This window comes from Oncorhynchus clarkii, chromosome 30 (assembly GCF_045791955.1).
Source record: "Oncorhynchus clarkii lewisi isolate Uvic-CL-2024 chromosome 30, UVic_Ocla_1.0, whole genome shotgun sequence".
Classification (NCBI taxonomy): Eukaryota; Metazoa; Chordata; class Actinopteri; order Salmoniformes; family Salmonidae; genus Oncorhynchus; species Oncorhynchus clarkii.
In genome coordinates, this window is record NC_092176.1 from 21552183 (window position 1) to 21623769 (window position 71587).

Genomic DNA, 71587 nt, shown 5'->3' on the forward strand with positions numbered 1-71587 from the left:
TTGGGATCATTGTCATGCTGAAAGACCCAGCCTCTTCAATGCCCTTGCTGATGGAAGGAGGTTTTCACTCAAAATCTCACGATACATGGCCCCGTTCATTCTTTCCTTTACACGGATCAGTCGTCCTAGTCCCTTCGTCTATTTTGGTTTCATCTGATCATATGATATTCTCCCAATCTTCTTCTGGATCATCCAAATGCTCTCTAGCAAACTTCAGACGGGCCTGGACATGTACTGGCTTAAGCAGGGGGACACGTCTGGCACTGCAGGATTTGAGTCCCTGGCGGCGTAGTGTGTTACTGATGGTAGGCTTTGTTACTTTGGTCCCAGCTCTCTGCAGGTCATTCACTAGGTCCCCCCCGTGTGCGTGGAGCCCAAGATTGAGGGAGATTATCAGTGGTCTTGTATGTCTTCCATTTCCTAATAATTGCTCCCACAGTTGATTTCTTCAAACCAAGCTGCTTACTTATTGCAGATTCAGTCTTCCCAGCCTGGTGCAGGTCTACAATTTGGTTTCTGGTGTCCTTTGACAGCTCTTTGGTCTTGGCCATAGTGGAGTTTGGAGTGTGACTGTTTGAGGTTGTGGACAGGTGTCTTTTATACTGATAACAAGTTCAAACAGGTGCCATTAATACAGGTAACGAGTGGAGGACAGAGGAGCCTCTTAAAGATGAAGTTACAGGTCTGTGAGAGCCAGAAATCTTGCTTGTTTGTAGGTGACCAAATACTTATTTTCCACCATAATTTGCAAATAAATTCATTAAGAATTCTACAATGTGATTTTCTGGAATTTTTTTTCTCATTTTGTCTGTCATAGTTGAAGTGTACCTATGATGAAAAGTACAGGCCTCTCTCATCTTTTTAAGTGGGAGAACTTGCACAATTGGTGGCTGACTAAATACTTTTTTGCCCCACTGTAATCACAGTGGGATCCTGTTATCCCAGTAGTCCCACCCTGCTGGGGGTTTTGTGCTGTTCAGATTATTACATTTTCCCTGTGCCTCCACACAACTGAGGTTCCAAATTGTTTTGATTTGCAGACATATCAGATGTTTTGAGGGCAGAACAATGTGGCATGTGAGATGTTATCCTATACATAACTGTGGTGGCTGTCATTTCCCCCTGCTCTAATTTTGTGTATCTTCCATCCATTGGTTGTGCTTCTAATGAGACAGTTTTTTGTGGGGGCAGGGTGAAAACAGCTCCTGAATTAAAGGCAAGATGCTTCTTCACAGCAGATGCCTCTCACAGGAGAGTTTTCTACACCTCCCAGTCTCAGCACATTCTCCACAAACCACTCAAAAGCAACATGGAAATGTGCCATTCAAGAAAGCAGAATGAGAAAAAGAAACCCACCCTAAAATTCTTGCTTGAGGAATGTTTTTTTGCTAAAAGCTGTTTTTGCCCATTTTAATTCAGTTATTTTCATATCCTATTCTTCTGAACATCATACATGTAATCCGCTACTTAGTCAGCAATGTCCTCTGACTTCCAGCACAGTGAGATTCAATTCCCAGTGGTCCAGATTAATACCCACACACTCAAATTACACATGCTCCTCAGGCATTTCTGTGTTTCTGGTTTGACATGAATACTCTGCCATCCCATGCATAAGCACAACTGTATGTGCATTATCATTATGCTGCAAATAGTGAGCAAAGGGACTGGAAACTTCCCGCAAAACTTTCCTTGTCATATTTCAAGTCATGCAAGCCCGTGGAGCAGTTGGGCTGAGGCCAATTTCCTTTGAAGCATACAGAACTGTTAGAGTGAATATGCTGCTGAAGCTTTGACACCCTGGTTCTGGGGGATTGAGCACGTCAACTATTCATAGGCCTTGCAGATGTGGTGCTTGAGGGATTGGGAGTGCCTCTGGCTTTTTGTTTTGATAGTACTCACTAGCGATGTTACAAGGAGCACGTTGCCAGATGGGAGCTCCATGCTTAACCGCCATATGGGACTGTGATGATTAATCGAATCACAATGCCATTGGTGCCCCCAGCCCCCTCTAACCCCCCCACCTGCTGCCATCTTATTCAGATAATTTTATATCCACTGATCTTTGTGTTTGAGGAAAACATTACATCTGAGGCATGGTATAACACAACTTAGTTCCCTTCCCTGACCATACATAGACAGAACATGAAATAGAAACTGGACAGGAAAAAATACTGGTATGCCATTATGACCACATTGCTTAGTATCAAATATAATGTTACAGGGAGGATTTTTGAGATTAGTGTCCCTTCCTTAGTTTTTTTAGGTGAACAAGCCCCTCTGAATCCACCTAGTATAGCTGATATACAAGGGAATTGCATTTCATATTTTCACCCATACTGTTCTTTTTCATCTATGGTTTCCAGTAAATTTCAGGCAAGTATGATAACAACCAATCAAGTCAACCCACCAGACAACCACCTCACGTTCTCTCTGTGTATGATAAGATTATGTTTTCCTGCCACCCACAGAAGCAGAGTGATCTCTGTGTACTGAGACATGTCCCTGTTAGCATTTGACTCCTGGCCTGCATCTCAAATGGCACCCTATTCCCTATATAGTGCACTACCTTTGATCAGAGCCCTACGGTTGTAAAGTAGTGCACTAACAAGGTAATAAGGTGCCATTTGGGATGCATTTATGGTTCATTTGCCTGTATTGGAGAAAGCAGATGTCGGATGGTGATTTTTGTTGGTAAGTGAAACAGGAGTCCCTTGGAGGTCTCTGGTAGTTGTTGCTCTACAGCAGAGGAATGAGGCTTCTGTTCTTGGCTATTTCTATCTCCTGTCACTGCACGCTTCTGTAGCCCATACACCACTTCATCAGCTGGTGGCACTGCTGGAGTCCATTAGTATCCAATTATCTCAGAGGAACTGCTAGCTACCACACCACAGGAGACTGGCACTGTGGCTAGCCTACAGTACATTAGGTTATCTGACAGAAAACATCAATGTTATTGATCGTTATATAAAGATTGCTATGTAGAAAAAAAAGTATAGTGATTGTTATGCAGAGGTTCTTTGTCCCACATTTACATGTGTTCCTTAGACTCTAGATCTGATCAATGAATATATAATTGATGAACAGGGGAGTGGAGTAGTCACAAGAAAACATTTAATAAATTGTGAAGGTCCTAATTTACTTCAATGTTCTACACAGATTCGGTCTCAGAAAGTGCCTGCTGTGCCAGACTGGTCTCATAGACTAGACCTAACATAGTAAATATACATTGGGGATACTCAAATTAGTATGATATGTTACGTTTGGTATGGTTAGATAAGATAGAAGTTAATCCGACCCTCTCTCCCTAGTCATCGCCATTTTACCTGCTGTTGTTGTGTTAGCTGACTAGCTGTTGTTGTCTCACCTGTTGTTTTAGCTAGCTCTCCCAATCAAGACCTGCGATTACTTTATGCCTTGCTGTATGTCTCTCTCAAATATCAATATGCCTTGTATACTGTTGTTCAGGTTAGTTATCATTGTTTTAGTTTACAATGGAGCCCCTAGTTCCACTCCTCACACCTCTGATACCTCCTTTGTCCCACCTCCCACACATGTGGTGACCTCACCCATTATAACCAGCATGTCCAGAGATACAACCTCTCTTATCATCACCCATTCTTTAAAAGTATGCTCTGTTCAAAAAATGCAGAACTAAGAACAGATCTAGCCCTTGGTTCACTCCAGACCTGACCGCCCTCGACCAGCACAAAAACATCCTGTGGTGGACTGCAATAGCATTGAATAGTCCCCGCTATATGCAACTGTTCAGGGAAGTCAGGAACCAATACACGCAGTCAGTCAGGAAAGCAAAGGCCAGCTTTTTCAAGCAGAAATTTGCATCCTGTAGCTCTAACTCCAAAAAGTTCTGGGACACTGTAAAGTCCATGGAGAACAAGAGCACCTCCTCCCAGCTGCCCCCTGCACTGAGGCTAGGTAACACGGTCACCACCGATAAATCCGTGATAATCGAAAACTTCAACAAGAATTTCTCAACGGCTGGCCATGCCTTCCTCCTGGCTACTCCAACCTCGGCCAACAGCTCCGCCCCCCCTGCAGCTACTCGCCCACTCCTCCCCAGCTTCTCCTTTACCCAAATCCAGATAGCAGATGTTCTGAAAGAGCTGCAAAACCTGGACCCATACAAATCATCTGGGCTTGACAATCTGGACCCTCTATTTCTGAAACTGTCCGCCGCCAATGTCGCAACCCCTATAACCAGCCTGTTCAACCTCTCCTTCATATCATCTGAGATCCCCAAGGATTGGAAAGCTGACGCAGTCATCCCCCTCTTCAAAGGGGGAGACACCCTGGACCCAAACTGTTACAGACCTATATCCATCCTGCCCTGCCTATCTAAGGTCTTCGAAAGCCAAGTCAACAAACAGATCACTGACCATCTCGAATCCCACCGTACCTTCTCCGCTGTGCAATCCGGTTTCCAAGCCGGTCACGGGTGCAGCTCAGCCACGCTCAAGGTACTAAACGATATCATAACCGCCATCGATAAAAGACAGTACTGTGCAGCCGTCTTCATCGACCTGGCCAAGGCTTTCGACTCTGTCAATCACCATATTGTTATCGGCAGACTCAGTAGCCTCGGTTTTTCTAATGACTGCCTTGCCTGGTTCACCAACTACTTTGCAGACAGAGTTCAGTGTGTCAAATCGGAGGGCATGTTGTTCGGTCCTCTGGCAGTCTCTATGGGGGTACTACAGGGTTAAATTCTCAGGCCGACTCTTTTCTCTGTATATATCAATGATGTTGCTCTTGCTGCGGGCGATTCCCTGATCCACCTCTACGCAGACGACACCATTCTGTATACTTCTGGCCCTTCCTTGGACACTGTGCTATCTAACCTCCAAACTAGCTTCAATGCCATACAACACTCCTTCCGTGGCCTCCAACTGCTCTTAAACGCTAGTAAAACCAAATGCATGCTTTTCAACCGTTCGCTGCCTGCACCCGCACGCCCAACTAGCATCACCACCCTGGATGGTTCCGATTTAGAATATGTGGACATCTATAAGTACCTAGGTGTCTGGCTAGACTGCAAACTCTCCGTCCAGACTCATATCAAACATCTCCAATCCAAAATCAAATCTACAGTCGGCTTTCTATTTCGCAACAAAGCCTCCTTCACTCACGCTGCAAAACATACCCTAGTAAAACTGACTATCCTACCGATCCTCGACTTTGGCGATGTCATCTACAAAATAGCTTCCAATACTCTACTCAGCAAACTGGATGCAGTTTATCACAGTGCCATTTGTTTTGTTACTAAAGCACCTTATACCACCCACCACTGCGACCTGTATGCTCTAGTCGGCTGGCCCTACAAGTCTATGCTAGGTAAAGCTCCGCCTTATCTCAGTTCACTGGTCACGATGGCAACACCCACCCGTAGCACGCGCTCCAGCAGGTGTATCTCACTGATCATCCCTAAAGCCAAAACCTCATTTGGCCGCCTTTCCTTCCAGTTCTCTGCTGCCTATGACTGGAACGAATTGCAAAAATCTCTGAAGTTGGAGACTTTTATCTCCCTCACCAACTTCAAACATTTGCTGTCTGAGCAGCTAACCGATCGCTGCAGCTGTACATAGTCCATCGGTATATAGCACACCCAATTTACCTACCTCATCCCCATACTGTTTTTATTTTATTTACTTTTCTGCTCTTTTGCACACCAGTATCTCTACCTGCACATGTTCATCTGATCATTTATCACTCCAGTGTTAATCTGCTAAATTGTAATTATTCACTCCTATGGCCTATTTATTGCCTACCTCCTCATGCCTTTTGCACATAATGTATATATATCCTTTTTTTCTACTATGTTATTGACTTATTTATTGTTTATTGTTTACTCCATGTGTAACTCTGTGTTGTTGTCTGTTCACACTGCTATGCTTTATCTTGGCCAGGTCGCAGTTGAAAATGAGAAATTATTCTCAACTAGCCTACCTGGTTAAATAAAGGTGAAATAAAAAATAAAAATAAATCAAACTTAACACAAAAGTAAAACTAGGGTGGTTGATCGGGGTGGCTGGGTGGGTGTATAACGCAAACGTTTAGCAACTCAAAGCATGCGTGTTCGAATCTCATCCCTAACCTTAACTTTTCAACCTAACTCCTAACCTTAACGCAAAATAAATCGTAACATATAATACAGAATGGATGATGGACATTCAGAAATGAATACATACCATACTAATTGGAGTGTCCTGGATTAACATTTACTATGTTACATCTACTCCTGAGTCCATGTTGGCTGTCCCTGGCCCACACACACAGCTACTGTATGCCCACAGAAAGAGAGAGGGAGAGTATCCTCTGTGTTCAGTCATTCATAAAGGATGCCTCAATGTGAATAGCTCCCCTCAGGGGGCTGTCAATGAGGTAAAGAGGAAGGATGGATAAGAGCATCAAGTGAATTAATCATGACCATAGACAGAAAGTCATGTGGAAAAAAGTCCCTCTCCCTCAGGCCTAATTGTTTCATTTTGGAAGGGCGTAGCATTAACAGTGATTCTCTTCCCTATCCATCCACCCAGCCTCTCTGCAGAGAGGCTATCCACAAAGCTGATGCAATAGTTCTCACTTAACCACGCTGAACACGAACGAGGCAGGGTCAGTTGGTACACAATTGTGGGATTTGGAGTAGGGTTAGAGTTCAGAAATTATTTGATAAGGACACAATCATAAACTGTTTGTAAAAGCATTTTGTATCAAGACAATGAGTTGTATGCTCCTCTGGGATTATACAGTACAATGCAATATATTACATGTTAATTTATGTTCACTATAGCAGGCAGCTACTTCTCATTTTGAGCGAGAGGCAAAGTTGGACACTGAAATAGCTGAGAAATGAAAAACGTTGTATTTTCAAATAATACATCAGGGAGGCCTTCTCTCCCTCCAGTACCTCTCCTCTCCACACTGTCATCCATCTTTCACCCCATTCCCTGTCCTCTGAGACATCCATACTCAGAGTGAAAAGAGTGGCCATCCCTCCATCTCACTCCCCTCTCTCTCCCTGTGACAGTCCCTCTATCTATGACACCCAGCTCTGTCACCCAGAACAAAGCCTCTCCACAGACAGGAGCACGGCTCTTAAAAGCTGGGCCAAGGAGAGAGAGTCTGGGGATAGGGTGACAAAGAGAGGGACTGAGAGAAAGAGAGAGTGTGTGTGTCTGTGCTAGAAAGATTTGTTCACTGGCCCTGATAGCTCTCCCTTTTTGCTCTCCCGGTGGTTGGATGGATTCCCTGAAAGTGACCCTGAGACCAGTGTGTTTTTTAATTGTCTGTAATGGAGCACTCTATCTGTCTCAGTCTGGAGGGGAATCTCCTGTTGCTTCTGTGTTCACAGGCCTGTGTTGTGAGCACACACATGATACCTGACATGAGGAATTGTCTATCTTATACCAGCATAGTGCAGGTATCACATCATTGATTCATCCCTATGCAGATCATACAAACACTTGTGCCTATACGTAAGAGACATCATTAAAACAATTTACCTGGTCAGAGAGGTATGTACAGCATGCCTGTCTCTCTAATCGCTGGCCCATTGTTCACGTACCATAACGTGGCACGACTAATCTGGAAGATAACAGAATATGACTCTGTCCCAGATGACAGGCGCCTAACCTGTTTTTATAAGACTTTCATTTAAAAAATAATGCCAAAGTGACATAAGCTTTTAATTGCATCTGCACTAAGCGCTCTGAATTAGCACTTATCAGAGATTTCATTACTTCACCCACAAAGTTGTATCCTATTCTTGCAGCCAGGAGGTTTCTGCTCAGCATATGCCAGATGGACGCAGAATTAGCCCACATTATGACCCGAGGGTCATCCATCTCATAACTTCATGTTTCCCTTCCTCAAAGTGAATTCCCTTTCAATCATGCTCTATTTTCAACTGGAGTGTTGTTGTGAATTCTCACCCAGAGGGTTAGCTATATGATGCCACTGTTCTGCAGATCAGAGGTCTTTTGACTGTGTTCTCAGTCAAAGTGACTGGGAGAATAGCTGCAGATAACATTAGACAACAAGGGCTTTGGTTATTTTACTAAAGGTGCATAGCCGAACATACACTGAACAAAAATATAAATGCGATGTGTAAAGTGTTTACATCCCTGTTAGTGAGCATTTCTCGTTTGCCAAGATAATCCATCCACCTGACAGGTGTGGCATATGAAGAAGCTGATTAAACAGCATGATAATTACACAGGTGCACCTTGTGCTGGGGACAATAATCTTGTCACAACACAATACCACAGATGTCTCATGTTTTCAGGGAGTGTACAATTGGCATGAAGACTGCAGGAATGTCCACCAAAGCTGTTGCCAGAGAATTTAATATAATTGATCTACCATGAGCTGTCTCCAATGTCCTTTTAGAGAATTTGGCAGTACATCCAACCGGCTTCACAACCACAGACCATGTGTAACCACGCCAGCCCAGAACCTCCACATCCAGCTTCTACACCTGTGGGATCATCTGAGACCAGCCATCCAGACAGCTGATGAAACTGTGGGTTTGCACAACCAAAGAATTTCTGCACAAACTGTCAGAAACCGTCTCAGGGAAGCTCATCTGCATGCTTGTCGTCCTCACCAGGGTCTTGAACTGTCTGCAGTTCGGCGTCGTAACCGACTTTGTTGGGCAAATGCTCACCTTTGATGGCCACCGGCATGCTGGAGAAGTGTGCTCTTCACGGTTGAATCCCGGTTTCAACTGTACAGGGCAGATGGCAGACAGCGTGTATGGCGACGTGTGGGTGAGAGGTTTGCTGATGTCAACAGAGTGTTGCATGGGGGCGGTGGGGTTATGGTATGGGCAGGCATGAGCTAGGGACAATGAACACAGTTGCATTTTATCAATGGCAATTTGAATGCACAGAGATACCGTGATGAGATCCTGAGGCCCATAGTCATGCTATTCATCCGCTGCCATAACCTCATGTTTCAGCATGATAATGCACGGCCCCATGTCGCAAGGATCTGTATACAATTCCTGGAAGCTGAAAATGTCCCAGTTCTTCCATGGTCTGCATGCTCACCAGACATGTCACCCATTGAGCATGTTTGTGATGCTCTGGACCGACGTGTACGACAGTGTGCTCCAGTTCCCGCCAATATCCAGCAACTTCGCACAGCCATTTAAAAGGAGTGTGACAACATTCCAGAGGCCACAATCAACAGCTTGATCAACTCTATGTGACGGAGATGTGTTGTGCTGCATGAGGTAAATGGTGGTCACACTAGATACTGACTGGTTTTCTGATCCTAGCCCCTACCTATTTTGAAGGTATCTGTGACCAACCGATGCATACTATATCTGTATTCCCAGTCATGTGAAATCCATAGATTAGGGCTTAATGAAACTATTTCAATTGACTGATTTCTTTATATGAACTGTAACTCAGTAAAATCTTTGAAATTGTGTTGCGTTTATATTTTTGTTCAGTGTAATTGAAAATATATGGCAAGATCTGAAAATGGTTGTCTAGCAATGATCAACAACCAAATTGATAGAGCTTGAAGAATAATGAAAATAATAATGGGCTAATATTGCACAATCCAGGAGTGGAAAACTATTAGACTTAACCAGAAAGACTCACAGGTGTAATCACTGCCGAAGGGGATTCTACAAATTATTGACTCAGGGGTGTGAAAACTTAAGTAAAAAAGAAAATTGTAATTCATTGTCAATACATTTGCAAAAAAATATAAAAACATGTTTTCACTTTGTTATTATTAGGTATTTTTAATCAATTTTGAATTCAGGCTGTAATAGAAAATGTGCAATAAGTCAAGGAGTATGAATATTTTCTGAAGGCACTGTATAGTCGGACGGTTGCAGATGGTGTAGCAATTGCGGGCGGGTGCAGGTGAACAAACAGCTGACCCGTACACCAGTTCACATGTTCAAAATTCATGATGCAACTTTGAAACCAGGACTTCAAGGTGCTGTCATTAAACACTGGTGGTTAGGTGGGGTTATTCCAAATAAGGGTGCCTGGCGATGTTGGTTCTTTCCACCTTGTGAATTTTTGTAAATTTTCTCTAATACAAATGGAATTGAGAATCATTGGATTGTCTGTTTTTTTATTCAACAACTTGGACACAAAGAAGTTCATATATTTTAAGGTTTTACTTTTGTGGCTTTGACACTCCTCCATGCTCAAGGATGATCTGCTGTCCATTGTTTAAGTGAACACAGTTGTGCAACCCAGAAGACATTTACACCTGAGGTGCTGACTTGCTGCACCCTCGACAACTACTGTGATTATTATTATTTGACCATGCTGGTCATTTATGAACATTTGAACATCTTGGCCATGTTCTGTTATAATCTCCACCCGGCACAGCCAAAAGAGGACTGACCACCCCTCATAGCCTGGTTCCTCTCTAGGTTTCTCCTAGGTTTTGGCCTTTCTAGGGAGTTTTTCCTAGCCACCGTGCTTCTACACCTGCATTGCTTGCTGTTTGGGGTTTTAGGCTGGGTTTCTGTACAACACTTTGAGATATCAGCTGATGTAAGAAGGGCTATATAAATACATTTGATTTGGTTTGATATTCATATGAGGTAGTCCAAAACCTCCATATTTATAGGGTGAGTGTTAAGAAGTCAATTTGTCTCTAGCTCTTTCCATTCCAAATAAAGTTTGAGAGCAGACCATTTCTTTTATTTTAAAAAGTTGGATGCAATTGAAACTGGCAGGCCCTGGAATAAATACATCAACCTTGGTAATATATTCATTTTGATTATGTTGAACCTACCTAACAAATAAATAGGGAGATTTCTTCATCTGTGAACATCGGATTCAATCTTATCTTTTAAAAGGAAAGTAATTGATTTTATATGCCTCCTCCAGATTGCATGGTATCAGTACACCCAGGTATTTCATACGCTTCTATGTTCATTTACACTTAATTAAATTTACTTTCTAAACTTGAGAAGTCATAATTAGAAATTCTCCCAATTCACTTTGAATCCTGATACAGCACCACGTGTATCTAACAGTAGTAAAATAGATGACGGAGATTATTCTGGTTCAGATAAGTAAAGTAAAATGTAATCTGCAAACAATGATATCACACGTTGATCTCAACCAATCTCTACGCCCCGGATTGAGCCATGAGTTCTAATTATTGATGCTAGGGGTTCTGTGGATAAAAAAGTAAATATCTAGACAAAGGACATCCCTGTCTTGTCCGTCTTGATAACTTGAATGATTCCAAGATATGTCCATTTGTTTGTATATATATACACACACTTTGGGGGATTTGTACAATAGCTCAATCCAGGAAATAAATATCAGACCCGACCCCCCAAAAAACGAACATTCTAATCAACAGACTACAGTAGGTTCCTCGACTTGTCTTGGGTTCGATAGCCTTGCCATTCAACTGAAACAGGTACACTACCACTAGTGAACACTCACATTTCCTGGGTTATTAGATGATCTGTTATCCCGCAATTAAAAACTAATTCAGACAAAGTCATTTTTGTCAGCAAGTCATTGTGCCAAATCTGTCCATTGACTTACTTCAGTGCCTGTCCCTGGCCCTGCCTGTCCCCCAGCAACCTCCCTGGCCCTGTCAGTTTATTCCTCTACATTGGCCCTCTAGTCTGAATTGATGAGCTCTTTATAAAAGTCAACACTGAGGCGTAGCAGGGGCTTTAGCCATGCCAGTATCACTGTTAAATGTCTAAAGAGGCCACACGGGTTTAATGCTCTGCCACTATGTGATGGAGATTTAATTATCATTGTCCTCAGATGTCTTTTGTTAACCATCTGAATTAGATACATTTATTGTAAGACTTAGGGGATAGTGGGCTGAGTTGAGCCATAGGGGTAAGTTGAACCTGGCTTCACTCAACAAATTACTTGTTTATTATTTAACCCTCTGTTCCCCATGTTGTGTTCGTGGGTGATTGTTTGTTTGTTGTAATTCGGTCCGTGTTTGTGGGCTATCATTGTTGCCTTGTATATTTGTATTTCAATTTCTCATATCTGCTGTCCTGCGCCTGACTCCCTACACCAGCTACACACAGGCCGATTACAGAATCACTCACCTGAAGAAACGAAGTCAGCAGTTGCAGTGGAGGAGCGCGATCAGCAGCACGTGACCATGTTGCAACATCTGGGCACAGCCATAGATCGCGTGCTGCAGACGATGGATTGTTGGGAGAGAGGAGGAGGATTTCCAGCGGCTCCACTAGCCCCACTACCGCAGGTCCCACTGTCTACCCCTCTTTCCTCTGGTCCCTGCGGGATTCGACTCGCGCTCCCGAGGGGGTATGATGGGACGGCTGCCGGATGCCAGGGGTTTCTACTCCAGCTGGAGCTCTACCTGACGACCATCCACCCGGCTCCTTCGGAGAGTGAGAGCGTGTCTCCTCCTGCCTCTCAGGCAAAGCCCTGGAGTGGGCCAACGCCATATGGAGTGATGGAGACGCGGCGTTGGACCATTACGCAAAGTTCACCCGCCATTTTTGGGCAGTGTTCGACCACCCGCCTGAGGGTCGAGCGGCGGATGAACGTAGGATTTCGTCTTGGACTTCAGGACCCTGGCCACCAGCGCAGGATGGAACGACAGAGCCCTGATCTATCACTACAGGTGCAGTCTGCGCGAGGACGTCCATCGGGAGTTGGCCTGCAGAGACACCCCCCTCACATTGGACCAGCTGGTGGACCTGTCTATCCGGCTGGACAACCTGCTGACTGCCCGCGGACGTCCGGATCAGGACCTGTCCTTTCCATCCAAAAGCACCTCTGCTCCGACGCCCATGGAGCTGGGAGGTGCTGCACTTAGGGTGACCGGAGGAGGGGCCATTCCCTGCACCATCTGTGGCCGCAAAGGGCACACTGCTGGTCGGTCCTGGGGGGGTTCCTCAAGGAGTTGAGGCAGCAGGCAGGTACTATCGTGTCACCCCAGGTGAGTCAGCACCAGGCTCATCCAGAGCCCCCTGTTGCACACAAGTATGTGTTTATTACATTTCCTGAGTTTTCCCGGCATTCCCAGCATAAGGCGCTAGTAGATTCAGGCCCAGCTGGGAATTTTATTGACCGTTCATTTGCCCATAGTTTAGGGATTCCCCTTGTTCCTGTGGATATGCCCTTCCCTGTGCACACCCTAGATAGTCGACCATTAGGGTCAGGGCTGATTTGGGAGGCCACCGTTCCACGAAGCATGGTTACGCAGGAGGGTCACGGGGAGAGAATCAGTCTCTTCTCGTGGTGCTGGGCTTAGCATGTTTGGCCTGTCATGACCCCACTATTTCATGGCAACAGAGGGCTCTTAAGGGGTGGTCACGAGAGTACTCAGGGAGGTGTGTGGGGGTTTCCATCGGTGCGACTATGGCAGAAAGTCCAGACCAGGTCTCCACCGTGCGCATCCCCTCAGAATATGCCGATTTGGCTCTCGCCTTCTGTAAGAAGAGGGCAACTCAATTACCACCTCATCGGCGGGGGGATTGTGCGATAAATCTCCTGGTAGACGCAGCACTTCCCAGGAGTCACGTGTATCCTCTGTCACAGGAGGAGATGGTGGCTATGGAAACATATGTCTCCGAATCCCTGGGGCAGGGATACATTCGGTCCTCCACTTCACCTTCCTCCTCGGGTTTATTTTTCGTGAAGAAGAAGGATGGGGGTCTTGCGCCCATTTATTGACTATCGTGGGATCAATCAGATCACTGTGAGGTACAGCTACCCGCTGCCTCTCATTGCCAGTGCGATCGAGTCAATGCACGGTGTGCACTTCTTCAGAAAATTGGATCTCAGGAGCGCTTACAACCTGGTGCGTATCCGGGAGGGGGCCGAGTGGAAGACGGCAATTAGTACCACCTTAGGACACTATGAGTACCTCGTCATGCCGTACGGGTTGATGAATGCTCCATCAGTCTTCCAGGCCTTTGTTGAAGAGATTTTCCGGGACCAGCACGGGCAGGGTGTAGTGGTGTATATCAACGACATTCTGATATACTCCGCTACACGCGCCGAGCATGTGTCACTGGTGCGCCGTGTGCTTGGTCGTCTGTTGGAGCATGACCTGTACGTCAAGGCTGAGAAATGTCTGTTCTTCCAATAGTTTGTCTCCTTCCTAGGGTACCGCATTTCCATGTCAGGGGTGGAGATGGAGAGCGACCGCATTTCAGCCGTGCGTAATTGGCCGACTCCCACCACGGTAAAGGGAGTGCAGTGGTTTCTGGGGTTTGCCAATTACTACCGGAGGTTTATCCGGGGTTTTGGTCAGGTAGCAGCTCCCATTACCTCACTACTGAAGGGGGGATCAGTGCGGCTGCAGTGGTCGGCTGAGGCGGACAGGGCTTTTCGTAAACCTGAAGGCTCTGTTTACCTCGGCTCCCGTGCTGGCCCATCCGGATCCCTCTTTGGCGTTCATAGTGGAGGTGGACGCGTCCGAGGCTGGGATAGGAGCCGTGCTCTCTCAGCGCTCGGGCACGCCACCAAAGCTCCGTCCCTGTGCTTTCTTTTCGAAGAAAGCCCGGCAGAGCGAAACTATAATGTGGGGGACCGGGAGCTGTTGGCTGTTGTCAAGGCTCTGAAGGCGTGGAGACGTTGGCTTGAGGGGGCTAAACACCCTTTTCTCATCTTGACTGACCACCGCAATCTGGAGTACATCCAGCCGGCGAGGAGACCATCCAGGCGGCGTAGCCCACCTTGCCCTCGCCAGGCAACTCCCCCCCAGTGTCCAGCTGGGCGCCTGTATGTTCCGTCTGCTGTCCGCGACCGTTTGATGTATTGGGCCCATACGTCACCCTCCTCTGGTTATGCTGGCATCGGTCGGATGGTGCGTTGCCTTAGTGGGAAGTACTGGTGGCCCACCTTGGCCAAGGACGTGAAGGCTTATGTTTCCTCCTGATCGGTGTGTGCCCAGTGCAAGGCTCCCAGTCACCTGCCCAGAGGGGAATTACAACCCCTACCCGTTCCACAACGGTCGCGTGGTCGCACCTGTCAGTGGACTTCCTGACGGATCTTCCTCCCTCACAGGGTAACACCACGATCCTGGTCAATGTGGATCGGTTTTCTAAGTCCTGCCGTCTCCTCCCTTTGCCCGGTCTACCCTACAGCTCTACAGACTGCGGAGGCCCTGTTCACTCACGTCTTCAGGCACAACGGGGTGTTGGGAGTTTCTGATCGGGGTCCCCAGTTCACGTCCAGGGTCTGGAGAGCATTCATGGAACGTCTGGGGGTCTCGTCAGCCTCACCTCAGGGTTTCACCCCGAGAGTAACGGGCAGGCAGAGAGAGTGAACCAGGATGTGGGTAGGTTTCTGCGGTCATATTGCCAGGTCCGCGGGAGTGGGCGGCATTCATACCCTGGCAGAGATGGCCCAAAACTCACTCCGCCACTCCTCCATTAACCTCTCTCCTTTCCAGTGCTTACTGGGGTATCAGCCGGTTCTGGCACCGTGGCATCAGAGCCAGATCGAAGCCCCTGCGGTGGACGAATGGTTCAAGCGCTCGGAGGAGACCTGGGACGCCGCCCATGTGCACCTACAACGGGCCGTGAGGTGGCAAAAAGCGAGCGCCGACCGCCACCGCAGCGAGGCTCCGGTGTTCGCACCAGGGGACCGGGTCTGGCTCTCGACCCGAAGCCTGCCCTGCCGGAAGCTGGGTTCGCGGTTTGTGGGGCCATTTAAAGTCCTGAGGAGACTGAACGAGGTATGCTACAGGTTACAGCTTCCTCCAGATTATCGTATTAATCCCTCGTTCCATGTGTCTCTCCTCAGGCCGGTGGTGGCTGGTCCACTCCAGGAAGCTGAGGTGAGGGAGGTTCCTCCGCCCCCTCTGGACAGTGAGGGGGCCCCGGCGTACGCTGTTCGAGCCATACTGAACTCGAGGCGTCAGGCCAGGGGCCTTCAATACCTCGTGGAGTGGGAGCAGTATGGTCTGGAGGCGAGATGCTGGGTTCCGGTGGAGGGCGTCCTGGACCCTTCATTGCTGCGGGATTTCCACCGTCTCCATCCGGATCGCCCTGCACCTTGTCCTCCGGGTCGTCCCCGAGGTCGGTGACGGCACGCTGCTGGAGCCGCGCGTCAAGGGGGGGTACTGTCACGACATCCGCCGAAGTCGGTCCCTCTCCTTGTTCGGGCGATCCACTTTTAATTTTTCATTTGTTCTGTCTTTGTCTTACCACACCTGGCTTCGCTCAACAAATTACTTGTTTATCATTTAACCTTCTGTTCCCCATGTTGTGTTCGTGAGTGATTGTTTGTTGTAATTCGGTCCGTGTTTGTGGGGCTATCATTGTTTACTTGTATATTTGTATTTTTTGAGTAAAATATTTCAATTTCTCATATCTGCTGTCCTGCGCCTGACTCCCTACACCAGCTACACATAGGACCGCTACAAAAGGGGTGAATGAGAATATGCACATATAAATATATGGATGAGCAAAGGCCGAGCAGCATAGGCAAGGTGCAATAGATGGTATAAAATACAGTATATACATATGGTATGAGTAATGTAAGATATGTAAACATTATTAAAGTGGCATTATTTAAAGTGGCATTGTTTACAGTGACTAGTGATTAATTTATTAAAGTGTCCAGTGATTGGGTCTCAATGTAGGCAGCAGCTTCTCTGAGTTATTGATTGCTGTTTAGAAGTCTGATGGCTTGAGATAGAAGCTGTTTTTCAGTCTCTCGATCCCAACTTTGATGCACCTGTACTGACCTCGCCTTCTGGATGGTAACGGTGTGAACAGGCAGTGGCTTGGGTGGCTGTTGTCTTTGATGATCTTTTTGACCTTCCTGTGACATCAGATGCTGTAGGTGTCATGGAGGGCAGGTAGTTTTGTGCAGAACGCACCATCCTCTGGAGAGCCTTGCGGTTGAGGGTGGTGCAGTTGCTGTACCAGGCTGTGATACAGCCCGACAGGATGCTCTCAATTGTGCATCTGTAAAAGTTTATCAGGGTTTTGGGTGACAAGCCAAATTTCTTCAGCCTCCTGAGGTTGACTACAGCTACACCACACTGTCTTTGTGGGTGGACCATTTCAGTTTGTCTGTGATGTGTACGCCGAGGAACTTTAAAAAAACTTTACACCTTCTCCACTGCTGTGCCTCTGCTGTTTCCTGAAGTCCACGATCAACTCTTTTGTTTTGTTGATGTTTAGTGAGAGGTTGTTTTCCTGACACTACAGTGCCCACACCTCCTCCCTGTAGGCTGTCTCGTCGTTGTTGGCAATCAAGTCCACTGCTGTTGTTTCATCTGCAAACTTGATAATTGAGTTGGAGGCGAGCACAGCCATGCAGTCGTGGGTGAACAGGGAGTACAGGAGGGGGCTGAGCATGCACCCTTCTGGGGCCCCAATGATGAGGGTCAGCGAAGTGGAGATGTTGTTTCCTACCTTCACCACATGTGCGGTCCATCAGAAAGTCCAGTACCGAATTGCACAGGGCGGGGTTGAGACCCAGGGCCTCCAGCTTGATGATGAGCTTGGAAGGTACTATGGTACTAAATGCTGAGCTGTAGTCAATGTTTACATAGGTATTCCTCTTGTCCAGATGGGATGGGGCAGTGTTCAGTGTGATGGCGATTGCATAATCTGTGGACCTATTGGGGCGATATGCAAACTGAAGTGGGTCTAATGTGGCCGGTAAGGTGGAGGTGATATGATCCTTGATTAGTCTCTCAAAGCACTTCATGATGACAGTAGTGAGTGCTACGGGGCGGTAGTAATTTAGTTCAGTTATCTTTTCCTTTTTGGGTACAGGAACAATGGCCATCTTGAAGCATGTGGAGACAGCAGACTGGGATAGGGAGCGATTGAATATGTCCGTAAACACACCAGCCAGCTGGTCTGCACATGCTTTGAGGACACGGCTAGTGATGCCGTCTGGGCCAGCAGCCTTGAGAGGTAACAAGTTTAAATGTTATACTCATGTTGGCCACAGAGAAGGAGAGGGTGGGGCCCTTGTTAGCAAGCCGCGACAGTAGCACTGTATTATCCTCAGTGGGCAAAGGTGTTTAGTTTGTCTGGAAGCGTGACGTCAGTGTCCGTGACATGGCTGGTTTTCTTTTTGTAGTCCGTGATTTCCTGTAGATCCTGCCACATACGTCTCGTGTCTGAGCCGTTGAATTGCGACTCCACTTTGTCCCTGTACTGGCATTTTGTTTGCTTGATTGCCTTGCGGAGGGAATAATTACACCGTTTATATTCAGCCATATTCCCAGACATCTTTCCATGGTTAAATGCGGTAGTTTGCGCTTTCAGTTTTGCACGAATGCCGCCATCCATCCATAGTTTCTGGTTAGGGTAGGTTTTAATAGTCACAGTGGGTACAACATCTCCAATGCGCTTCTTTATAAATTCACTGACCAAGTCAGCATATAAATCGATGTTATCTGAGGCTGACCAGAACATATCCGAGTCCGCGTGATCAAAACAATTTTGAAACGTGGATTCCGATTGGTCAGACCAGCGTTGAATGGTTCTAGTCACTGGTAAATCCTGTTTGAGTTTCTGCCTATAAGATGGTAGGAGCAAGATGGCGTCGTGGTCGGATTTGCCGAAGGGAGGGCGAGGGAGGGCTTTGTATGCATTGCGGAAGTTAGAGTAGCAGTGATTGAGTGTATTACCCTAGCGCGTAGTGCAATCAATATGCTGATAGAATTTAGGTAGCCTTGTTCTCAAATTTGCTTTGTTAAAATCTCCAGCTACAAGAAATGCAGCCTCAGGATATATGGTTTACAGTTTACATATAGTCCAATGAAGTTCCTTGAGGGCCGTCTTGCTTGAGGGGGAATGTACACAACTGTACATAACTGACGAGAAATCTTTTAGGAGGTAATATGGTTGGCATTTCAATGTAAGGAATTCTAGGTAGGGTGAGCAGAAGGACCTGAGTTCCTGTATGTTGTCATGATTACACCATGAGTCGTTAATCATGAGGCATACACCCCCACCCTTCCTCTTCCCAGAGAGGTGATTATCTCTGTCGGTGCGATGCATGGAGAAGCCCGGTGGCTGAACCGATTCCGACAACATTTCCCAAGAGAGCCATGTTTCTGTGAAACAGAGAATGTTACAATCTCTGATGTCTCTCTGGAAGGCAACTCTTGCTCGAATTTGATCTACCTTGTTGTCAAGAGACTAGACAGTGGCAAGTAGTATGCTCGGGAGCGGTGGGCGATTTGCACGCCTACGGAGCCTAACCAGGAGGCCGCTCCGTCTGCCCCTTCTGTGGCGCTGTTGTTTTGGGTGGGCTTCTGGGATTAAATCCATTGTCCTGGGTTGTGGTCCAAACAGAGGATCCAATTCGGGAAAGTCGTATTCCTGGTCGAAATGTTGGTAAGTTGACGTCGCTCTTATATCCAATAGTTCTTCACGGTTGTATGTAATAAGACTTCAGATTTTCTGGGTTAACAATGTAAGAAATAATACATAAAAAACGAAATACTGCATAGTTTCCTAAGGACTCTAAGTAGATAATTTAAAGATTGATATAACCTTCAATATAAGGACCTAACCCTACCATGAAAGCGCATTACTGTTGCTGTGTGAGCTAATATAGTCAAACTGTTTGCCTTGGGGTAAATTGAGCCAATGGCCATGGGGTGAGTTGAGCCAATGGTTGAGCCAGTGACAAGTTGAGCAAATATAAGCGTTTTCTTCCCAGATGTAATGCAGGCATTATCGCTGGGATATGAGGTAACAGGCCAGGCCTATGTTAAAAGTGTAAAAAAAAAGTACAAAGTGTTTGTTAGGTGTTAAGCCTTTAAACCTGTGTTACAATATACGTAAAGGGCAAAAAAATGATTGTGATTGTGTTGAATTGTGTTCTGGAAATATAGATAGACATGGTTTTAAAAACCTAATGGAAATATTTAATTCAGTCCAGAAATTTGAAGGCGGCTTAACTTCCCCTATCTTGCGGCTCAATTTACCCCACACCCAGGGTAAGTTGTGCTAAGAGACCACTTTTTCTGGACAAGCTATGTTTTCAAAACTGTCATGTTTACGTGAATTCTGATTATTTCCAGGGAAACACAACATCCTGAAATATATGTAGATATCTTTGTTAGAAAGAATACTGTATTTCCCTTGACTGAGTGATGCTGAATGTAAAAAATGACTCAATGTACCTACTTTCCCCTATCATTGACTTACCAGTACAATCATTCTAGTTCTTTAGATAACATGTGATGTTGGTACAGAGATCAAATGTTAGAGCTGACCAAATCAGTTTTATATGGCTGTAACTTAAGTCAAAGTAAAACTTTGACTTTGCATCAGTAACAACTTTGACATATTGCTTTTACCTGTAGGACTTAAAAACTTCTTAGGGATAGGTGTCCCGCTAGCAGGACACCTGTCGACAACATCCGGTGAAATTGGAGGGCGTGCAACACAAATAAACAATCGTAATATTAAACATTCATGAACATACAAGTGTCTTATATCATTTAAAAGCTTACATTCTTGTTAATCTTACTGCGTTGTCCGATTTACAACAGGCTTTATAGCGAAAGCATACCATGCGATTGTTTGAGGATGGCGCCCCACATCAACATATTTTTCAACCAGCACGGGCTTCATAAAATCACAAATAGCAATTAAATAAATCACTTACTTTTGAAAATCTTCCTCTGTTTACAATCCCAAGGGTCCCAGCTACAACATGAATGGTTGTTTTGTTGTTTTGTTAGATAAAATCCTTCTTTATATCCCAGAAAGTCTGTTTAGCACCATCGATTTCAGTAATCCACTTGTTCAACATGCAGACAAAGGAGTCCAAAAAGCTACTGCTAAACTTTGTTCAAACAAGTCAAACTACATTTCTATTTAATCCTCATGTATCCTAAATGGTAAATAAACTCTTAAATATTTCATACGGAAAGAAGTATGTTCAATGGAAAAGTAAAATTAGTAACGCGCCAACAGACTGATTTTTGAACTGGGAATCTTTGCACAAAAACTCAAAATTCTTGCTCGTTTTTGAAGAAACAAGCCTGAAACAATGTAGAAATACTGTTGACATCTAGTGGAAGCAATAGGAATTGCAATATGGGAGCTGGAATAACATAGAACCCATTGCATTCCATTATAAGAGCATGGGAGCTCAAAAAAAAATGATTCTGGTTGGTTTTTCTTAGGAATTTTACCAGCCATATCAATTGTGTTATAGTCTCAGACATTATTTTAACATGTCTAGAAGCTTCAAAGTATTTTCTATCCACGTCAGTAAGGCGGAAATTCAGGAAAATAGACCCTAGCTCTTGTAGTGCTAAATATTATCTCAGAGGTGTTCTTGGGAACCACCATGGCTGATGGATGGTTTGGCCTCATCACTATTAGACAATACAAACATTATGGCTAACACACACACACTGTCTGAACTATAACACAGGGGAAAAAATGGGATATACTGTACATCTGAGGCAATCAAAAGCAGACACCTTTATGAGTGGTGCAGACAAGATTAGTCTACCTTGCAGACACATAAACTGCACAGTATGGCAGGCTAGTTTAAAAACAACATGAGTGGATCTTACAGTAATCTCATAAGCACAGAATCAATGAGAGATTGATAATAACCGGCCTCCTACTATACAGGTTTCAGACTCTGAATTATCTCTGCTCAAGTGATCATAATCAGATAAACCACTGTACAATATCAAGCAGGATGTGCTGTACAACAGATGGAAGAAGGCCTTCTGATTTATTGCTACTCTGTAGAAGTACCGTAACACACAGCCAAGGTAAAAATAGCCTCAAACACGCAGTTTGGATGCGTGGGATGGCGTTGCGCACCTAGATGGCATACTAAGTAGACTGTCTACAGGAAATGGGGTGGAGAGGCACCTCTTTTCTCCCTCTGACATTTCTTCAGATGAGGGAATAAAAGCTTTGAATTGTCACATGAAAGGATGAGCCTTTGTGGTAGTTTTTTTCTCTCAGAAAATCTGTTTACCATGGGTCAGCAATATAAGACCTTGACTTGTTTCAAGAATTGTGGAAGGCCTTCTCCTCCAATGCACACATGTAATAATATATGTGTGCCGGCGAAGAAAGAATTGTATATACTGAGGGTTCTATCTTCAAACCCGCCATATGTAGCGTACAGTATGTGAGGGCAAGGGGGGGTTGAAAGTTCAACAGCATTTTATCTCTCTACAGCAGATATAATGCTTTTATCTGTAACATTTTGATTAAAGTTCTCCCAAGGATTGATATTTCTCTTTCTCTCTCTAATAAATGCTTTATTGGCAAGAATGGGTGGTTGCCAATGTTGGCAAAGCAATGTACAGTATATGAAGTATTACATAAATTAACTATATTTTTCTCTCTCTCTCGTACACCTCCACCCCTATTCAATTGAGTGAGCAGGATGGAGCCTTTATAGTAAATACACTTGGCTGCTAGAACTGCTTGGGGTTGCAGAGGAGAGCTCTCTCATGCTATAAATCACACTTTCTCCTTGGCCCCGCAGAAGACACAGACAATTGCAGTCTTAGCTGGTCTCAGCCTGTTGGGAAGGCTGTGTTTATTTATGCGGGTGTGTTTACTCTTGCATGCATGTAATGTGTGTGTGTGTGTGTGTGTGTGTGTGTGTGTGTGTGTGTGTGTGTGTGTGTGTGTGTGTGTGTGTGTGTGTGTGTGTGTGTGTGTGGTAAACGTAAATCCGGGATACTCAAATAAGTATGATATGTTACGTTTGGTATGGTTACATGAGACAGAAGGTTACTTAAGGCAAAAACAAAAGAAGGGTGGTTATACAGCGCAAATGCCTAGCAACCCAAAGGTTGCTTGTTCGAATCTCATCACGGACAACTTTAGCATTTTAGCAACTTTGCGACTACTTACTACTATTTAGCTACTTTGCAACTACTTATCATGTTAGCTAACCCTTCCCATAACCATTTATCCTAACTCCTAACCCTAACCTTAACTATAACATGAACGTCTAGCAACTCAAAGGTCGTGTGTTCGAATCTCATCACGGATAACTTTATCATTTTAGATAATTAGCAACTACTTACTACGTTTTAGCTACATTGCAACTCATTAGCATGTTAGCTAACCCTTCCCCTAACCTAAGTCCTTTAACATAACCCTTAACCCTAACCCATCATGCAATGTTAACTGTGAACACGGAATGATGAATCCTCAGGGAGTAGTACCCCAGGAGGTCCAAAAGAGTACACCTAAAATCGAATTAAATAGGGAGGGATGCAATACTAAACCAATGATAAATTGTTGGTGTAATAATCACAATGATCTTATCAGTGTGGGGAAAAACAAGAGGCAACGTATTTCAAAATGGCAATGATGCAGTAACACTGTGGCAGCAGTAGTGTTTCTCTTGTTGTTCATTGATGTTGCTGTTATCAAACTCACAGTAATTCAGATCTGAAAAATGTAAGGAATATGGCAATACTGCCCTCCCCTGTTTATAAGTGAAACTACAGAGAAATGCACAGCTCGTGAAAAAAACATATTACACATCAGAATATTAACATTTTATATGGCTTTACAGTGACTGACTAAAAGATGATTGTATAAATTAGAATGTAAGCATTCAGATCAAATGAAAATACAAAGACTGAATTATGGGGAATTCCTTTTGGTCGGCTGCAGATCGATCTGAAGCCTATAACTAGCTGTCACCTCAATCAGGCTAAGCAGTGATTTAAATAGTCATCAGTAGTAGGACATTTTAAGTATATTTCTCTGCAAATGCATATTTTGCTCTCTGCCTTTTAATGAATTTCCTTCCATAGCCTCCAGTAGCAGGGATCTACAGAACAGGGCTCTCATTAACCTATCAAAATGAGCAGAATCAACTGCTCCCCCAGGGTTTTGGCTTGTGCCAGTCTAATTACAAGCAAAGCCTGTTCCTGCATTACACCGCTGGCTGGTGTTCCTCTGAGGCCCTGCACAATGCCTGTACTCTAATTGAGCTGTAACAGGGAGAGAGAGCTAAGCATGACACTTGAGGGGTTTATCTTAAAACACAGTATTGCCTATAGATGTTTATATGCTAATACCCAAAAATTGCAAATATCCACTGTATTTTCCGGAAAGAAAAAGCCCTTCAATTTGCAATGAACACCTACCTACTCAATGCAACAATGACTGGATTATCAGTGGGTCGAGAAAATATTGGTTTAGCTGATAGGCCTACACTGATATTCACACCCCTGTACTTTTTCCACATTTTGTTATGTTACAGCCTGAATGTAAATTGGATTAACTTGAGATTTTGTGTCACTGGCCTACACAAAATACTTCATAATGTCAAAGTGGAATCATGTTTTTGAATATGTAAACAAATTAATTAAAAATTAAAGCTGAAATGTTTTGAGTCAATAAGTATTCAGCCCCTTCGTTATGGCAAGTCTAAATAAGTTCAGGAGTAAACGTGCTTAACAAGTCACATAATAAGATGCATGGACTCACTCTGTGTGAAATAATAGTGTTTAACATTATTTTTGAATCTGTACCCCACACATACAATGATCTGCAAGGTCCCTCACTCAAGCAGTGAATTTCAAACACAGATTCAGCCATAAAGACCAGGGAGGTTTTACAATGCTTCGCAAAGAAGGGCACCTATTGGTAGATGGTTTAAAATGTTTAAAAAGCAGACATTGAATAGCCCTTTGAGCATGGGGAAGTAATTATACAGAATGAAAATATAATTGCAACATGCAACAATTTCAAATAATTTATTTAGCTACAGTTCATTTAAGGAACTCAGTCAATTGAAAGAAAGAAATTTGACCCTAATCTTTGGATTTCACATGACTGGGCAGGGGAGCAGCCATGGGTGGGCCTGGGACAGCATAGAGCAAGGCCCAGATAATCAGAACGAGTTTCTCCCCCACAAAGGGGCTTTATTACAGACAGAAATACTCCTCAGTTTCATCAGCTGTCCAGGTGGCTGGTGAAGTTATTATTTGCACTTTGGATGGTGCATAAATAGACCCAGTCACTGAAGAGATACAGGCGTCCTTCCTAACTCAGTTGCCGGAGAAGAATGAAATCGCTCAGGGATTTCACCATGAGGCTTTAAAACAGTTACAGAGTTTAATGGCTGTGAAATGAGAAAACTGAGGATACATCAACAACATTGTAGTAACATCACAATACTAACCTAATTGACAGTGAAAAGAAGAAAGTCTGCACAGAATATAAATAACGTTTGCAACAAGGCACTAAAGTAAAACTGTAAAAAATGTGACGAAGTAATTCACTTTTTGTCCTGAATTCAAAGTGTAATGTTTGGGGCAAATCCAATACAACACATTACTGAATACCACTCTCCTTTTTTCAAGCAGAGTGGTGGCTGCAACCATGTTATGAGTCTGCTTGTAATCGTTTAGGACTGGTGAGTTTTTCAGGATAAAAAATAAAAGGATTGGAGCTAAGCACAGGCAAAATCCTAGAGGAAAACCTGGCTCAGACTGCTTTCTATCAGACACTTTGTCACGACTTCGGCCGAAGTTGATGCCTCTCCTTGTTCGGGTGGTGTTCGGCAGTCGACGTCACCGGTCTTCTAGCCATCGCCGATCCATTTTTCATTTTCCATTTGTTTTGTCTCGTTTTTCCACACACCTGGTTTTCATTTCCCAATTATTGGTCATGTATTTAACTCTCTGTTTCCCCCATGTCTTTGTGTGTGATTGTTATTTTGTTCAGGTCAGAATCTTCCGGCTTGTTTGTACCGGGTGCTGTTTATCACCCTTGTTTTGTAGCAACCGTTCTTTTTGCACTTTGTAAATTGTTTACTTTGTGCTGTTGAGTAAAGTGCGTTGTTTCACTCATCTCTGCTCTCCTGCGCCTGACTTTCTACACCAGCTACACCCACCAACCTGGCACACTGGGAGATTAATTCACCTTTCAGCAGGACAATAACCTAAAATACATAGCCAAATCTACACTGGAGTTGCTTATCAAGAAGATAGTGAATGTTCCTGAGTGGCCGAGTTACAGTTTGGACTTAAATCTATTTAAAATTATATAGCAAGACTTGAAAATGGTTGTTTATCAATGATCAACAACCAATTTGACAGAGCTTGAAGAATTTTGAAAAGAATAATGGGCAAATATTGTACAATCCAGGTGAGCAAAGCTCTTAGAGACCTACCCGAAAGACCCACAGCTGTAATCACTGCCAAAGGTGATTCTAACATGTATTGACTCAGCGTTGTGAGATATTTCTGTATCTCATTTTCAAAACATTTGCATAAATTTGACAAAAACATGTTTTCACTCTGTCATGTGGTATTGTGTGTAGATGGGCGAGAAATAAAATCTATTTAATCCATTTTGATTTCAAGCTGTAACACAACGAAATAATAAGTCAATACTTTCTTAAGGCACTGTATCTGTTCAGTGGGATATGTTTGAGTGAAAGTTAGAGTGAACTGTCCAGCTCATGACACAATTGTGCCTTGTCACAGTTGATCTCAAAGCTTGCAGGATGCCAGGGGACAGAATATACTGATGTGTTTTAATTCTCTGTAATAGCTGCTGGATCTATAATTAATCAAGAGATCGTGGAAAGTAATTATCCAGTGTTCTGGGGGCAAGGATTTCTTTGCTAGTAGTTGTCTCCTCTGAGTGTTGATATTGGGTCGTTCCACGAAATGAGTCCCTTTAAGTAGAAATTGTGCAGCAATATTACATTTGAAAAGCCTGTTATATTAAATGAAGTGCCCTTGGAAAATTAAATAAACTCAGCATTTTGACATGTCCCTCTGTGTACTCTCTGTGACTTCTAGGAAGATTTGAATTCACTTAACGCAAACACTTCTCCAAGTTTTCACCACTTCTCCACAGCCCTAGTTATTTTGTTGCTTTGACAAAGTCATAGCTGAAAAGTATTATTTATTTAATGTGATTAGTGTTTCACTTTAAGGTAAAAAAAAAAATAAAAAATAAAACTGGGACTAATTTTAATGTCAACCCTGTTACGTGAAATTAACTCTCATTTTAATATGGTGAAACTATTCCTTAAAAAAAAAAAAACCGTTAACCCTGTTATGCATAGATAGACAGACTAGAAATGTTTTAATGCTAAACATTTCTGGGGTGAAGCTTGCATTCAATTGCCCCTCCATGTAACAAGCTTCCCCTGTCACAAGTGGATTCATGACTGATTTGGTACTAAGTAATGTCTTTATTTAACCTCTTGAGATGAGAAAACATGTTTTTTTATTAAATTGAGCATGTGCTCATGGCAGAATATAAAAATCTGGTGAAATAAAAAGGTTTTTTTTTTAATCACCAAGTTACACTACCCAAAAGGGACTCATTTAGTTAAATGACTCTATTACCCACCCGCTTAAACTGGTAGAGGATGCTTCCCAGCACTGACTCTCATGGTACTGTCATGGTAAAAGAAAATGGGAATATCTATAGGCCAATTTGCAATTTAGGAGTAGTGTTAGAAGTGTTGCATGATCACCAAGTTAGTTATTCAGTGCTGACTGCCAACATAAGCTGCAGTCTAGGCTAGGTTGCTACTTATACAATACAGGTCGACCTATTTAATCAATGCATAACGATTTCATAACCAAATTCTATTGTCAAATTGACAGTTATTACATTATATACTGTTAACTCCAGTTAATAGATAATAGGCCTACATTTTCATCAGGCATATAGAGCACAATTTGTATCCAACATCCAATCAATAAGGGCTACGAACCGGTGTTTGTTTTGCTGAATAAAAGCACGCTTTGTAGAGATCTGAGCCAATGAACAGCAACGAACAATCTTGTTGTGACCAATCATATTCCAGCACATATACCGGCTTGTTTTCCCAGGAAGTTGATGATGTGTATTTACAAGAGGTTCATAGCTAGCTAAGCAGTGCTTTAGCTACTTAATGTATCTTTAGTCTACAAACGATAGTGGTTACTTAGAGACTGATACTTTTATTTAACATTTTCACGTAGCTTGTTTGATTTCTAGTCAAGAATGGTGTAATGAGGTGAGTACGCTGGTGAAGATGCTTTGCTAGCTAGCTAGCAGCTGTCAGTGCCATTTTTGCAGTACGTGCCTGGCTTGTCGAAAATACTGCCAGTAGCTAGCTATGTATCCTGTGTATTGGGTGATTATATTTAGCCATATTGCTAATTAGGCTTACTAGTTTTGTATGGGTTATTTAGTTACTCAATTTAACACTTAAGCTCTACGTTAGCTAAAGACTGCCTCCGCAGTTTTTCGTTTGACATGTACAAAACTGCCAGCTGTCAAAATGAAACGACCATAAATTCTGTGTGAAAACTGCTTCTGATTCTGCCTCTCTCCTACACAGCTGTTCCTCGGCTAGCCTAACTCGAATAGATGGGGGACGTGTCACTTGAGAATGGAGGATACTATCATCAGTGATGATGGCTTCATTAACGGTGTGGTGGCGTTACACAAGTGGCCATCTCCTTGGCGGATGGGGACCGCTGCTCTGCCTGTTCCTGGGCTCTCTGGTGGCGCTGTTGATGCCAATGGTGGGGGTGGAGGACCAATGCTGTATCACTCTAAAGGGGATTGCTCAGTTGCACTGCCAGCTATGGGGTAAAACTCATCGCCCCACTGTCCAGTCCACCAGCCTCACTGTCCCCTTTACAGCCCTCGATCTCCTGCCCCTTAGGGCCAAGCCCAGTATAGGTAAGTGAAGTTCTCATGAAATATATACTTCTGGTTGTAAGACTCTAAATCAACTGTCGGTGGTAGAGCACTGTTCAAAATGAAAATACAGCGTTCAGTTAATAGAGAGAATTCATTTCCAGAGTGTGTTAAGGGTGGGAGGATAATACCCTCCATACTCTTGGGTTCATGAGTCATATTTACAAGTACAAATATGAAATCACCTTTTTGATTGGGTTAATACATGTATTGGACAGCACAGCCTAGTTATGCAATGTATTTGGTGTGTGCTGATTGCAGAGACCCAGCTGGAGGCCAAGGCAGCGCTGCAACAGGCTGTGGAGATGAAGAAGCAGGGGAAGAGAGAGAAGGCCCACAAGCTGTTGGTGCATGCACTCAACATGAACCCAGACTTTGTGGAAGCTCTGACGGAGCTGGGGACCATTCTGGAAGAGAAGGACGTTGTCCAGGCGGACCATCTGTATACCAAGGCCCTGGCCATCTCACCATGCAACGAGAGGGCCCTGGTGAGCCGTGACCGCACACTCCCCCTGGTGGAGGAGATCGACCAACGCCACTTTGGGGTTATCGACAGCAAAGTACGCAGGCTGATGTCCATCCCCAAGGGTAACTCTGCTCTTAGACGTGTCATGGAGGAAACGTACTACCACCACATCTACCACACAGTGGCCATAGAAGGCAACACACTCACTCTGTCTGAGATCCGCCATATAATTGAGACTCGCTATGCTGTGCCCGGCAAGAGCCTGCAGGAGCAGAACGAGGTCATTGGTGTGGACGCGGCCATGAAGTACATCAACACCACGCTGCTGTCCCGAGCTGGGGCCATCACCGTCAATGACATCCTGGAGATCCACCGGCGCGTGCTGGGCTATGCAGACCCTGTGGAGGGTGGGCGGCTGCGTACCAGCCAGGTGTTTGTAGGCCACCACATCCCACCCCACCCACAGGACCTGGAGCGCCACATGCAGGACCTGGTGCAGTGGCTCAACTCAGAGGAGGCCCTACAGCTGCATCCCGTGGAGTATGCAGCACTCGCCCACTATAAGCTGGTGTACGTGCACCCCTTTGTGGATGGGAACGGACGCACATCACGGCTGCTAATGAACCTGGTGCTCATGCAGGCACGCTACCCACCCATCACCATCCGCAAAGAGCAAAGGTCCGAGTACTATGCCGTTCTGGACACAGCCAACGAAGGCGACGTCCGCCCCTTCATCCGCTTCATAGCCAAATGCACAGAGATCACCCTGGATACCCTGCTGATCGCCACCACTGAGCACCCTGTGGGGCTGCCTGGCACCAGCCACCACCAAGCCTGTCCAAACTGCAAACAAACCATACCTGTCCACAACAGTGAGAGGGGACGGGAGTGAGCTGGGCACATGACTGTTTGGATTTAATTAATTAATTTGGGGTTAATCCTGCTTTAAGTGTAAAGATATGTCAGTTGATATACATATTACTAATAGCAGCCCTGTGTCAAAATGATAGCATGACCTTGCAATTTCCCAGTAGAAATGTGCATCTTTACATAAAACAAATATTCTCATGGTTTAAGATTTCCTCATACCTGGTAGAGGTGCAGGTTAGTGGAGGCTGCTGAGGGGAGGGACAGCTCATAATAATAGCATTCCACTCCAGCCATTATCATGAGCCCGTCCTCCCCAATCAAGGTGCCACCTACCTCCTGTGGTGCAGGTGTTTGAACTAATTATGCTGAGTTGTGATCTAGAAAAACAATCATAAAGGGTCATGTATTTGTTGACTCAAATGGGGCTGTTTTATACTCTTGGCCATGCTACTTATTGTTTTTAGTGCCGTTTCTAAAGGACATTTAGGCCTAAACTGCATTTCACCCATCTATTATCAGTAGTTTTTTGAGTGAACTCATAACTGAAGGTGTTACAAATTGGGTAGTACATGTCTGAGTTGTGATTCTGATTATTGGTCCGTCTTATCCATGAGGGAGAAACATCTAAAGATTGGCCGTGCGCAGTAGATCACCTGTTGGGTGTTGTAATGTAGCTTATCCAACTGGGTCATACAGTCTTTCATGTATTTGAGTTTATTTACTACAAAATAAACGTATTATCTGTGACAGTGTAAAAACCTCAAACATTATTTGAATTGTTTTAATAAACTTTACGCCAAAACAGCAACAAACCACAAGATGGCAATTTTACAACATCCAAATAAGTAGTAAATAAAATCACAGAAAAATAGACAACGTACAATCTCAGAAAGTTGCATTGATAATTTAGTTAAAACTCACTAGTTTACATTTGTTCTAATAAAATAAACACCATGACAACATTTTAAAATGACCACACCCCCCCATATTTTTGTATTGGACGAAACAGAAAGCGACTTCTAAAGATCAAACATTTGTAGTCTCTAACTAGATTAGGCCAGGGTTTCCCAAACCCGGTCCTGGGGCCCCCCTGGGTGCACATTCGTTTTTTTTCCCCCTAGCACTATACAGCTGATTCAAAGCTTGAGTTGGTTATTGAATCTTCTGTGTAGTGCTAGAGAGAAAACAAATGTGCACCGGGGGGGGGGAGTAGGATGAAGTTTGGGAAACCCTGGATTAGGCCACTGTGGTGATAGAACATTGATAGATATAGCTAATAATTCTCAAAACAAACAAATGTATTACAAAACTATGGTCAACCACGGAGTCTGAACACACATTTGACGTTCCCCACTCATCCAAACAGGATTGATTTGAAAGGAAAAGGAGACAGTTCTGAATTAAGTATAAACCTGCATTCCCATGATGTTATCACATACTGAACATATATTGTAGGGCAGATTTGATGGAGGGCTCTTGCAATCAAACAGCTGCATAGATTTTTCTCCCAACAACAGTTGATTCACTTGTGGTCAGTACTCATTACAATACTAGGATGACAGCTTCTCCAAACTGTCAGTTCTTCATTCCCTACCCATCTCAAGACTTCCACAGATGGTTAAGGTATTTAATAAACTAACTTACCTGGAAGTAAATTGGAAACAATCTAAGGAAAATATGACATACAATGTACAACAAAAATGTCCTCCAATCATTTCAGGTAAGACAGCATAAACATGATAAGCAAACAAAATGGGGCGCTGGGTTAATGACACGCACACGACTACCTGTTAAATTATAGTGCCAGCAATAAACCTTTTAACAGCTATAGATGAAGGATAAAGAATTTTAACAGCTATAGATGATACATGCCTTTCCTTTTTTGTTTCCTATGAACAGAGACTTTTGAAAACTACATTGTAAATGTGAGCACAGAACAGGTAAGGAATTAGTACATCTGCAAATAAATTATTTGTACAACTGCCGTTTAAGGTAATATTCTGTAAAGCGAAGCATTAGTCTTTCACTGTTTGGGAACAAATATCGTTGCATGTTAGCTGCCCTGCAAAAGATTTTAGTGGCATGTTGACATTGAAGATACCTTAGAGGAAAGATTCACCCATTCTAAATGTTATATTGCTTTTGTGCATCTGATGCAAAACGCATCATACCGGCTGTATTTCTGCCTGCTTGAACGGCGCATAGCTCAGATAAACATGAAATTACACCAGGATTTGATAGAATATCACTCTAGATACACAAAAAAGATATTCAAAATGTGTGAAACTTAAACACAAATAGGGGGAAATTATTTTCATTGTTGTAATACATAATCTATAAACACATCTCAAATGTCAAGCTCTTGCATATACTTTTTAAAAACAACAAGAAACAATTCACAAGCTGGGTTGTTTTAGCAGTTAACAAAACATTTTTACTAAACTCAGAACCCTTTTCTCAATTCAGAAAAAATTATTTACACGTTATGTCTTCTATAAAAACACCTTTTCCAATCTAAAAAAAAGCAAGCCGAAATTGGTCACTCACACTTTTTCAAAAGGAATATCAATCAATCATTGTTCAAAAGGATAGTAATATGGAGTTTGGGGCCAGTCGGAGGAGCCAGGGAGATTAAGGCTTTCTCACAAAAAGTGACAAGGAGAATGAGGCCATGGGAGTGATTAAAGGGGAGTCAAACAGCACAAGATCTGCCATTTCTTCTCAAGGACCCAAGAAGGCTTTCCATACAAAAGGCAGTCATTTGATTTACTTTCGTTTTTCCATAATTTTCACTTTCTGAGAAGCATTTTGGCAAAGTCTGAATTGGACATGGGCTTGGCCTGTGCTTCAAACCCAGCGTCTCCGGATGCACCCCCTGTGGGTTTAGGTGCAGTCCCATTTTCTGCTTTACTTTCTGATCCAGTCTGCCGATGTAGGGAACGAGGGATTAGTGAGAGTTGGGTTCGCCCTTTTCCCCTCCTGAAAAGGAAAACCAATGGAATCAAAGCTCTCATTCACATGTATATATTTTTTCTGTGAACATGTGAGAATAGCCCGATTTAAAAGGCAGCTTATGTTTAATGAGTTGGAGAAACATAGCTAATCGGATATTTGTAATGAGTACTTTCATCAGGGTAACTAACATCTTTCCTTGTTAGAAGAGTATTATTACTAGTGTTGGAAACTTACGATCCATAGACCATAGCCCGGGGCATCATGGCTCCCATGGGCCTGCTGAAGTCAGGCTTGTCGGCTGCATTTCTGGGAGGTGGGTTGCTAATGGCAACAGAGAGTGTGTGTTCCTGTAGTACCGTGCCATCCAACTTCAGCACGGCCTGAGAGGCCTGAGCCTCATCTTCAAACTCCACGTACGCCAGACCCTGCAGAGACACGCCACAGCAGCACATTATAGCAGCAACTCACATGAGAGCTATCCATTTTACGTATAAGTCAATGGAGCTTCTACATGTATGATTCAAATGATCCGTTTGGATTTTTACAAAGATTACACATAACAAATATAAGTTACTAACTTATTACTCAACTGGAGAGCTCAAGAGCAAATTAATACTCTAAAAAAAAGAAAAATACTTAGCCTCCCCAGCCCTGTACAGACCAACCGGCCAGCCCTGTACAGACCAACCGGCCAGCCCTGTACAGACCAACCGGCCAGCCCTGTACAGACCAACCGGCCAGCCCTGTACAGACCAACCGGCCAGCTCTGTACAGACCAACCTCCCAGCCCTGTACAGACCAACCTCCCAGAGTTATGCCTCCTAACCTTGGGTTTGCCTGAGCGGTTGGTGACCAGGCGGATGTCTTTGATGGTGCCTTGATCCTTGCACAGCTCCTCCAGCTGCTCCTTGGTGCAGGAAAAGGGCAGGCCCGAGATAAAGATCTTGTGTTTCTCTAGGTTTGTGTTGTACTTAAACACCTAGAGGAAGAGACATGAAAAGAGTAACTCACTATCTATATGGTGAAACCACCAATCCATTCATCCACCCCTAAATCAAAACAAACATACTGAACAAAAATATTTAAAAAAGCAACAGACAACAATTTCAAAGGTTTTACTGAGTCACAGTTCATATAAGGAAATCAGTCAATTGAAATAAATTCATTATGCCCTAATCTATTGATTTCACATGACTGGGAATACAGATATGGATATGTTGGTCACAGATACCTTTAAAAAAAAGTTAGGGGCGTAGATCAGAAAACCAGTCAGTATCTGGTGACCACCTTTTGCCTCATGCAGGGCAACATCTCCTTTGCAAAGAGTTGATCAGGCTGTTGATTGTGGCCTGTGGAATGTTGTCCCACTCCTCTTCAATGGCTGTGCGAAGTTGCTGGATATTGTCGGGAACTGGAACATGCTGTCATACACGTCGATCCAGAGCATCCCAAACATGCTCGGTGAGTATGCAGGCCATGAAGACCTGGGACATTTTCAGATTCCAGGAATTATGTACAGATCCTTGCGACATGGGTCCGTGCACTGTCATGCTGAAACATGAGGTGATGGCAGATGAATGGCACAACAATGGGCCTCAGGATCTTCACACAGTATCTCTGTGCATTCAAACTGCCATCAATAAACTTAAATTGCTTTCGTTGTCCATAGCTTATGCCTGCCCATATCATAAACCCACCATGAAGCACTCTGTTCACAACGTTGACATCAGCAAACAGCTCGCTCACACGACGCCATACACATGGTCTGCGGTTATGAGGCCGGTTGGACGTACTGCCAAATTCTCTAAAATGTTGGAGGTGGCTTAAGGAAGAAAAATTAACATTAAATTATCTAGCAACAGCTTTTGGACATTCCTGCATTTGGCATGCTGACTGCACGCTCCCTCAAAACTTGAGATATCTATGGTATTGTGTTGTGTGACAAAACTGCACATTTTAGAGTGGAACAAGGTGCACCTGTTTAATCAGCTTCTTGATATGCCACACCTGTCAGGTGGATGGATTATCTTAACTAATTTGTGCACAACATTTTAGAGAAATAAGCATGTGTATGGAACATTTCTAGGATCTTATTTCAGCTCATGAAACATGGAATCAACACTTTACATGTTACGTTTATATTTTTTGTTCAGTGTAGATTGGTCTCACCTTAAAATCAGGGTTTTTGTTTTTATCCACACAAGGCGATACGAACATTGGCCTGCCATCGACCTCACGCCGGTCCATCTTCAGGGCCTCGGGCACGGACGTCTTGCCCTCAAACTGTACGTAGCAGTACCCTCTGAAGCCCTTGGCAGCATAGACGGGGCGCACCGACTGGACAGGACCACAGGACTCAAACAACTCCTTCAGTCTCTTCTCTGGATCCTCCATGCTGAAGGCCAGGTTGCTGATAAACACACTGCAGTCATCCTTGCGTTGTTCGGAGTTGTCTTCCTGGGTCTTCCGTACGGTGGCTGGTGCCATCTGTTGGCCCCTCTTAGCACCAGGGGGTTCCTGTCTGCGGCAAGGGGGGGCTCTCCTCCCAAACAGTCCACTCTCTGTCTCCATGTACTCCTCAGCACCTCCTCCCCTGAAGCTGCCCTGGTTGCCCTCCCCTCGGTGCCTCTTTGGAGGTTGCTCTGTTGCACAAAAGATACATTGAGTGTAAGGCCCTGCGATAGACTGGTGTCCTGTCCAGGGGGTGTACTTGTACATCAAGCTGCCTCACACTACAAAATCAGGAGATAGCTCATAGGGCAGGAGCCTGTTCCGGCTCAAGGCTACTTACTTACTGTTGCACAGAGGTGACACAAAGCTTTAGCAAACACACAGGATGACTTTTATACTTGCCATTTTGTTAGCATAAGCGGAGACCAAGCAATAACATTCCTATGTAAAAAATAATTAAAGGGAAAAAAATGGTAGGATCGTCATGTCGTCTCCCCTTACCCGATTCCTGATGTCTCCCCTTACCCGATTCCTGATGTCTCCCCTTACCCGATTCCTGATGTCTCCCCTTACCCGATTCCTGGTGTCTCCCCTTACCCGATTCCTGATGTCTCCCCTTACCCGATTCCTGATGTCTCCCCTTACCCGATTCCTCCCCCCACTCATTCTCGTTATCCTCATCCTCTGCCTTCCGCTTCTCCCCAGGCCTGCTGCCTTTCTGTCCCTTCTTTTGGCTCTTCTTGTCTGCCTTGGCCCTCCGCCGCTGTTCAGTCTTCTCCTCCTCCTGTCGGACCAGATGAGCCTCTTTCTCTGCCACCTGAGAGAGGGACTGGGATGAAGTTATGAACAAGACAGCAGAGAAACAGACAGCTGCACAAGCAAAGCTGTGTTTTTTCCTTTCAATTCTGTCATAAAAAATCTACAACTGTTGCTCTCCAATGTAAAAAAAAAAAAAAAATCCCATTCCATCCTCCCCTGCCCAGTATAATCAACGTTCTATGTTCACAGGCCTAACTAGCAGCAGTGTTGTGAGTGTTGCGGGGTCAGCTTACCTTGGCCCTCTGCTCGTTGACTCTGTTCAGCCTCGTCTCAGTCTTCTGCACCGCTGCATCCCAGTCCTCCAGAGACCCTGGTGGCGACACAACAAACTGCACTGAAACTCACTTTACTCTCACACCATGACTTAGCAATTCAGTGTTGTTTTCTACAAATCAGTCAATCAATATCCCCAACTGACACCTGTCCACTTATTCATGGCTTTTCTATCAAAAAAAAGACTCACCCTCAACCCTCTCAAAGGTGAGCAGGACCTCACACACATGCTCAGGGTAGTCGGAGGTACACTGGACGGCCCTGTGGAGGGCTTTCCTGCAGTGAAGAGCATCCCCGTACGACCTGCAAAGAGTCAAACCATATCACAACCACCATCAGATTTGTCATAGATACATATATCTCGAGCCATCAAATCAACAGTTCACAGGTGACCACTAAATAGTGGCCTCACTGACCTCTCCAGGTTATAGTGGCCTCACTGACCTCTCCAGGTTATAGTGGCCTCACTGACCTCTCCAGGTTATAGTGGCCTCACTGACCTCTCCAGGTTATAGTGGCCTCACTGACCTCTCCAGGTTATAGTGGCCTCACTGACCTCTCCAGGTTATAGTGGCCTCACTGACCTCTCCAGGTTATAGTGGCCTCACTGACCTCTCCAGGTTGTAGTACTCCAGCCACATGTTGGCGAATTTGGCATTCCCTTTTGTCATGATGCTGTCCCACAGTTCTCTAGCTTTCTGAATGTTCTTACAATGCAGGGCCTGGTCAGAGAGAGGAGGGAGAAAATGGTATACAATCACATTTTAAATTGTATAGATGCAATTTTTGCACTGACTTGTATCTGGGGCGGCAGGGGGCGGCTAGTGGTTAGAGTGTTGGACTAGTAACCGGAAGGTTGCAAGTTCAAACCCCCGAGCTGACAAGGTACAAATCTGTCGTTCTGCCCCTGAACAGGCAGTTAACCCACTGTTCCTAGGCCGTCATTGAAAATAAGAATTTGTTCTTAACTGACTTGCCTAGTTAAATAAAGGTAAAAAATAAAAATAAAAAAATGAAAGAAGCAAGTGAACAAGACAAGTTTGTCATGATCGTCACCCTTACCTCTATCTTTGCCCAGACCTGCATGATGGTACAGGAAGGGTCTCCACTTTCACTAAATCCTAGACAGGAGTAATACATCGTAGTGAGTCTCCAACACAAACACACAAGGACCAAGATGAAGAGTACTGTACACAGGCCGCAGGTCCACTTACTCTCTTCCACGTCCTGTTTCATATAGTCTAGAGAACGGGTGAAGGCTGCCCGCAGCTCCTCCAGCTCTCTGCTCGACTCTGGAAAATAAACACCATTATCAATAGAGGACGTCATTCATCCATACATTCATCCATACATTTGACTTTCTCAACACCACAAATATGATCTTATTACTTATGTTACTTTGCATTACCCAATGTTAAGGTGCTTTCACCTTTGCTGAAATCGACACGCCGCCTCAGGTAATCGAGGTACGCTTCCCAGATATTAACATAATCTGTAGCTTGTATGAATCCGGCATTCAGGGCCTTTTCAAAAACGTCTGTGGAGGGGGAAAAAATAGATGGTCTTTCATGATTCCCCAGTCCCAGTACCAATAATAGGGGCAATACAACATCTTTAACCAAGTTCACCCCTTTTCATTGAAACATACAGTATATCACAAAAGTGAGTACACCCCTCACATTTTTGTAAATATTTGAGTATATCTTTCATGTGACAACACTGAAGAAATGACACTTTGCTACAATGTAAAGTAGTGAGTGTACAGCTTGTATAACAGTGTAAATTTGCTGTCCCCTCAAAATAACTCAACACACAGCCATTAATGTCTATACAGCTGGCAACAAAAGTGAGTCCACCCCTAAGTGAAAAAGTGAGTACACCCCTAAGTGAAAATGTCCAAATTGGGCCCAATTAGCCATTTTCCCTCCCTGGTGTCATGTGACTCGTTAGTGTTACAAGGTCTCAGGTGTGAATGGGGAGCAGGTGTGTTAAATTTGGTGTCGTCGCTCTCACAATCCCTCATACTGACTGGTCACTGGAAGTTCAACATGGCACCTCATGGCAAAGAACTCTCTGAGGATCTGAAAAAAAGAATTGTTGCTCTACATAAAGATGGCCTGGGCTATAAGAAGATTACCAAGACCCTGAAACTGAGCTGCAGCACGGTGGCCAAGACCATACAGCGGTTTAACTGGACAGGTTCCACTCAGAACAGGCCTCGCCATGGTCGACCAAAGAAGTAGAGTGCACGTGCTCAGTGTCATATCCAGAGGTTATCTTTGGGAAATAGGCTTATGAGTGCTGCCAGCATTGCTGCAGAGGTTGAAGGGGTGAGGGGGTCAGCCTGTCAGTGCTCAGACCATACGCCGTACACTGCATCAAATTGGTCTGCATGGCTGTCGTCCCAGAAGGAAGCCTCTTCTAAAGATGATGCACAAGAAAGCCCGCAAACAGTTTGCTGAAGACAAGCAGACTAAGGACATTGATTACTGGAACCATGTCCTGTGTTCTGATGAGACCAAGATAAACGTATTTGGTTCAGATGGTGTCAAGCGTGTGTGGCGGCAACCAGGTGAGGAGTACAAAGACAAGTGTGTCTTGCCTACAGTCAAGCATGGTGGTGGGAGTGTCATGGTCTGGGGCTGCATGAGTGCTGCCGGCACTGGGGAGCTACAGTTCATTGAGGGAACCATGAATGCCAACATGTACTGTGACATACTGAAGCAGAGCATGAGATCCCCTCCCTTTGGAGACTGGGCCGCAGGGCAGTATTCCAACATGATAACGACCCCAAACACACCTCCAAGACAACCACTGCCATGCTAAAGAAGCTGAGGGTGATGGACTGGCCAAGCATGTCTCCAGACCTAAACCCTATTGAGCATCTGTGGGGCATCCTCAAACGGAAGGTGGAGGAGTGCAAGGTCTCTAACATCCACCAGCTCTGTGACGTCGTCATGGAGGAGTGGAAGAGGACTCCAGTGGCAACCCAAGCTCTGGTAAACTCCATGCCCAAGAGGGTTAAGGCAGTGCTGCCAGCGGTTTAGACATTAATGGCTGTGTGTTGTTATTTTGAGGGGACAGCAAATTTACACTGTTATACAAGCTGTACACTCACTACTTTACATTGTAGCAAAGTGTCATTTCTTCAGTGTTGTCACATGAAAGATATACTCAAATATTTACAAAGATTATTTACAAAAATGTGAGGGGTGTACTCACTTTTGTGATATACTGTACATTTCATTCATGTTTAAAATCTCCTTGTTTACGTCCACACCATACATGACACATATGAGTGCTACCTCCATAACTCACCTGTGGTCCAGTGCTTACCTGAGATAGTGTGGTGGTCAGCCCCATGCCTCTCCAGGGCAAGCAGGTAGTTCTTCCACAGGCCCATGGTCCAGGGGCAGTTCCTGACCGCACGGTCGTGAGAGGACAGGACCAGGTCTTTGATTTTTAGTTGACGATCCTGAGGCAACAGCAAAAGACTTGATAATAAAACAATCCAACAATCAATAACAACCCACATTGACAAGGTACTCAAAAACCGTGAATCTACAGTCATTTCTACCTGCGTGATAAATTACTTCATTGCTAGAAAGGTGAACCTGTAGGATAGCGTTCATTTCCCATCATAACGCTGCACAAGGAATATTATACTGCCCAACACCATTAGGCAAAGTCATAATTTGATTCATGTGTGGAAGCATATAATGCAGTTAAATCGCACCTCCATCAATTTAATCACTTCCTTTAGTATATGCAGAAGTCCAAAACATGGCTTTAAAAAGAGCCTAATGGATCACAGGTTTGGAACAACAAGATTCAACTTTTGTTTCTTCACCAAACTGGTGAAACGGCCAGGCTCTGATGAATTACTGGATGTTGTCCGTGTTTAAGGTTGCGATCTCAGCATCTTATTACAATCGCATTAAAGCAATTAAAAGGCCATGAATAAATTTCAGGAGCTGCTGGAGAGAGCGAGAGACGGCTGGCTGCGAGTAATTAAAATGAGCCCAGTGCAGCACGTCACCCTGTGCAGTGGAAGGGGGGGGGGGGGGGGGACACACACTCACCAGGTACTTGGTGTACTTGGCCCACATGTCTGGTACCAGGCAGTTCTCTGCCAGTGCCCGCTCAAAGATGATCTGGATCCGTGCCGGGTCACCCTCCTTTTGCTCATAGTCAATATAGGTCTGATATTCTGCTAGCTTGGGTGGCTCGGCTGCCATCTGAAACACAAACGTTGGCATGTTAAAGGCATTGAGCAGATGACCATGTCTAGCATACAGACTCGCAATGATTTCAGAGGTACACGTAGGAAAAAGCAATCAATTTGCTTAAGCACATAATGCTTAAAATGACAAAACTTTCCTACTAATCTACTGCTACTTTCTAGGCAGTGCAATCAGAATTGAATGCTTCAAATCCATTGAAAATTCTTCCAAAACAAACAGCATGGTACAAAATGTCCAGGGTAGAAAATACAATCTAGGTAAGTACCAAAGTCTCCTCATAAGGCTTGCTCTTCTCCATCTGTTGCAGGGCCCTCTTGTACTTATGGGAGACTGTATCAGACACCCCCTGGTCAGACCACTCCTCATACTCTGCATATGTTCCTTCCATGTCTGTAAAACAGCAGTTATCATTAGGAGAAACCTTTTTCACATTCTAAGTGTGGCTTAAAATGAAGGTGATTATATAAAAAGCATCCTGTGCATTTATTACAGTAAATTAAAAGGGAGGAACACCAAAAGGTTAAAATCTCATTCAGAAGGATATTGGCTTTTGACATTTTGAGTGTCCCCTCATTTTACCAATAACACACAGCCATGTAAATGCTTCAGCCTGTTTTCTTTTTCTATGTGACATTATCTTGTGGAGGTAGAAAACAGTGACTGACAGGCTGTAGATAAGGAGGGATTATACGCTGAGCGTTGGCACCATGGTTGGCACAGGTCATAGAAGCGAGAGATGGGTTTAGCCATTCCAGAAATGCCTCCGGTGGCCTTTCAGCCAGACCTGAAAAAAGGCAGCAGACAATGCCAGACCATCTGGCTATCTCTTGGCGAGTCCTGCGCTTGGATGAAAGGCTGGTCAGGGACCACATTACTGGGCCTGGTGAGAATGAGTGCTTTCTCTGTAAACCGCTATTGAGTCTTTGAAAGGCAACATAGTAAGAGAAAGCAACTCTCCTTGTGGCTGGTGACTTTAATGCAGGAAAACAAATCAATTTTACCTAATTTTTACCAGCATGTCGCCTGTGCAACTGGGGGGGACAACTGAGCTTAAGGCTAGAGCTGCCGCTTTCAAGGAGCGGGACACTAACCCAGACGCTTATAAGAAATCCCTCTACGCCCTCCGATGAACCATCAAACAAGCAAAGCATAAATACAGGACTAACATCTAATCCTACTACACCAGCTCTGATGCTCATTGGATGTGGCAGGGCTTGCAAACTATCAAGGATTACAAAGGGAAACCCAGCTATGAGCTGCCCGGTGACACGAGCCTACCAGATGAGCTAAATGACTTCCATGCTCGCTTCGAGGCAAGCAACACTGCCTCGAAGCTCTCCGTGGCCAATGTGAGTAAAACCTTTAAAACAGGTTAACATTCAAGGCCAGACGGATTACCAGGACGCGTACTCAGAGCATCAACACAATCATCCCAGACCTACTCCAATTTGCATACCACTCCAACAGATGACATAATCTCTATTGCACGCCACACTGCCCTTTCCCAATTAGACAAAAGGAACTAGGGTTGTCCCGACTAAAAACGTTTTCCCATATATAGAGACACCCTATGTGTTTAAATAAAATCATCTTGTCTGAAGCTTTAAGTACAATGTGATTAATAAATTCACACAAAAGACTCAAGAGGGAGCCAGAGATCAAGATAGCCTAACCAGAAGAAAAAAACCTGTGGCCGAACCATCTCCTCCCACTGCTGCTGGCCTTCGCAGATTGTGCCATTATGCTCCTGAAATTGCCTGGCTACACCAGGCGTTGGCAATCTTTTCAATTTGGAGCAGTGGTGGGAAAAGTACTCAATTGTCAAACTTGAGGAAAAGTAAAGATAACTTAATAGAAAATGACTCAAGTAAAAGTCACAGTAAAATACGACTTGATTAAAAGTCTAAAAGTAATTGGTTTTAAATACACTTAAGTATCAAAAGTAAACGTAATTGCTAAAATGTACTTACAGTGCCTTTGGAAAGTATTCAGACCCCTCGACTTTTTCCACATTTTGTTACGTTACAGCCTGATTGGCGATTTTTGCAATTTGTTTCAGTCATTGGCAGCAGAGAACTGGAAGGAAAGGCGGCCAAAGCAGGTGTTGGCTTTGGGGATGACCAGTGAGATATACCTGCTGGAGCGCGTGCAACGGGTGGGGGATGACGAGGGGGATGACCGTGGCAGCTTTCCAATCTTTAGGGATCTTGGACGATATGAAAGACACGTTGAACAGACTGGTAATAGGGGTTGCAACAATGGAGGCGGATAATTTTAGAAAGAGAGGCTCCAGATTGTCTAGCCCAGCTGATTTGTACAGGTCCAGGTTTTGCAGCTCTTTCAGAACATCTGCTATCTGGATTTGGGTGAAGTAGAAGCTGGGGAGGCTTGGGCAAGTAGCTGTGGGGGGTGCGGAGCTGTTTGCCGGGGTTGGGGTAGCCAGGAGGAAAGCATGGAGAAATGCTTATTGAAATTCCCGATTATCGTGGATTTATCGGTGGTGACAGTGTTAGCCTCAGTGCAGTGGGCAGCTGGGAGGAGGTCCTCTTATTCTCCATGGACTGCTATGGTCCTGCTAGGCATTTGATATGTAACAAGTGCTTTTGGGTGTCAAGGGAAACTGTATGGAGTAAAAAGTACATTATTTTCTTTAGGAATTTACTGAAGTAAAAGTTCTCAAAAATATAAATAGCAGAGTAAAGTACAGATACCAAAAAAATTAAACTTAAGTAGGACTTAGTATTTTTACTTCCTTTACACCACTGATTTGGAGTGCCAACTTATGTACATTTGTACATTTTCATGGAAGTTTCATTTCTTTAATAATAAAGTCGGCGTATCTCAAAATCATTGTCATGTCATTAATAAAATTATATCTAAATTAAAATTACACAAATCTAAAATGAACTTCCATTGCCAACTATGTAAAAATAGCCTACATAAAGGCAACAAATAAAAACATTGCAGCCTGCAGGTAAAAAATATCCTGATAAAAATAAAGCACATTGGCTACGCATGGCCTGTCTGCAAGGAACTTCAAACATTGCATCAACTATCAACTTGGTCCAGCCAAAAGCTTGTGCTAACAAACTTGCAACATTGTATAAAATATTCTGGACCCTAAGAGTTTCCCGTGCCAGTAAACTCCAGACAGACATAACTGTAGGCTATTTGAGGAAGGGATAAGAAGTAAATCAGATAGGCCTATTTTATGACGTTTCTACTGTATCAGAGCATGACATTTTTTCCCTTTCATGACAAGTGGTTACCGAAAGGGAGAGTGCTGGAAAGATTTTTCAAATAGGCTACATTGAGAAACGATTTCAACTAAAATATTGAATGCATTAACATAAATTACAGTAACCAAACAAACATTGTAGATTAGAAATTATGGGAATTAAATGGTACAAGTACTACTGGTAATACTGGTGTCATCCGCGTCCTCCGCAATGGATTAGTCCATTGAGACAGGCATCAATCAAGACGTGCCATAAAACTTTTTTTTTTTGTGCAACTGCTCGACCCAAAAAATTATTGGTAGACCAATAACCTATCGAACAAACAATCGACCAGTCAACTAAATGGGGTCATCCCTAAAAGAAACACGTGAGAATGCTGTTCATTGACTACAGCTCAGCGTTCAACACCATAGTGCCCTCCATGCTTATCACTAAGCTAAGGTTCCTGGGACTGAACACCTCCCTCTGCAACTGGATCCTGGACTTCCTGATGGGCCCGACTCCAACACCACCATTAATTTTGCCAACGACACAACAGTAGTGGGCCTGATTACCGACAACAATGAGACACCCTATAGAGAGGTCAGAGACCTGGCAGTCTGGTGCCAGGACAATAACCTCTCCCTCAACGTCAGTGAGACAAAGGAGCTGATTGTGAACTACAGGAAACAGAGGGCCGAGCACACCCCCATTTACATCGACGAGGCTGTAGTGGAGTAGGTTGATAGCTTCAAGTTCCTCGGTGTCCACATAACTAAGGATCTATCGTGATCCAAACAGACCAGCACAGTCATGAAGAGGGCACGACAACTGGTGGCTAAAAAGATTTGGCATGGGCCATCAGATCCTCAAAAGTTCTACAACTGCACCATCGAGAGCATTTTGACCGGCTGCATCACCACTTGGTATGGCAACTGCTTGGCATCAGACCGCAAGGCGCTACAGAAGTTAGTGCGTACGGCCCAGTACATCACTGGGGCCGAGCTCCCTGCCATCCAGGACCTCTATACCAGGCAGTGTCAGAGGAAGGCCCAACAATTGTCAAAGACTCCAGCCACCCAAGCCACAGACTGTTCTCTCTGCTATTGCACGGCAAGCAATACCAATGCACCAAGTCTGGAACAAACAGGACCCTGGACAGCTTCTAACCCAAGCCATATGACTTCTAAACAGCTAATCGGAATACCTGCATTGACCCTTTGTTGCCACACTGGACTCTGCCCACACAATCACACACATAAAATGCACACGCATACTGACGCCACACACACCTTTCACACTCACCACATATGCTGCTGCTAGTAACTTTACCCCTACCTATATGTACAGTACATTGCTACCTCAATTGCCTCATACCTCTGCACATCGACTCGGTACTGGTACTCATTGTATATAGCAATGTTATTTTCTACTCCCTATATATAGCCATGTTATTGTTACTCAATGTGTGAGTTTTCATTTTTAGATGGTTGATCTTATCTTTAAAATCGGCATGGTTGGAAAGGGACCTGTAAGTAAGCATTTCGCTGATAGTAAGCATTTCGCTGTTAGTTTACTTACACCTGTTGTCTATGAAGCATGTGACCAATCAAATTTGATTTGACATTGCACTGGCTCTCCACGACTTGGTCCTGAAAAGGTCATTGCGATGGGTACCTCCCAAGTGTGCCATAATAGCCTCTCAAGGACATGTTGTTCCATCCAACCAAATCCCTCCCCCTACCCTCTGTACAGCATCCCCTCCAGAATGGAGCAGGGAGAACCTTACCCATTAAGGGGATGGCCAGCTGGCGGCGGAAAAGAGTGTGGATGCGTTCGAGCTGAGCGTTCAGAAGCTCCTGCTGCTCGCAGGTGGGGACGCTGCCAGGGGGAGGCTGAACAAAAAGAAGAGATAGAAAACAGACAAAATCCAGCAAAGAGCCTAGTTTGTGTAATATCAGATTGCGTTCAATCATGCTTTTTCAACATTTCTGCCCAATACTGAAGATACAAGGAAAATCTACCATCATTAATTTAGCAGATGGTCTTATACAAAACACCAAGAAATATAGACATGCAGAGATATAAAAGAATGAGCAGCATGTTGCAGCTACTAGAGATCATTATTCTTCAGGGGCGCTCACCTGAACAGTTGCCAGTATGACGTTCTCAAACTCCCTGTAGGCCTCCCACAGAGTCGCACCCGTGGTCATGTGCAGCCCCACGGCTGTCAGGGCTCTCTCGAAGATGGACCTCACCTTCTCCATCCCACCAGGCAGTCCCATGCCCCCGATAGAGTACTGGGCATACTCCAGCCAGATTTCAGGGCCTGAAGGCCACACAAGAAATTCAATGTTTACTTTACAATAACATCACATTACATAGAATCGTAACACAATCCAATAAGTAGGGACAGAACTCACAGATATAATCTTTCACAGCCATCTCAAAGAGCTCGTAGACTTTCTCCCGGTTCTGCTCCTCCTCGGTTAGGCGGATCTCATCCTTGAGCCAGTCCAGCCATATCTCTGCAAGAAAGGACAAGTCAGATTTGTATACAGTTCAATAACATTCAGTATGTTTACATCAATGAAACCATCACTTTTCACAGTAATGATGAAACAGTAAACCTTGTTTTAAATGACTGAATCATCATCATACATAAGACTTCTTCACACCAATTAATCACAAAAGAAGCAGCAGACGTTGCAACAAGTATTATATTTAATCTAGTCTACCACAAAGCACATCAGCTCAATCATAAAAGTGGCAAAGCATAAAGTCTGCTGCATCTCCAGAGGCCATCAGACACCAACCTTCAGTCAGTGGGAAGAGCTCACTCATCTTCTGCCTTGCCTTACGCAGTGGAGGCAGTTCCCCCTCCTGCCTCAGGAGTTTTATGAGGTCCACATGACAGTTGTAGTCAAAAGCATTGATGGACAGCTGAAAGTCACAGAGAAAGCATAGAAGAGGAGTCAGACCAACAACCTTGTGTGTGTGTTTACATATGTTTTTGATTAGCAAACAAATATAATATGTAAGTGAACCAAATACTGTAATGAGTATTGCTTGTGAAATCAACCAGATAGCTTGACTGTTAAATGTTGTTGCTGACTGGCTGGCTGGCTACCTACCTACCTACCTTTCTCAACTGCAGCCCGCCGAAAGGGCGCGTGTTCAGTTTGTAATACAACTGCAAGCACGTTGGCTGGTATTCTTTTCACACGTATTATAGAATTGTGGCTGGGTAACATGCTAGTTGACTGGATAGTTACATAATGAGGCATCAGCTAATAGCTAGCAAACTATTAGCATGCGAGCTAACGTTAGCTAAGTAGCTAGCTAGCTTTCTTTGCAGTACAAGCGGTGCAAGTCTGCAAACAAGCCAACTTGTTTGTGATGTGTTGTTTGCTTTTAAATCAATGTAACAAACAACGCTGTTAGCTGGTTGACATCAAACGTTATAAATGGCTAGCTGTAACTGTGGATTAAAATAGCTAGCTAGGTTTCCATTCATTTCTCAAACAGTTAGCTTAGCTAACGTACCTGCTCCTCCAAACGCTGAATTTCGGCTTCATTCTCTTTATCATCTTCTGACGAATCGTCTTCTTCATCGTCGGAATTTTCGATTCCCATACCCTCCTCTTCATCTGAATCCATTTCTCTCTCCATCCCTGCCTCTTCCTCCATCTCTTGCAACTGCGTCTCTTCTGCGTTCCCCGTTGCTGCCATGTTGGAACTATGTCTGCCTGGTAACAGCAGTGAGCGCTGTCCAAGGTAGAGCCTGGCAGGCAAACCCACCCCCTGATTCTACTATGCTAAATTCGAAACGTCACGTAATATGTTACCTACATGGCAAGAACACAACCAAATAACTATGTATTAATATTACTTGGACACTAACAGCTATAACCACCATATATTGCATTTGCTAAGATTCCTCCTGAAAAGAGCGGATACCGAATATCCCAGCAATTAAAGAGGGACTCCTGTAGGGCTATTTTAATGGCCGACGTCCTTTTGCATGCTGTGCAATGATGAGAAGCACATAAGCAGCCTATTGTACTGTTATGCACTTCGTCGTACATATAATGTGAGTAAAAAACAAAGTGGGAAATGTAGACCTATTTGTTCCTATACGTGTCAGAAGTAATTGATTCCTGTTTATATGCTAATGCGGCAAAATGCTACGTTACATTATTGTGCAGATGAGACTTAATAGACATGTGCAATTGATCAGAATTTGTTATTTTGAATGCACAAAAAAATGTTGTTTGGGGCCACTGCATACTGCCAAAAATATTTGAAACAGCAGACAACCGCCTTTTCTTCTCGAACGCAAAAAAGTCGAAACGGTCATGTGTTTGTGACGTATTCGATTACGCTTCTTCTTTGGTTTTTATGACGGTCCACAAACAAATATTATAGGTGCATGCTGCCACCTACAGTGTTGGCTGTATATCAGCCTACAATTCTCTAGATGAAGTATGAATTAATAACACTATGTAAAAAATAAAATCCCTACAAACTAACCCTGCACCCATTAAAACCTAAACACTATTCCAGTACTTTGGCCCTATCTGATCAAAGACTACAGTACGAAGATAGGCAGAAACTTCCCGCTTCGAGGATAACAAAGTGCCATCGACACGGCCAGCTACCAAGGACTGTGGGGTCTCCTCCGTGGCCAACGTGAGTAAGACATTTAAACGCGTTAACCCTCGCAAGGCATGCGCAGACCAGCTGGCTGGTGTGTTTAAGGACATATTCAATCTCGCTATCCCAGTCTGTTGTCCCCACGTGCATCAAGAAACCACAATTGTTCCTGTACCCAAGATGGCAAACTGAACTAAATTATTATCGCCCCGTAGCACTCACCTTTGTAATCATGAAGTGCTTTGAGAGACTAGTCAAGGATCATATCACCTCCACCTTACCTGTCACCCTAGACCCACTTAAATTTGTTTACTGTCCCAAAAGGTCCACAGACAATGCAATCGCCGTCACACTGCCCTATCCCATCTGGACAAAAGGAATACCTATGTAAGAATGCTGTTCATTGACAACAGCTCAGCATTCAACACCATAGTACCCTCCAAGCTCATCATTAAGCTTGAGGCCTTAGGTCTGAACTCTGCCCTGTGCAATTGAGTCCTGGACTTCCTGACGGGCCGCCCCCAAGTGGTGAAGGTAGGAAACAACACCTCTACTTCGCTGATCCTCAACACTGGGGCCCCACAAGGGTATGTGCTCAGCCCCTCCTGTACTCCCTGTTCGCCCATGACTGCGTGGCCATGCACGCCTCCAACTCAATCATCAAGTTTGCAGACAACACAACAGTGGTAGGCTTGATTACCAACAACGACGAGACAGCCTACAGGAAGGAGGTGAGGGCTCTGGGAGTCTGGTGTCAAGAAAATAACCTCTCACTCAACGTCAACAAAACAAATGAGATGATCGTGGACTTCAGGAAAAAGCAGAGGGAGCACCCCCCTATCCACATCGATGGGACAGTAGTGGAGAGGGTATTAAGTTTTAAGTTCCTCTGCGTACACTTCACGGACAAACTGAATTGGTCCACCCACGCAGACAGCGTCGTGAAGAAGGCGCAGCAGCGCCTCTTCAACCTCTGATCCAAGGTTTTACCAGCCCTGGTTGCGCAATCGATATGCTGATACAATTTAGGGAGTCTTGTTTTCAGATTAGCCTTGTTAAAATCCCCAGCTACAATGAATGCAGCCTCAGGAGATGTTTCTAGTTTGCAAAGAGTCAAATAAAGTTTGTTCAGGGCCATCGATGTGTCTGCTTGGGGAGGAATATATACAGCTGTGATTATAATCGAAGAGAAGTCCCTTGGTAGATAATGCGGTCGACATTTGATTGTGAGGAATTCTAAGTCAGGTGAACAGAAGGACTTGAGTTCCTGTATGTTGTTGTGATCACACCACGTCTCGTTAATCATAAGGCATACCCCCCCGCCCCTCTTCTTACCAGAAAGATGCTTGTTTCTGTCGGCGCGATGCGTGAAGAAACCAGCTGGCTGCAACGATTCCGTTAGCGTCTCTCGAGTGAGCCATGTTTCCGTGAAGCAAAGAACGTTAAAGTCTCTGAAATGGTTGATACTAAATGATTTAACTTCATATGGAGGATTTAACCTCATTATTTAAGAAAAGCGATAATATGTAGCACCCAAGGTGAGGGAGGGTTGAATGCTCTGGATTTTAAAACCTCTAATATCATATTTAAGATTAAATGGATACAAAACTATTTAAGAAATAAGGATTGCATCTGGAGTATCATCCGTAATTTAATATTCCAGCAAATTGGTAGTCTTGAATTCTTACTCAAATGCAACTTTGATATGGGTAAAATCCCTATTAAGCTTGCAAACTTTCACAAACAAGTACCTCTAACTTGGAACTTCATGTACAAACAATTTCCCCTCATAGGTATACAATCTGGAATAATAAAGACATAAAATACAAAAACAAGTCTTTGTTTTTCCAGAACTGGTTTGACAACAACATTATTTGGGTTAAACAATTATTGAATAATGATGGACAACTATATGATTATCCAGAATTTATTAGAACACACAATGTTACATTCACTCCTGAGGAGTATCAAATTGTTGTTAGAGCTGTCCCTAAAGGTGCTATTCTTCTTTTAGGAGATTATAACAGTACTCCAAGTGCAACTGTTGAGGATTTTGTAGCCTCAATACAATTAGAAGGAATTGACATTTTAAACTATAAATGTAATAACATGTATATAAGGAAACTATGTCCATATGTTACTATTCCCTCTGCTAAAATGTACTGGAGTGCAGCCCTAGGACAAGTGAACTGGAACAAAGTTTCATTGTTATCTGGTAAATAATGATTATCTAATAAGGTGAAAGAAGTATCATACAAACTCATTCATAGAATCTACCCTGTAAAGACCTTTATTATACACAGATTTAAAATAGCTATTGATAACAAATGTGTATTTTGAGATTGTGACCCATTGACTCTTGACCATTTATTTTGGGACTGCTCTTATGTCAGAAGATTTTGGTGCGAGTTAGAATATTTTATTTAAAAAGGAACAACTATTAATGTTAATTTGAAAGACTCTGATATTATGTTTTATTTTTAACCAAATGATATGGACCCTGATTTAACTTTCATTGTTAATTTGTTAATCTTTCATGGAAAATTCTTTGTCCTTAAAATGAAGTGGGCAGAGAACAAACCCCTTTCCACATTATTTAAGATAGAATTGAAATATTATTTTTGAAATGATCAGTAAATGTAAAAACAAAAAAGCAATACGCACCATAAAAGTATTTAACCAATTGAAAATGAATCTTGATATGTAATACCCCGTCTGTTAGGTTTATGTACCCTTGTTTGTATATTTCTGTTTTTTTTGTATTTGTTGTGTTCATAATAAAATAGAAACATTTTTTTTTTCTTCAAGTTGTAGCTAAAGTTGTCCAGTGCTAGCTAACTATAGTACTGTTGACTAACACCATTCCGTACAAATTTGCGCAACCGCAGCATTCAAACGAGGCTGCAGTGAAAATTAATGGAACTAACTGTGTTGGCATCAAAATCCTGAGGTGTGAACTACGTTTCTATTCAAGGGTTGATTTATTTACATGGTAATGGCCGGATAGTATTGAAGAGAATTGAAAAACTGACTGATGTTTTACGTTAAATTGTGACGTACCATGACGTAACGTATAATGCAACTCATTCTGTGTCGTACAGTTTCTCTCGCAGATTAGAAACAAAAGGGACAGGGGAAAGGGGGATACCTAGTCAATTATACAACTGAATGAGTCATCACTGCAAGCCATCGTGATTCTCAAAAGCCGATGTTTACTTCTGAAGATAACTTAAGCGACGCCCTAAAAACCTGATTCAACTTCGACACAAACCTTCGAATAGGTATGTACTGACACGTAAATAAAACTCTTTATAAAGAGTTTAAATAATATTTTAGAGGTGATAAATTGGACAGATCGGTGGGAAAAGGCGGTATCCCACACGGCTAATCTCCCCATTCCCTATCACGCAGTAGGTTTCTCTTCCCAATCCGCTGTTTTTAAAAAGACCCGACAGAGCCTTCAATCATGCAGAGACGGGCAGCATGAAGATCTCGTCAATGATTTTGCTGGAAAGGGGAGAAATTGTACTTTACAATGGTATTCATATTACAGTTGACCTGGAACTATTACGTTTTTTGGGTGCTAAAATAAGGTAACTTGTATGTTATAGCGCGATGTACAAAAGTGAGTTAGCTAACAAGAAGTTGCTTCATCTTCACTGGCTGCTATATATTTGATCCTTATGCCATACTGCTACGAATAGCTTTTGTCCCCATATGTATGCTTTGTTTCCATGTCTTGAATGTCCCTTTCCTTGTATTGTGTCTTTTCTGTGCCATTCGCAGGTAGTGGACCACTATGAGAACCCAATAAATGTGGGTTCCTTAGACAAGAACGCCAAGAATGTGGGGACTGGCTTGGTGGGTGCACCTGCATGTGGGGACGTTATGAAACTCCAGGTATGTCAGTTCAAAATCTTGCTTATGCCTTTTGTGTCTTTCCCTTTGTGCTGTTATCTGTGCCCAATAATGTTTGTACCATGTATTGTGTTGCTGCCTTGCTATGTTGTGTCTTGGGTCTCGTATGTGTTCTTGTGTTTTGCCCTATATTTTTTATTTGTTTTATTTTTAATCCCTGTCCCCGCAGGAGGCCTTTTGGTAGGCCGTCATTGTCATTTGCCAAATTAAATAAATGTGCAGTGGATTGTTTTGTAATCCTTTTGGTATTATTTGTTTTTCCTTGTCTGGGGTTTGATACTAAGTTCATAAGTATTGGTATTTTCAGTCATGTGCAACTGTTAAATATCTGCTTGTCTGCAGATCCATGTGGATGAAAAGGGAAAGATAGTGGATGCTAGTGTAACAGTATAACTTTAGACCGTCCCCTCGCCCCTACCCGGGCTCGAACCAGGGACCCTCTGCACACACCCATCGCTGCACAAAAGCCGCAGCCCATGCAGAGCAAGGGGAACCACTACTTCAAGGTCTCAAAGAAAGTGACGTCACCGATTGAAACGCTATTAGCGCACACCACCGCTAACTAGCTAGCCATTTCACATCGGTTACACTCACCCCCCTTTTGACCTCATCCTTTTCCGCAGCAACCAGTGATCCGGGTCAACAGCATCAATGTAACAGTATAACTTTAATCTGTCCTCTCGCCCTGAACCGGGCGCGAACCAGGGACCCTCTGCACACACAGACAAGTCACCCACGAAGCATCGTTACCCATCGCTCCACAAAAGCCGCGGGGAACAACTACTTCAAGGTCTCAAAGCGAGTGACGTCACCAATTGAAACGCTATTAGCGCGCACCACCTCTAACTAGCTAGCCATTTCACATCGGTTACACTAGATTCAAGACCTTTGGCTGTGGCCCAGCCATTGCTTCCAGTTCTCTAGTAACAGAGTGGGTAAAGTGCAAATCTGTAAGTTGATCAGCCCAAATTTGACACACTACTCTTCTCTGCATCATGCTGGTAGGATTGGGGTTTAGGTTTATTCTCCTATATGTTTCCACTTGCAGATTGACGAAGCTCTTAAAATCAAGAACACTGATATTGCCAAAGAACTCTGCCTTCCACCAGTCAAGCTTCATTGCTCTAGTCAGTCAAACAAACCGATACTACAATAGGTTTGTAGTATCAGCAAGGACAAAAATAAGAGCTTTTTTTTTTTTTTGCTTCAGAAAGTATTTATACCCCTAGACTTATTCCACATGTTGTTACAGCCTGAATTCAAAGTGAGAGAACTATTTAATCCATTATCTACACACAATACCCCATGATGAAAGTTTAAACATGTTTGCAAATGTATTAAATTAGATATCTCACATACATACTGTAAAAGTATTCACAACCCTGAGTCAAACATGTTAGAATTAGCGATGGCAGCTGTGAGTCTTTCTGGGTAAGTCTAAGAGCTTTGCACACCTGGATTGTACAATATTTGTATATTTTTAAAGAACTTTCAAGTTGGTTGTTGATCATTGCTGGAGAGCCATTTAAGCCTATTTTAAAGTAAAAAAACTACCTATGCCACCTTGGTAAGCAACTCCAGTGTACATTTGGCCTTGTGCTTTTAGGTTGTCCTGCTGAAAGATGCATTTGACTCCCAATGTCTATTGGAAAGGAAACTGAACCATGTTTTCCTCTAGGATTTTGCCTGTGCTTAGCTCTGTTCTTTTTATCCTTGCTGATAAGCATACCCATAACATGATGCAGCCACCGCCATTCTTGAAATTATGAAGTGGTACTCCGTGCTGTTGTATTCAGCACATAGTTAATTTCTTTGCAAACATGATGCATGTTCTGGAAAAAAATAAAATTCTGTACAGGCTTCCTTTTCACGCTGTCATTTAGGTTAGTGTTGTTTCTCCTATCATAGCCTTTCAAGTCTCCATTGGTCTCATGGTGAAATCCCTGAGTGGTTTCCTTCCTCTCTGGTAACAGAGTTAGGAAGGACACCTGTATCTTTGTAGTGACTGGGTGTATTTTAATAACTAAACCATGCTCAGTGATATTCAATGTATGTTTTATTCTGACCCATCTACCAGTAGGTTTTTTTTTCTTTACGGCATTGGAAAAACCTCCCTGATCTTTGTGGTTGAATCTGTGTTTGAAATCCACTGCTCAACTGAGGGACCTTACAATTCTATGTGTGGGGTACAGAGATGAGGTACTCATTCAAAAATCATGTTGCACACAGTGAGTCCATGCAACTTAATATTTTTACTTTACTTGAATCAAGACATTTCAGCTTTTTATTTATTCATAAATGTTTAAAAACAATTCCAATTTGACCGTATGGGGTATTGTGCGTAGGCCAGTGACAACCTCAATTTAATCCGTTTGAAATTCAGGCTGTAACAACGTGTAAAGACTTTGTTTCTGAAGCCACTGTATATCCCAGATGTTGGCGCAAGATTTTATTTTACCTGGGGTGATGTTTTATTTCTCCCTCTGTTATTCATCTCCATTTAGTGCTTGCAGAGGATGCTATAAAGGCAGCCTTGGCAGACTACAGGGTCAAACAGAAGGAAACGAGGTGGTAGCAAAACTCAATCAGTCCCGGTTCTTCCCAATCGCCTTGCTCTGACATCCTAACCACCTGTGTGATGCAGGCCTCAAAAGGTGAACATGACAGGTCAACAGTCATGGCCAAGTTCGCCAATGTGTAATTGATGCTTTCAGTTTAAACCGTATCAGGACTGCTGGAGAGTGTTTACTGTTAAGTTATGGCAGATGTTTAAGAATTGTTTGTTTGCCATTATGTATGACAATTCTCAAATTATAATCCTAAATGTTGAAATGGAATAAGATAATCCTAAATGTTGAAATGGAATAAAACAATCCTATTTTGTATTTACAACTCCCAAGAAAGGCATTTTAAACTTAATTAAAGGACTACATTTTTGATGTACATTACCAAAAATCTCATCAAGTTTTGTTTAGTTGGCTCTAAAGACAGCATCATGTTTCTGGTGGCAAGTTACAACTAGACAATTGAGGTAGTTACATTTCAGTAATTGAACTGATAGTGCCATTGCACAAAAATATAAATACTGATCTTTGTCACTCTGGGGGACACATGGTCCCTACTGTTGATCTCAAATCACAGAAAGTGTGATTCATCCATCTGTGTGTTGCAGTTAACATTTTTATATTTTTAAATACATTTTACTCTCATGATTGCTGAAATGGGGCCACCCTCTGGTTATGCGCAAGGATCCGTTTCAGGATCAGCAGCACTGCTAGCATGAGAAGACCCACCAGCACACACAACACAGCCAACAGGCTTATAACTGCTGATAGGCCCTGTTGAGTGAGGGTTCTGGGAGTGGGCGCAGGTAAGGAGCTAGCCTTGTTTGTGGAACTTGTTGCCTCTACAGCACTTGAATTACCAGGAGGGTATTGGCCTGTAGAATTGTCTAAACACCTGGGCTCCTCAATTGGTAAAGAAGTGGTGGAAGGCTCCTTGGTTGGGACTACAGATGGTGTTGAATTCAGAGACAAGCAGTCCTCATAGCTTAGATCCTGTAAAGTGTAGTGGTCAGAAAGAAGCTGAAACAGAGCAGTATCTTGGTGATGATAAGGTGCTTGAGTGGGGCTCTCTGCATTGTGAAATGTTCCCTTCAATTCTTGCTTTGATGAACCAGAGATACTTCCAAAATCCCTGGTTTTGATGGGTGAGTATAGAAAACCAGGCACAAGGGTTTTCACTGTGAAGGTACCCCGCTGTCTCTCTGGCTTGGTGGTGAAACTAAGGTGAGAGACTTTCTCATTAGGCTTTAGAACCCGTGGACAGATAGCCATGACAGATAGGGTTAGGAGCATGTGATGTGCAAGGTGTGTTGGTTCGGCACACACCAGGTCAGTGGCCATCTTCAGCCTTCCATTCAGTAGCCACCGGTACAGGTACAGGATGTCACACTCACACACCCACAGGTTGTTGGCCAGCTCCACAGAATGGAGACTTGGCAGCCCGTCAAAGGCGCTCTCTGGCACTGAGCGCAGGCAGTTGCTGTTGATCTTCAGGACCTGCAAGTTGACCAGTGCATTCAGCGAGGGGAGGTCCAGGGCAGAGATGCAGTTAGCTGATAGGTCTAAGTGGGTGAGGGAGGCTGGCAGGTTCAGAGGCAGGCTGGTTAGTCGGTTCCCTTTCAGTGTCAGACCCTGCAGCCTCCCCAGGCCCAGCAGAGCCCCTGGCTGGATGGCACGGATGCGGTTGTCCTCCAGGTCTAAGCGGGTGAGGTTGCCCAACTGGCGCAGGGCCCCAGTGGTGATGTAGGTGATGCGGTTCTTCTGCAGCTGCAGGGTCTCCAGGCTGGGGGGCAGGCCCCGGGGGAAGTGAGCCAGTTGGTTGTGGCTGAGGCTGAGCTCTTGCAAGCTAGAGAAGGGCCGAAGTAGGTGGTCCACATTACAGAGCTGGTTCCGGGCCACAGAGAGGACAGATGTGTTGAGAGGGACAGAGCCTGGCAAGGACCTCAGGCCCAGGGACTCACAGAGGACCAGCAGCCCAGGGTGAGGACAGCAGCAGCCTTCTGGACAGGGGGATGTCACAAGGCAGGCCAGTGGAGACACACAGAGAACCAGTAGGAGACCATAGAGGCACCACAGCATGGCTCACTTGGAGGAAGAGGAAAGGACAAGGCAACATTAGACATGGAGATAGGTAGATTGCAGCTTGTGCTTAGCTACTAATGACTAACTAATCAGGATAAAAACTAGAGCAGCATGCAAGGCATTTAGTATCAGACAACTGTGTGTGTTTCTGATACCGAAGGCAGTTTCAGAGGCTGATGTCCATTTGGATGGATATAACTATAAGGAAGGGGAGTCACTCAGACTATTCAGAGCTGTTATTCCATATGAAGCTTGGATGTTTTAAAAGATAAGACCGTGCTGATATAGTGAATCCAATGTGTTCAATGACAACTGAATAAATACATTTTTTTGAAAAAACAGCCATCATTGTAAATCACAAAGTAATTGGCATACATTTTTATACACCACCTGTAACTACTACTGTACCATTCTTCCAAGGCTCGGTTTCATCAGCTCTTCCCAAGAAGCTGACCAGCTAAGACGGCTATGATCCACTGTGTGACTGACTCTCTCCAGAAACCACAGTCTTTGACAATTCCAACCAGCTGCCCATCAAAGTTTAATGAACCCTTAAGGTGCTCTTTTACCGGTTTTGTATCCTCTTCATCTTCCAAATTAATTTAATGTTCCTATTCCTTTAAGGGCAGATGGACAACACAGAAGTCTCAAAATAGAAACACGGCAATAGTCTCAGGAGCAGATCTCCCTCTGGTAGCGTCTTCTCTACGGTTATCCTCCAGGTCATATGGCATCCTTTAGCATCCTGTCACTCTGCGAAGTACGATTAAATGAAGCCAAGTCAGTGTTATTGACAGCCCGAGACACTTTGGGTGGTCCTGTCCTGTGGTTGTGTGCCTTCTGTTCTCCAGGTGGACAGAGTTAGAGTGCAGTGGTAGTATTATTCCAGAATTATTTAGCACCTTGTTGACAAAAGAGCAGGGAATCAGATCCTGGTGCGAGGCTCCTTCAGGGCTCACCTTTCAGGCACGACAAGGCTTCACTTGCTTTTGGGCTGTTCTGCCTTCATCTTTGATGTTTGTTCTTTCTTAACGTGACTGAATAACTGGCCTTCTGCCATGGGATCAAACTTCGTTTTCACTTTGAAAACAAATTGGTATTTATGATATACATGCCTCCCCTTCCTGTGAAAAAGAGCAATCGGATATTTTATAACAGATATTGCAATTATTTCTGCACCGTTATTTATAGGCATTTTCATATTAAGGCATCAACAGTTTTTTAGGGTCTGGTTTTAATTGTTTCTTGCAACAAACAGCTGCTACATCCTCTCACAATACTTACAATGTTTGCAGGAGGGCAGCAGTTGCATGCCATTTAACCAATAGCTTACATTTTCTTTTCAGGAAATAGGCCAATCTTTACATATCCCTGGTACAAAATCAGATAAGTGATTTATCTTCAAGTAACCTGACTTGATATGGGCATGTGGACAAATCAGTGTGTCTTGTTTTCAAATACACTCATGTCCAGTTTCAGAGCAAAGTACTTCATGTAGCTGGATTGACAGCTGTTGAAATATTGATCGCATCTTGTAAGGAAGCAAGGGAACAAGACAAAGGAGCTCTCTCGTCATCTCAAGGCTCTGGTGCCTTTCACTGGCTTTGTGTTTGGGCATGACATTACATAGTGGTGCCAGCCTCCTGTCCCTGGCCAATCAGGTGACACTACAGCCATATTTTCCCCTGTAATGTGTGAGTGGGCAGGGTATTTCAAAGTTTGTCACGGAAATATTTATTATAGCTTATATAATATGAACCTAAAAATACAACTGTCAACGCAGACAAAGTACATGCAGTAGTATGCATGTCACTATAATTGTCGTTAGTCTTTTTTATTTTCTTTTACATTTGAGAACAGGCCTAACAAACCAGACAGCTTTTCTTCAAACATAGGCTACTGAAGTTATGAAAATGAGGGTCTCCAAAGTAGTATCAAAATGTTTTTACACACCCTGTGGCCCAATTGGCAGCACTAACATTCGGGCATAGTCAAACTCCACATTGCAATTTGTTATAAAGGGAAAATTGTGAACCTCATACTCAGACTTTTGCACTTACAATTTCAATAAAAACAAATATATCAACCATACCTCTTTATTGAAGCTGGACAAAAATAAAATAACTACCACAATCTACAGCAGAACTGAGGGTCATGGTAAAACAATCCATAAAGGGATTCAGGAGAATCTTTGGATTTTACTTAACTTTAGAATTAAATAAGTACCAGTATTAATAAAAAAAGTTAGTATGCACGGATCTTAAACCACACTTAAAAACATTTTTATTAAAAAAGCTGCTTTACCCATATAGCATTTGTAAATTCTCTAAAATAATAATCCATAAATCACCCAGTGTGACATGTATGAAAATGCATGTAATTTCAAAATGTCTAATTCCACTCAAAAAATTCCCATCAATTAATTGATTAGAGTTAGTAGAGAATTATGTTTGGCTTTCTCTCTTCAGAGATGCCAACTTTCTTTTCTCTGTGTGATCTAAATGTAACAGACAAAATAAAGGAAACACCAACATAAGGCGTCTTAATAGGGCCACGAGCCACCGGAACAGCTTCAATGCACCTTGGCATAGATTCTACTTGTGTCTGGAACTCTGTTGGAGGGATGCGACACCATTTATCCACGAGAAATTCCATAATTTGCTGTTTTGTTGATGGTGGTGGAAAACGCTGTCTCAGGCGACGCTCCAGAATCTCCCATAAGTGTAAAACTGGGTTGCGATCTGATGACAGACGGCCATAGCACATGGTCTACAACGTTTTCATGCTCATCAAATCATTCAGTGACCACCTGTGGATGGGAGCATGGTCATCCTGGAAGAGACCACTCCCATCAGGATAGAACTGATTCACCATTGGTTGGGTGATCACTCAGAATGGCTGTGTATTTATTGCCGTTTACCTTGCCCTCTAAGGGGTTGTGTGGACCTAAACCATGCCAGGAAAATGCACCCCACACCATAAGAGCCTTCATTTACTCAAGTGTTTCCTTTATTTTGGCATTTACCTCTACATCTCTTTAGTAAAGCTAAACTGAGCAGTACAATTTCCCAACGGTAATAACAACATGCAAACATCCTATAAATACGGTCTTTGTATGTCTTTTTTTTTTACTATCAACAATTGATTAACCAATCTCATTTCACAATGACCCTTTTATACATCAAGAGAAGTATAGGAAGAATAATTTATACAGTACCAGTCAAAAGTTGACACCTACTCATTCCAGGTTCTTAAGTTATTATTTTTTACTATTTTCTACAAAGTAGAATAATAGTTTAGACATCAAAACTATGAAATCATGCAGTAACCAAAAAAGTTTTAAAATCAGAATATATTTTACATTTGAGATTCTTAAAAGTAGCCACTATTTGCCTTCACAGCTTTGCACACTTGGCATTCTCTCAACCAGCTTCATGAGGTAGTCACCTGAAATGCATTTCAATTAAAAGGTGTGCCTTGTTAATTTGTTGAATTTCTTTCCTTCTTAATGTATTTGAGCCAATCAGTTGTGTTGTGACAAGGTAGGGGCGGTATACAGAAGATACCCCTACTTGGTAAAAGACTAAGTCCATATTATGGCAAGAACAGAGAAACGACAGTCCATCATTACTTTAAGACAAATGTCAGTCAATCCTGGAAAATTTCAAGAACGTTGAAAGTTTCTTCAAGTGCATTTGCAAAAACCAAGCGCTATGATGAAACTGGCTCTTATGAGGAACGCCACAGGAAAGGAAGACCCAGAGCTAACTCTAATCAACTTATCCACTGCCTCAGAGTTACCAGCCTCAGAAATTGCAGCCCAAATAAATGCTTCACAGAGTTCAAGTAACAGACATCAACTGATCAGAGACTGCATGAAATCAGGCCTTCATGGTCGAATTGCTGCAAAGAAACCACTACTAAAGGACACCAATAAGGAGACACTTGCTTGGGCCAAGAAACACGAGCAATGGACATTAGACCAGTTGAAATCTGTCCTTCGGTCTGATGAGTCCAAATTTGAGATTTTTGGTTCCAACTGCCGTGTCTTTGTGAGACGCGGAGTAGGTGAACGGATTATCTCCACATGTGTGGTTCCCACCATGAAGCATGGAGGTGGTGTGATGGTGCTTTGCTGGTGACACTGTCAGTGATTTATTTAGAATTAAAATATTGGTCTGCGCGTAGTGGGACTATCATTTGTTTTTAAACATGACAATGACCCAACACACAGGCTGTGTAAGGGCTATTTGACCAAGAAGGAGAGTGATGGAGTGCTGCATCAGATGACATGGCCTCCACAATCACCCGACCTCATCCCAATTGAGATGGTTTGGGATGAGAGTGAAGGAAAAGCAGCCAACAAGTGCTTAGCATGTGGGAACTCCTTCAAGACTGTTGGAAAAGTCTTCCAGGTGAAACTGGTTGAGAGAATGCTAAGAGTATGCAAAGTGTATGGCATAAGGTGGCATCTTTGAAGAATCGAAAATATACAGTGCCTTGCGAAAGTATTCGGCCCCCTTGAACTTTGCGACCTTTTGCCACATTTCAGGCTTCAAACATAAAGATATAAAACTATTTTTTTGTGAAGAATCAACAACAAGTGGGACACAATCATGAAGTGGAACGACATTTATTGGATATTTCTAACTTTTTTAACAAATCAAAAACTGAAAAATTGGGCGTGCAAAATTATTGAGCCCCTTTACTTTCAGTGCAGCAAACTCTCTCCAGAAGTTCAGTGAGGATCTCTGAATGATCCAATGTTGACCTAAATGACTAATGATGATAAATACAATCCACCTGTGTGTAATCAAGTCTCCGTATAAATGCACCTGCACTGTGATAGTCTCAGAGGTCCGTTAAAAGCGCAGAGAGCATCATGAAGAACAAGGAACACACCAGGCAGGTCCGAGATACTGTTGTGAAGAAGTTTAAAGCCGGATTTGGATACAAAAAGATTTCCCAAGCTTTAAACATCCCAAGGAGCACTGTGCAAGCGATAATATTGAAATGGAAGGAGTATCAGACCACTGCAAATCTACCAAGACCTGGCCGTCCCTCTAAACTTTCAGCTCATACAAGGAGAAGACTGATCAGAGATGCAGCCAAGAGGCCCATGATCACTCTGGATGAACTGCAGAGATCTACAGCTGAGGTGGGAGACTCTGTCCATAGGACAACAATCAGTCGTATATTGCACAAATCTGGCCTTTATGGAAGAGTGGCAAGAAGAAAGCCATTTCTTAAAGATATCCATAAAAAGTGTCGTTTAAAGTTTGCCACAAGCCACCTGGGAGACACACCAAACATGTGGAAGAAGGTGCTCTGGTCAGATGAAACCAAAATGGAACTTTTTGGAAACAATGCAAAACGTTATGTTTGGCGTAAAAGCAACACAGCTGAACACACCATCCCCACTGTCAAACATGGTGGTGGCAGCATCATGGTTTGGGCCTGCTTTTCTTCAGCAGGGACAGGGAAGATGGTTAAAATTGATGGGAAGATGGATGGAGCCAAATACAGGACCATTCTGGAAGAAAACCTGATGGAGTCTGCAAAAGACCTGAGACTGGGACGGATATTTGTCTTCCAACAAGACAATGATCCAAAACATAAAGCAAAATCTACAATGGAATGGTTCAAAAATAAACATATCCAGGTGTTAGAATGGCCAAGTCAAAGTCCAGACCTGAATCCAATCGAGAATCTGTGGAAAGAACTGAAAACTGCTGTTCACAAATGCTCTCCATCCAACCTCACTGAGCTCGAACTGTTTTGCAAGGAGGAATGGGAAAAAATGTCAGTCTCTCGATGTGCAAAACTGATAGAGACATACCCCAAGCGACTTACAGCTGTAATCGCAGCAAAAGGTGGCGCTACAAAGTATTAACTTAAGGGGGCTGAATAATTTTGCACGCCCAATTTTTCAGTTTTTGATTGTTAAAGTTTGAAATATCCAATAAATGTCGTTCCACTTCATGATTGTGTCCCACTTGTTGTTGATTCTTCACAAAAAAATACAGTTTTATATCTTTATGTTTGAAGCCTGAAATGTGGCAAAAGGTCACAAAGTTCAAGGGGGCCGAATACTTTCGCAAGGCACTGTATGTCTTTACTATAATTCTACAATGTAAAAAAATAGTACAAATATAGAAAACTCTTGAATGAGTAGTTGTGTCCAAACTTTTGACTGGTACTGTATATACATATGACATATACTGTATATATATTTTAGCAGTCAAACCTGAAATTCCTTCTGTTTTAAGGCCTTTGTATGCTAACTACACCCAGTTATCTCTGTATGCTAAAGGTGCCGACAGAGTCAGATTCCACAGACAAGTTTGGCACACAGCAGCTGACGTACCCAGGGAGTTCCCTCTGCAAAAGAAAAGGCCTTAATCTCCTTTTTTGCTAGTTTGCATGGTTGGAGCCCCAACCTATACTTAGTGGTTTGCCTTCCGCAGGTGGCAGGTGCAGACCATGGGCTGGCTGGTGCTGGAGCTCTGCGGCACCTCCTCAGCCTTCTGGCCCTTGTGCTTAGACTCCACTCTGCGCGTTTCCTCCTCCTCTACCTCCCTCACTTTCTGGACCTCCTTCGGTTTGGGCTCCTTACCCACCTTTTCCCCCACCAGTGCGGTGGAAGGGGTGCGCAGATTCTTGGGGGTTCCCTGGATCTGGACCCTCCTGGCAAAATCAGGCCCGTCATAGACCCTACTCTGGACCTCACTGGAGGGTTCAACTCCGCCAGCTGTGTCGCCCATATATTTCCTGGGTGGGTTGGCAGGGGGTTTGTAGGCCTCCATTTTGCGCTTTTGGCTCATGGTAGCGGCACAGCAGATGATGAAGATCATGACGATGAGGAGGGAGGTGACCACAATTATGATCAGCATATTATCCTGGAGGAAGTCCACCACCCGGGTGAGCATAAAGTCCTTGAAGCGGATCATGGTGATGGTGATGGTGTTGGTGATGGTGCTGACCAGGGTGGGGGCTAGGGTAGTGGTGGGGGAAAGATCAACAGGGGCGACGTCGACGGGGGCGACATCGACGGGGGTGACATCGACATCTGGGGCGACATCGACGGGGGAGAGAGGGTGGTGGGGGCCATCGACGGGGATAATGAGATCCGGCTCCCCTCCATCACCACTGCCATCCATGGAAATTCTATAGACCAGGGGCACATGCACTGCATACCCATGACCCCAGAGGAGAACCATGCTCACACATGCCAAGTGAAGAATCAAGTGGTTACTCATCTTTCCTTCAGAATCCTGTAAAGACAAGAGCGAGACATTCAATACAACATTTCTCAAAATTGCAGATGGTTTAGAAAATGTTTTGATGTCAAATTCATGACTATTTGGGCTGATTTCAAGAATATAGGCTTTCATTTTCTGCATCTATATAACAGCAGCTACTGTAGGCCTACAACATGCCTCCCCACTGAGCACAAACTGGTTAAATCTTTTATATATTGAATTTGCTTCCACTACAAGCAACAAAAAATAGCCTGGGCAGCACCTCCTACTGGAGAGTTGATACATCTACAGCTATTCCTTCTGTCTCCCATTCAGGGCTGCAACCTGGTCTCAGAGCATTATGTATGTAAATTCGACACTCCATTTTGTATATGTTAGGTTTTGTATTGAGTTTCACCCCCTTTTGCCCTCAGAACAGCCTAAATTCTTCGGGGCATGGACTCTACAAGTTGTCGAAAGCGTTCCACATGCTGGCCCATGTTGACTCCGATGGGTGTCCTTTGGGTGGTGGACCATTCTTGATACACAAAGGAAAGTGTTGTGTGACAAAACCCAGCAGCGTTACAATTCTTGACACACGTCGGTCAGCCTGGCACCTACTACCATACCATACTTCTCCAAGATGGCGTAGCAGCAAGACGTGTTTTGTCCTGTGTAAATATTCAGCTTTGTTTTTCTGTATACATATCAATCTCTTTTTCCATTTTCAAGTTAAATATACCTTCCTGCAACCCGCCTCACCCAACGTGGTATGGATCTGCAATTTTTTTTAGACCTTATAACTAGAACCTCCATTAGAAGCTAGCCTTCAGAAGCTAGCCAGTTAATTAGCTAATTGGTTTTTAGTCATTGTTAGCCACTGCTAGCAGTCTTTACCTTTAGCACAGACACCAGCCGCTAGCCCGGATAGCCCAGATAATATCTGGCATTCTGCACAGTGCGATATCAGCCCTGAGCATATCGGACTGCTTTTTTTCTCTCCACTACATCACCGGATTCCTGCCGCAAGCTCCGGACCATTACACCGGGTCATCGCAGCAAGCTAGCTGCTACCGAGTGGCTATTGTGTCTAACGCTCGCCTAGCATAGTGACGACTGCCGAGCAGCTCCCTGTTTTGTCCATTGCTGCTTATTGGACCCTATGATCTGTCGGCCCCAGCCTCAAACTCAGGGCCTGTGTCTAGCTAACTGACCCTCTCTGCCCATTCATCGCCATTTACCCGTTGTTGTCTTAGCCCTCCCAATCAACACCTGTGATTGCTTTATGCCTTGTATACTGTTGTTTCGGGTAGCTCTCATTGTTTTGTTTTACTGTGGAGGACCTAGTCCCGCTCTGCATACCCCGGTTATCTCCCATGCCCCACCCCCCACACATGCAGAGACCGCACCTAACTTAATTGGCACCTCCAAAGATGCAGTCTCTCTCATCGTCACTCAATGCCTAGGTTTACCTCCACTGTACTCGCACCCTACCATGCCCGTCTGTGCATTATGCCCTGAATCTATCCTCCACGCCCAGAAGTCTGCTCCTTTTACTCTCTGTTCCGAACGCACTAGACGACCAGTTCTTATAGCCTTTAGGCGTACCCTCATCCTACTCCTTCTCTGGTGATGTAGAGGTTGACCCAGGCCCTGTGTGCCACCAGGTGCTCTCATTTGTTGACTGCTGTAACCAGAAAAGCCTTGGGTTCCTGCATGTTGACATCAGAAGCCTCCTCCCTAAGTTTGCTTAATTCACTGCTTTAGCACACTCCACCAACCCTGATGTCCTAGCCGTGCCTGAATCCTGGCTTAGGAAAGCCACCAAAAATTCTGAAATTTCCATCCCAATTACAACATTCTCTGTCGAGATCGAACTGCTAACGGGGACGGAGTTGCAATCAACTGTAGAGATCCCAAACCCTAACCCTGCAGAGTTCTGTCCTACTATCCAGGTCTATGCACAAACAAAGAGCTACTACTTTTAAAAATCACTCTCTCCACAAATAAGTCTCACTGTTGCCGCTTGTTATAGAACCCCCTCAGCCCCCAGCTGTGTCCTGGACACCTTATGTGAATTGATTGCCCCTCATCTATCGTCAGAGTTCGTATTGTTAGGTGACCGAAACTGGGATATGCTTAACACCCCGGCCATTTTACAATCTAAGCTAGATGCCCTCAATCTCACACAAATCATCAAGGAACCTACCAGGTACAACCCCAAATCCGTAAACATGGGCACCCTCATACATCCTGACCAACTTGCCCTCTAAATACACCTCTGCTGTCTTCAACCAGGACCTCAGCAATCACTGCCTCATTGCCTGCATCTGTAATGGGTCTGCGGTCAAATGACCACCCCTCATCACTGTCAAACACTCCCTAAAACACTTCTGCGAGCAGGCCTTTCTAATTGACCTGGCCCAGGTATCCTGTACGGATATTGATCTCATTCCGTCAGTAGAGGATGCCTGGTTATTCTTTAAAAGTGCCTTCATCACCATCTTAAATAAACATGCCCTTTTCAGAAAATGTAGAACTAAGAACAGATATAGCCCTTGGTTCATTCCAGACTTGACTGCCCTTGACCAGCAAAACATCCTGTGGCGCACTGCACTAGCTTTGAATAGTCCCCGCGATATGAAACTTTTCAGGCAAGTCAGGAACCAATATACAGTCAGTTAGGAAAGCAAAGGCTAGCTTTTTCAAACAGAAATTTGCATCCTGCAGTAATAATTCCAAAAGGTTGTGACACTAAAGTCCATGGAGAATAAAAGCACCTCCTCTCAGGTGCCCACTGCACTGAGGCTAGGAAACATTGTCACCACTGATAAACCCACGATAATCGAGAATTTCAACAAGCATCGCTCTATGGCTGGCCACGCTTTTCACCTGGCTATCCCAACCCCGGCCAAATGTTCTGCACACCCCGCAGCAACTGGCCCAATATCCCCCCACTTCTCCTTCACCCAAATCCAGACAGCTGATGTCCAGAAAGAGTTGCAGAATCTGGATCCCTACAAATCAGCTGGGCTAGACAATCTGGACCCTCTCTTCCTAAAATTATCTGCCGCCATTGTCGCAACCCCTATTACTAGTCTGTTCAACCTCTCGTATCGTCTGAGATACCTTAAGATTGGAAAGCGGCCGCGGTCATCCCCCTCTTCAAAGGGGGGACACTCTAGACCCAAACTGTTACAGACCTATATCCATCCTGCCCTGCCTTTTCTAAAGTCTTCGACAGCCAAGTGAACAAACAGATCACCGACCATTTAGAATCCCACCGTACCTTCTCCACTATGCAATCTGGTTTCCGAGCTGGTCATGGGTGCACCACAGCCACGCTCAAGGTCCTCAACAATATCATAACCGCCATCGATTAGAGACAGTACTGTGCATCCGTAGACATCGACCTGGCCAAGGCTTTCAACTTGTCAATCATCGTATTATCGGCAGACTCAACAGCCTTGGTTTCTCTAATGACTGCCTCGACTGGTTCACCAACTTCTTCTCAGACCGAGTTCAGTGTGTCAAATCGGAGGGCCTGTTGTCCAGTCCTCTGGCAGTCTATGGGGGTTCCACAGGGTTAATTTCTCAGGTCAACTCTTCTCTCTGTAGATATCAATGTCGTCGCTCTTGCTGCTGGTGATTCTCTGATCCTCCTTTACGCACACGACACCATTCTGAAAACATCTGGCCCTTCTTTGGACACCGTTAACAAACCTCCAGATGAGTTTCAATGCCATACAACACTCCTTCCATGGCCTCCAACTGCTCTTAAATACAAGTAAAACTAAATGCATGCTCTCCAACCGATCGCTGCCCGCAAGGGCCCGCCCACCTAGCATCACTACTCTGAATGGTTCTGACTTGGAATATGTGGACAACTATAAATACCTAGGTGTCTGGCTAGACTGTAAACTCTGCTTCCAGACTCATATTAAGCATCTCCAATCCAAAATTAAATCTAGAATTGGCATCCTATTACGCAAAAAAAGCCTCCTTCACTCATGCGGCCAAACATATACTCGTAAAACGGACTATCCTACCAATCCTTGACTTCGGCGATGTAATTTACAAAATGGCCTCCAACACTCTACTCAGTAAATTGGATGCAGTCTATCACAGTGCAATCCGTTTTGTCACCAAAGCCACATATACTACCGACCTTTATGCTCTCGTTGGTTGGTCCTCGCTACATATTCGTTGCCAAACCCACTGGCTCCAGGTCATCTATAAGTCTTTGCTAGGAAAAGCTCCGCCTTATCTCAGCTCACTGGTCACCATAGCAACACCCACCCACAGCACGCACTCCAGCAGGTATATTTCACTGGTCATCCCCAAAGCCAACAACTCGTTTGGCCGCCTTTCCTTCCAGTTCTCTGCTGCCAATGACTGGAACAAATTGCAAAAATCACTGAAGTTATATCTCACTCACTAACTTTCAAGCATCTGCTGCCAGAGCGGCTTACCGATCGCTGCAGCTGTACACAGCCCATCTGTAAGTAGCCCATCCAACCAACTACCTACCTAGTCCCCATATTTGTTTTGTTTTTCTCTGCTCTTGTGCACCAGTATTTCTACTTGCACATCCTCATCTGCACATCCATCACTCCAGTGTTAATTGCTAAATTGTAATTACTTCACCACTATGGCCTATTTATTGCCTTACCTCCTTACTTCATTTGCGCACACTGTATACAGATGTTCTATTGTGTTATTGACTGTACGTTTGTTTATCCCATGTGTAACTCTGTTGTTTGTGTCGCACTGCTTTGCTTTATCTTGGCCAGGATGCATTTGTAAATGAGAACTTGTTCTCAACTGGCCTAGCTGTTTAAATATAGGTGAAACAAAAAAATACCCTGTTCAAATGCACTTAAAACTTGCCCATTCACCCTCTGAATGGCACACATACACAATCCATGTCTCAATTGTCTCAAGGCTTTAAAATCCTCATTTAACCTGTCTCCTCCCCATTTACACTGATTGAAGTGGATTTAACAAGTGACATCAATAAGGGATCATAGCTTTCACCTGGATTCACCTGGTCAGTTTATATCATGGAAAGAGCAGGTGTTCTTAATGTTTTGTGCTACTCAGTGCACTTAGCATGTTAGCTAACCCATCCCCAAACCTTTTAGCTAACCCTAACCATTTAACCGAACTCCTAAACTCCAAGCCTAGCTAGAATTCATAACATATATACGTTTTTGCAAATTTGTAGCATATTGTAGATTTTGCTAATTCGGAACATTTAATACGAAGTGTAATTCATAACATATCATACAAATTATTGATAGACATCCACAAATGAATACATACCATACAGTATCATACCAAAAGGAGTGTACTGGATTTATGTACAGAATAACAAAATGCTCTGAGACCAGAGTGAGGGTTTAAACCAACCCCAGCACTGCTTAGCTTTGATATTTGTCACTGACCATTACCAAAATTATGTAGTGAGAATGATTAAGTAATTCCAACAACTAGGTTCAACAGAGCAAATTATTTCAATCATACAGTATATTGATTCTGCTATTTAGGCAGCATGTGAGTTTCAAGTTTGGGGAAGCAGATTTTCACCTTTAAATAAAGCACCTTTAAATAAAGCACCTTTAAATAAAGCACCTTTAAATAAAGCAAAATCTGTTTTCAAGCGATTGTATTTTGAAATATTGCATTGTGACTGGCTGGGCCTCCACTTTTCACTGACAGTCGCATCTCAACAATCATGTATTTGATATTTGCCACGTGCTTAGCCCAATTGCACACGCTGTCATTCCCTCCTGAATATAAGCAATGCGAATTAAAACAATCCATAACTAATTTTAAAAACAAAAAATGTAAATCATGCTTTCAGGATATATATATATATATATATATATGAATGAAAAATGTGACATGGCCGGTGGCCCATAGCCTGCTAATATTTATGTTTCTGTATTATTTTTATAATCTAGCGGATGTCACGTATACTCAGATTCAAAGTCAATATGGCACTATGAATTACTTTGAGAGGAAAGGAGGGTACTTGAGAGCGCGGTCATGAGCTCCCACATTTTTCAGCATGTTTTTAAAAATACATTTATAGATTTTTTGGGATGTACATATACAGGATGCTACCCTAAACAACATAACCTTCATTCCAAATCTGAACAGCAAACCTACAACCTGATTTTGGATGGAATTACTTGGAATGCTTCCTACACAAGGATTATTATTCCCAAACTGTACATCAAATGCTCTGGCAAACAAGCAGAGACCTGAAAACCCCATCCAACCTGGAGCTGAGTGAGTAATGCTTAGCGTGAAGCAATTTTTTTACTTTCAAAAGCCAAGAAAAATACATTACAATTATATTTTACTTAATAAGGACTGAATGCTCAGGCTACCAAGCTTTGCTAGGACAAAGAGATACAACTTCAATTAGCACTGACGTGTTAAGCGAGAGGTGTCGAAGTCACCCCGATCCAGAGGCCTTGAAGCAAGAAATCTTCCTACAGAAATAAAAGCTTCTCTGAAGTGAGTGACACCTACTCCCATTGCCTGCTGCTTGGATTCCACCTGACGATCTGCCCCCGCCCCCCCATCTCTCCTAAGCATTCACTCGTCTCCACAACACACTGTTGGGGCGAGTAACTCTGAACTTACAACGGCTAGCCCCAAGTCATTATATTTTTTTTCTTGTGCATTTTGCTATTTGCCTCATGACTTCTGCATGCTTTGTTGACTACGAACTTTCTTTACCCAACCGTGGGACAGACTGTTTGTTCCCACACTCGGGACTTTTGGCCTCCCATCCCGTTCTATCACCTCTCGCCCGCTTTGAATTCATGTTACCTGATGAAATTGCTGTACAATATGATCTTGTTGCCATCTGATGCACATTCAGATGTCATAAAACCAGAGCTCTCCCTGTACTATGCCATGCCTTGATTGTATTACTGTTGATGATATCTGGAAATGTGCATGTACACCCTGGCCCATCTACTGTTACTAGCCCCAATTCTGACCTGTGCTCTGATATCTGCTTCACTGATTCCTGCTTCCGTAAAAATCTGGGGTTTCTGCACGTTAACACTAGAGGCTTATTACCTAAAATGGATCAATTGAAAGTGTGGGTTCACAGCTCCAATCCAAATGTGT

General features: G+C 43.7%; 4 protein-coding genes across 8 annotated transcripts in view; 2 read left to right on the plus strand and 2 right to left on the minus strand.

The window, feature by feature from the left end:
* The first annotated feature begins 27794 nt into the window (after nt 1-27794).
* On the plus strand, nt 27795-30772 carry LOC139389304 (protein adenylyltransferase FICD-like). The gene is made up of 3 exons (XM_071135929.1): nt 27795-27986; nt 28314-28660; nt 28940-30772. Exons 2-3 carry the CDS (start codon nt 28387-28389, stop codon nt 30034-30036), a joined length of 1371 nt encoding a protein of 456 aa, XP_070992030.1. The 5' UTR covers nt 27795-27986; nt 28314-28386; the 3' UTR covers nt 30037-30772.
* LOC139389303 (squamous cell carcinoma antigen recognized by T-cells 3-like) lies at nt 30712-47758 on the minus strand. 5 transcript variants are annotated; one of them, XM_071135927.1, is made up of 19 exons: nt 47521-47753; nt 46791-46917; nt 46398-46502; nt 46119-46303; nt 45764-45869; nt 41022-41146; nt 40595-40750; nt 39849-39987; nt 37942-38049; nt 37727-37804; nt 37575-37633; nt 37125-37234; nt 36703-36815; nt 36473-36549; nt 36066-36237; nt 35139-35611; nt 33796-33948; nt 33204-33394; nt 30712-32993 (listed from the first exon to the last, which is right to left on the minus strand). In XM_071135927.1, exons 1-19 carry the CDS (start codon nt 47704-47706, stop codon nt 32804-32806), a joined length of 2853 nt encoding a protein of 950 aa, XP_070992028.1. In that variant the 5' UTR covers nt 47707-47753; the 3' UTR covers nt 30712-32803. The 5 variants fall into 5 exon arrangements, with proteins under 5 accessions (XP_070992028.1, XP_070992027.1, XP_070992025.1 ...); XM_071135926.1 differs by having other exon boundaries at nt 30782-32993; nt 36066-36249; nt 47521-47754; XM_071135924.1 differs by having other exon boundaries at nt 30782-32993; nt 36066-36249; nt 37921-38049; nt 47521-47754.
* Nucleotides 47759-50335: 2577 nt separating this feature from the next.
* Nucleotides 50336-55215, plus strand: LOC139389506 (iron-sulfur cluster assembly enzyme ISCU-like). The gene is made up of 6 exons (XM_071136330.1): nt 50336-50377; nt 52417-52530; nt 52891-52929; nt 53403-53498; nt 53597-53675; nt 55053-55215. The coding sequence occupies exons 1-6, from the start codon at nt 50336-50338 to the stop codon at nt 55121-55123; spliced, it is 441 nt and encodes a 146-aa protein (XP_070992431.1). The 3' UTR covers nt 55124-55215.
* An 8109-nt stretch (nt 55216-63324) lies between these two features.
* Nucleotides 63325-71587, minus strand: part of LOC139390068 (transmembrane protein 119-like) — a 15129-nt gene continuing 6866 nt past the window's right edge. Inside the window, exon 2 of the mRNA XM_071137189.1 lies at nt 63325-64468. Within this exon, the coding sequence (XP_070993290.1) occupies nt 63641-64453 (813 nt within the window). The 5' untranslated portion in view covers nt 64454-64468 and the 3' untranslated portion in view covers nt 63325-63640. The remainder of the gene's footprint in view (nt 64469-71587) is intronic.

Excerpts from the sequence above, each read along its gene's own strand:
- LOC139389506 (XM_071136330.1), top strand. The coding sequence starts at position 50,336 with ATGGGTAAAATCCCTATTAAGCTTGCAAACTTTCACAAACAA. Across the intron at positions 50,378-52,416 it reads TTGCAAACTTTCACAAACAA|GTAGTGGACCACTATGAGAA; the intron begins GTACCTCTAACT and ends TGCCATTCGCAG. Across the intron at positions 53,499-53,596 it reads AGTGGGTAAAGTGCAAATCT|ATTGACGAAGCTCTTAAAAT; the intron begins GTAAGTTGATCA and ends TTCCACTTGCAG.
- LOC139389303 (XM_071135924.1), bottom strand. The coding sequence starts at position 47,706 with ATGGCAGCAACGGGGAACGCAGAAGAGACGCAGTTGCAAGAGATGGAG. Across the intron at positions 39,988-40,594 it reads CCAAGTACACCAAGTACCTG|GATCGTCAACTAAAAATCAA; the intron begins GTGAGTGTGTGT and ends CTGTTGCCTCAG. Across the intron at positions 32,994-33,203 it reads CGGGCTATGGTCTATGGATC|GAGGGGAAAAGGGCGAACCC; the intron begins GTAAGTTTCCAA and ends TTTCCTTTTCAG.
- LOC139389304 (XM_071135929.1), top strand. The coding sequence starts at position 28,387 with ATGATGGCTTCATTAACGGTGTGGTGGCGTTACACAAGTGGCCATCTC. Across the intron at positions 28,661-28,939 it reads TAGGGCCAAGCCCAGTATAG|AGACCCAGCTGGAGGCCAAG; the intron begins GTAAGTGAAGTT and ends TGCTGATTGCAG.